This window comes from Lepeophtheirus salmonis, chromosome 5, assembly GCF_016086655.4.
Source record: "Lepeophtheirus salmonis chromosome 5, UVic_Lsal_1.4, whole genome shotgun sequence".
NCBI classification, from domain to species: Eukaryota; Metazoa; Arthropoda; class Copepoda; order Siphonostomatoida; family Caligidae; genus Lepeophtheirus; species Lepeophtheirus salmonis.
In genome coordinates this window covers 44,940,513-45,012,601 of record NC_052135.2, presented here as the reverse complement: position 1 = coordinate 45,012,601, position 72,089 = coordinate 44,940,513, and the positions used below count along the sequence as shown (strand labels likewise).

General features: G+C 30.3%; 1 protein-coding gene across 3 annotated transcripts; it reads left to right on the top strand.

Annotated features, from left to right (window-relative positions):
• Positions 1–33,966: 33,966 nt before the first annotated feature.
• Positions 33,967–56,836, top strand: LOC121117488 (uncharacterized). 3 transcript variants are annotated; one of them, XM_071888699.1, is made up of 6 exons: positions 33,967–34,168; positions 37,036–37,547; positions 37,615–37,735; positions 40,033–40,087; positions 50,514–50,777; positions 56,190–56,836. In XM_071888699.1, the coding sequence occupies exons 2-6, from the start codon at positions 37,046–37,048 to the stop codon at positions 56,424–56,426; spliced, it is 1,179 nt and encodes a 392-aa protein (XP_071744800.1). In that variant the 5' UTR covers positions 33,967–34,168; positions 37,036–37,045; the 3' UTR covers positions 56,427–56,836. The 3 variants fall into 3 exon arrangements, with proteins under 3 accessions (XP_071744800.1, XP_040567875.1, XP_071744801.1); XM_040711941.2 differs by having other exon boundaries at positions 33,967–34,694; XM_071888700.1 differs by lacking the exon at positions 50,514–50,777 and having other exon boundaries at positions 33,967–34,694.
• The last annotated feature ends 15,253 nt before the right edge of the window (positions 56,837–72,089 follow it).

Here is a 72,089-nt window from a genome sequence, read left to right as displayed (position 1 = left end):
CTCTTGATGTTTAAGAAAGTTGTGTTGTTTTATTGAAATATCATATTTTATTAGATCACAGATTTTGTGTAGGTTATGCCATAAACACTACAAAGAAAAGGCGTGAAATTTTGATAAATGAATGAATAAATTGGTCTTAACTTCCTTAATATTAAAGCTACAGACGTGGTTTTGGTATCAAAATGTTTTTTACCATAGTCTATAAGATAAAGCAAGTTTAAAAGGGAAAAAAATAGGATTTGAACTTTTTTCTAACATACCTATATTTTGGTCAGTAAACTCAAAGAGAAACTTGATTGGTATTTTTAACCTATTATAATCAAATTGTTCCAGTTTTATTCTTATATTTAAAAAATTGTTTCAATTATCAAATTTTGTTTATTTTACTAAATATTGTGATGGATCCATAATAAAACAATAATATTTCAATTTTTTCTACCATAAGTTTAATAATAATTATATATAATATCGCCATCGGACAGGATCTCCTCATGAAAAATCATCCTTCTATGCACAAGATCTAAAATGAGTCTCCTATGATAATATGAAATAATTGTAACAATATATCGGCAATTGGTAATTTTAATTTATTTCTTAAGTGGTTTGCTATTGATGATTTTATTTTTATTAACTCGTGGATGGCTATTTACTGTATCTATTTGTAATTTGATTTTATATTAAAACATTGTACGGTCACATCATTTATCGCTAGATCCTTGTATAAGAACACATTTAAGGTGAATTTTCCTTAGAAAAATTATTTATATGTAGCTTGTAAGAGGATCTTCGTGTGCACCACTCATCAGATTCCATGGGAAAACTCGTTAACAAAAACGAAGATCCAGAAGATAAAGGAACAACCAATGGGAGTAAGTGGATCAGTTCGAAGAAACTCAATGGTCATACATCACTTATCTTAGGAGATACAAAGGAATGGGTGTTTTAAATTTTAATTTCCTTTAAATAATTTTTTTTTTATTTTTACTTGAAAATTTAATACTTCAAATATTTTTTAAAAGAATTTAATTTAATTTTTCAAAAAAAAAAAGAAGAAGTTCTGTCTGTAATTATAAGTTCTTTAAATTTTTCTCTTTAAAATTTAATACTAGAAATTTAATATTTAAAATTTTTTTTTAGAAGAAGGGATTTTTTTTTTTAAACATTTCTGTAAGTAATTATAAGATTTAGAAATTTTTCTCCTTAAAATTTAATATTGGAAATTTTATTTTTGGATTTTTTTACAAAAATTTTATTTTTTGTCAACAGCTATGTCATTTTGAATATATACATATATATATTATCCTGCGGATAATCCTGTAGTTAGTAATAAATTATATGAAAAGTGATACATTTTAAAATTATATAATATATTAAGTGGAACCTACTCCCTCGAGCTCATATTGTATACAAATCATTTGCATAGCAAGTGTATACACAACTTTTTTCTATAATCCAATTTCCAAAATCAAAGGTATTGATCAAACCCCCTCAAAACGACCCATCCTACTGTGAATATTATACAGAGCTATTATGTTAGGTAGATAGATAAATTAATTACGTGCATGAATCGTTTTAGTATAATTATTTCACTGCGTAGATTGTACACGTAAATATATCTTTATATATTTACCCTACCTACATACTATTCCTATTCGATTGGCAATTGACCATATAAAGACCTCATTTATGAACACAGTTGGACAAATTTTGTGCATCGTCTTTCTTTCTCTATGTTGATACATATACCTACGACCTACCTGCATATTTATTTCCACATATAGATTCCATATTTGTAAATGTAGGCATTTTAAATTTGGTCATAGAAGGATATTCATTACATGAGTATATTTATATCCTGACGTTAAGTTTTACTCATTCTTATTTGCATAAACACCTTGGACAAGAATATATAGTATAATATGTGAAACAGTAGTATCAGGGCGGTGCCCAGAGTATCAATCCCCTTAAGAATAGGATATTCTAATATTAGTTCTGCAATTTTTTTTTAAAACCTTTTAACAAATTGTGGGGAGCTCCTTTTAAGTAATAATTGGTAGAAAATAAGAATTAATACAGTTTGTACTCATTCATGGAATGTCATATCTCCCATAATGTACGTCATACTAAAAATATTATATTAAACAAAACCATCTTAATTACGGTTTATTGTCATTTATAAATTCAACTTTGCAGTGGTGTGTGCAGTGTGTTATATTTTGGGGAGAACTTGATTTTTGAAAAAAAAAAATTCAAAAATAAAATTTTTTAGCAAAAAAAAAAGTAAAATTACATTTCAAAAATAAATCTTTCGATTCAAATTCAAAAATCCATAGATGTTATCAAAAAAATAAGTTTTTTTCTTTGAATTTTTTTCAAAAATTCAGTTGGTTACAAAAAATTATTTAAAAATTAAATTTCAAATGTAAAATTTGAAAAAAAAAATTCAATAAATTTAATTTTTTGGAGAAATTTTTCAAAAATCCATATATATTCACAGAAATTTAATTTTTTTATGAAAAAAAAATTAAAAAATTCCATATGCTAGTAAAAAGCAAATATTCCTTAATTTTAAGAAGGGCTATAGCCCTTCAGTCTACCACCTGCGGACACCCCTCTCCTGTTACAATCGGGTGATACTATGGCACTAATCTTCTTATAGAAGTTGTCCGGATTAAAGGTAGGAAGGAGGCATATTTTCTCGAAGCTCAGTAATTCAAATTCTTATATGTCCGAGTAATTTTTGGGTACCCAAACATTCGGATGCAGATCTGAAATCAAAATCATACGTAAACTTGTCTCAAATTTTAGGGGCATTTTAGCCAAAGTTTGGAACAAAACAACACATTATCTGGATTACGGTAATATTTTTACTATTTACTGATTCTGGAAAAATGAATAACCCAATGTCATTACTATTGGAACACAATTATTGGAGTTATTGTTATAATAAAGAAATAGAAAAAGGCTAAAAATCTTTTGCCAGTTAGACAATTCTTCCAACTATGGAATGATTATTCAATAATTGCTTATAATTATTCACTATTGAATAAGAAACTAATCTGTATCAAACTAATCAATGTTAGGAACACTGATTGACTGATTCAAAGAAAAAAGAAGAAACTTTGACATACAGTATTTTGTTATCAGCCGTTGATCTTTTGATTTTTTCTCCTAAACAGTGTCCTGAAAGTTGATTGATTGAATTATAATTAGCTCCTTTTAATCTGTGAATAATAATTTACAATCATTGAACAGTAGTTTCAAATTTAGAAAGAATTGTCGAAGTACCAACTGATTTTGGGCCCATTTTCCTTATAGATGAAAGGTTGTGTGATTCAATAAATGTAACGGAGGAGGAACTGTTTATATAGATGTCGCTCCAAGCATTAATCAAGATAAATACAGTGTACGTTCCATATTGATAAGATATTCTTTTTATATTAAGTATTAAGCAATACTTTCAGCTTTTTAAGATACAGAATATCCTTCAGATCTAGGTCCAAGCTTTAGTCTGGAGCCACTTTAATTCAGCTCTAGAAGATGGTTACCTTCATTGAATCTTCACTGACATGACGTTCTCCACATGCATTCATCTCAAATTGGGCCAAAATAAATTAATCAATAGGATTATAATCTGAGCTATATAGTCGCCACTTTGAATTCTCCCATTGTTGTTCTTGAGGTTATCTGCATTGATAATGGGTTTTCCTTTTAAAGTTATCGTCCTGTTTCACCTTCTTTTTACCTATAAACAGTATTCCTGGCCACTCCAATTAGCTTTGAAATCTCAGTTAATGATTAACCAGTAAACATTTAACGACCTAAGCTTCTAAGATTCTATGCAAAATAAACAATATTCGGGTATAATATTCTTTCCAATGTTTAAACAAGTTAGATATCAAATGAATATATTCAAATAAATAAAAGAAACGTCTAATACAAAAAAAAATTAGGTAATTCAAAATGTATTTTTCAAACATTCGAGTAGGTCATAAAAAGGTATTTAGTTAAAATAAACGTACGTCTATTATAAAACGCCATCACTTTAAAAAAAACATAATTATAAATTTGTATTGACTTATTTGTTATTATTCGGGGGAAATTGTAGTTGTTCCTCTAAAAAAAATTAATTTCCTTTGACTATGGATGTATATTTTAATATTTTGACATAAGTAAAATATAAGAAAACCTCAAATATAAATCAATAATTACTTTTAATTTATTTTGAATATTCTTTATGATTATAGTCTTTCGTTTTGTTTGACTTTTATTTGTACATTAAATACAAATCGATAACCTAACTCAGAAAAACTGGACGTATCATGAATTTAACAACAAGTCTCTGGACGCTCCGAGCAGGATGTAGTTGGTCACTTTATCATTCCTAAGCTGCAAATTTTTGCAAATAAATACACAAATTAAACATTCATTATCATATTATTCATTAAATGAGTATTGACGTCATGAAGGAACTTATGTATCAATAAATGCAATATTAGCTTTGCGATAAGGAAAACGACAAACAGTTTGAAAAAATATTGTAAACAAAGAACTTTAAATAGTCAACTGATTCTACTAACCGTAATTAATCATTAGTTTATGATATAGATATAGAATGATCCCTTAAACGTGGCTTATTGTCACTGTAAGGAACAAAAAATATTAGTAATTGTCTAACCCTAAGCTTTAAAACGTAGTAAAGACACGCGCCAATCAGTTTGAAGAGATACATTGTCGTGGTGTTATCTTTTCTCCACCGTAAGATGTCGCAGTTTATTATATTATCAGATTACATCTCTATATCATTTTATGTCCTTTTCCTTTATGCCGTATGTAACTTTTCCTTCCATTTGCAAGCTTGGCCGCTACAAATGTGGTAGAAAAACTAAGAATAAGAAATTACTACAATTACATTACATAAGTTCAAAAGGCTATTTTTTATTATTTTTGGAGGGAAAAAATATTTATTAGATTTAAATAGTCAAATATATGCCTAAATAAAAAATCAGACCTGTGAAATTCATAAATTATAGTTTTTATGAAATGATTTAATTGCAATATAAAGCCTATCACAGGCACCTTTTTTAGGAATATAGTCCACTATTATAATCCAATGTATACATATGTTTTCAAAAAAAAAAAAACATAACAAATAGTTGACTAATGGTCTTATGAACTTGGGCTATGTGATTGTAGTAATTTTTCAGCTCTTCTACACCATTTGTGGTGGGTGCACTTGAGCTCTTGCATACAAGCTTCTAGTATTATAATGGTCTATTTTAAAGGACTCAGAGCAGAAAAGGGACATTTATTAGAAGACTAGCTTTTTTTTTTGTTCCTGATTAGCTCAAACTTGTCAGCTGCCATATATTCTTATCTGAAATATAGTATTAGAGGCCTTCTATTTAGTGTGCGTAAGACTTAATTTGGTTATTTAGTACAATGAACCAATAATTAATTGCAACCAATATTTTATATTAGTCATGTAAAATTGGAGCAGATACAGATAAAAAGACTACGGGCTTTTCATCCATGAAAATGTTTAGCCTTTTCAAAAGCCAAAAATAGAAATATTTTTGGATCCAACGTGCAAATTGGACTCCAATCAACCAAATTGATCATAAATCTTATTTAACTTAATTATAAATATAAGCCTCTATTTTTTTTTAATAACATTTTGAAGACATGAAAGAACAACAACCGTCAGTTGGTACAATTGGTGTATGGGATACACTAACAAGGGATGGAAAAGTGAAAATAAATAGATACTATAGTCGTCAAAACACACCACTCTCTAAATGAGTCACAATATTTGAAGGTTAAGTCGAATTGGCTTCTTTTTTTTTTCTTCTATTTCTCTTTCTTTGAGATTCGATGGGAACTTATGTGAAATTATTATTTCATTTCACTCATTTTTAGTGTATTTTAGTACTTATAAGACACTTGATCAAAAAAAAAAGATTCATTTTCAACAAGAAGCGTGCATGCTAAAGTTAATCCATAGAGTGATCTAAAGACCAAAGTACTCCTTGGCTCATCGCGTCATGAAATAAAATGAAAATTATCAAGTTGTTATAATTATACTTGCATTCATGAGGAGAGAACCTCTATGTATTGAGTAACTACGTATGAGTGTGCTCATGAAAAACGAAGAAAACACTCAGGATTTCTAGAGAAGTTATCTAATATATTATAAAAGCAAAATTTGTCTGCTCGTCGACGTCCAATAGCGTAGTTATCCAATGTGAAATTTAAATTAATGGGTTGTTTTATAAGGATGTCACTGGGCTCCTTATTCTAATTATTCATACTTAAGTTATTCGTTTTAGACTCACCTTGCCGAAACAATTTTTCTGTGGAAGGACAATGGTATTTGGCATATAATGCAATTCCCTCTTTATTTGAACATTCTAAGGTTTAAAAAAAATGAAACCTCCCGTTTAACCGAAACAAAAAAGTGCAAGTATGTTTGAAACTGTGCGACACATGTCACATTTAATTATAATTAATTATTTAAATGTATTATTTCCTAATAATATATAACAACTTTATATTAGTTGGGCAATGCCTGTAGATGAAGATCTAATTTCTTTACCTCATATTTGTGTTGTTGTTGTAGATTTTTTTGTCTGTCCACTCTTCCCCTTGAGTCCTTTACTTTAGTCTATCCTAATTAGTATGTTATTCATTAGCAACAACGATTAAACGTTATCAATTATCATATCCATTAACTAAATAGTAATTGAGCCCACTGTTTTCTCCTCTATATGTACTAAAAGTAAAAATCGTTTGTGAGTTATTTAGATATAATTATATTGCTCCATTATAAAGACGCACAGGGTGAGGAATCAAAAATGAGAAGTTTTTATAAGCCGTTTTCACATCTACGTATTTTTATTTTGTGCCATTTTTGTCAAAGACTTTTGAGCAAATTTGGTAATTCAACAACTTTCTACACTTTTTATTCAAAAATGTCCCCGAACCATAGCAGAACTGGCCTTGATGAAATCTGAGGACAAGTTATTTCACTTCTCCTTGATCACGGTCTTCAGGGCATCGACATTCGGGTGATAAGTATCATTCGTATTGCCCTCTAAGACGCACCAAACAGCAAAGTATAGGGGGTTCACGTCAGGTGAGGGCAAGAAGTCAGCCGGCCAGAAGGCAGCTATGTTCTCCCTGTGGAAATGCTGCATCTTCCTGGACGTGTGCACCAGAGTACTGTCTTGGGTAAACACATAGGGATCCCTGGAGAACGTGCTGTTCAACCATGGCAAGACATGAACCTCAGGAACTTGTGGTAGAAGTATGTTTTGACTTTCTCGTTGGCTTTGAAGAAGTAGGGAGGCATCTTGCTGCCGTGGGACACCGATGATCATGACCAGAGCTGGATGTTTGATACTGAAGGTTTCCTCCATATGAGATCTTGATTAACACAAGAAGGGATTACTTTATTTCTGCCCAGAAATGGGTCCACTGTGAAGATCTTCTTATCGGAGATCGACTTGTGCGTGGAGGAGATCACACAACCTCAACCCTTTTACTTCCTGCTCAAACATTTTTGTTCGTACATAAACAGAACAAACATCAAATTGTAGCCTTTGTCATTTTTTTCGAATGGTGTCAAGACCAAAATTTTCAGACTTTTAAAACTGAGGCTAGACAGCCTCGAAGAGGATTCTAATTTTTGAGTCCTCACCCTGTAGATATTAGTTAGTATAATATATGTTGCAAATTAGATATTACATATATATATATATATTATTATTTGCAACCCCATATACATCCAAATGCAAATTTTCAATATACATACATATACTCGTATATCTATAACCATGTAAAATCAATCAGTTTCTTTGCTTGCAAAAAATTAAAACATGTTGTATATTCAATTATTTTAAGTTTTTTTTTTTTTTTTTATAATGATGCTTTGTTCGAGTGGATTCACGACGGCTCAAGTTCTCCTTTCGGGGAGTATAGCATGAATATTAAATTTTTATAATTGGTGTATATGTAACTTATAAGAGTTTCTCTGTCAAGATCCTATTTCCCAGGATTTATTTGAGTTTTATACATACGGTAATGTCCCCGGAAATCCCGTATTTAATTATTTCATAATATAATTTTCATTTAATTATTTATAATTCTTTAAAAGAAACGTTAAAAACATATTACTGAATCATTCTAATTTATATTAATTAGCAAAGTTTTATATGTATGTACGAGGGTGGTCTGAAAAGTTTCCGACCTAACAAGGATACAAATACATTTTTTCGTACTTTTTTTAGAAAATTTTTAACACTTCTTGTTTTTTCCTCAATTACTTTCCGTTGGATTGACTTTGACGCCTTAAATTTTACTCAACAAACCTTTATATGTCTGATATTGTTTGAATCTATTTAAAAATTAGATTTCAAAACAAATACTTAATGACAGCTTAATACTCGATCAAATAAATACCCACATAAGCAAACTCAAACAACTGTTACATTAAAACTTCTGGTCCAAAATGACAGAGAACTCTAATAAATAACTGTCAACAGATAATAAACTTTTCTATCATCTGTATAAATGCACTCTCATATCAAAAAATAGTTACCAAAAAATAGTTTAATTGAGTACACTCAATTTTAAATTACTTTTTGTTTTTCTTTTTGGAAAGGTTAGAGTATCTAATTGATTTCTGTTTTAAATAATTCATCTAATTCTGTAAATTCTTTAGTAAATGGTAAATGAGATAAAATTTTAATAATTATAATTTGGTTTAAACAAATATCTATATTTTTATATATTGAATGTACTCACTCAGACTATTTTTTGGTATTAAAAGGTTTTTTTGGATATATGTGATGATTTGGCGGGGAATTTTAAGGATCCAGGGGTATCCTCAAGTATCCCACGTAACCCGAGGGATTGGAACTATTTTTTGACATTTTACATCCTTGGATATATATGATGCATTGGCGGTGGTATTTAACTATGCCACACTACCCCCAGGATATTGGCCATTCTGAGGGTGGAGAGTATTTAACCATATTTTAAGAGGCCTTAAGCTCCCCCTTACCGATCCTCTCGATCCATTTATTAGAAGATTAGATTGAATTTTAAAAAAATCAATGAAATTTTATTGCAATAATACTAGTCCAATTTGAAGGTACTCCCTTGGTGATGGAACAAATAAATATATTTAGATATTTGTAATAAATAATATTAAGTGAATTTATAATGTGTTATTATTCATCATGAAGTTTGATCTAAATACTAACTGGCAATTACTAAAAAAATTCCCCAGGGTAGTTTTCCGCACACGATATTTATATATATAAATAAATCTACGTGTGAGTGTGTTCATGAAAAATGGAAATTAAATCTGAGGATTCTTTGGGGGAGTTATTATTAAAGCATAATTTGTTTTCAGTCGACGCCTAATTACTCCGAACAATACCGGATACTATCACTAGTACACGATAAAAATGTTCTATACCAGCAATAAAGTCAAGTATTAAGAATATAATATGTGTTTTAAAGCAGTATGAGATGAGATATTTAGGTATGTTAAAAACGTAGAAAGAGCTACTACAAAAAAAAAAAAATCACAGTCGGAAAATATAACCATATAACTTTTTTAAACCAGTTATTCAGTGAATGTTTTAATATTTTGTTACTCATTGTTTATATTTTTCGACTTCCGAGTATCTCTGGTCTATCTGAGGTAAACTATAGTACTTTGTTTATTAAGTAGCCAAATTTTATCCTCCTATCCTGATATACAATTTTCATAATGTCAACTGCAAGACTAGTTTTGAAATTCTTGTACCCGATATACTTGATATTTTTTCAACTTCCGAGTCTCTCTGGTTAGCTATCATTGCATTTTTCAGCTAAAATTAAATAATAATTATTAGAGAAAAAATAAAAAACTAAGATTTTTTGTTAACATACTTTTCTTACTTTTTATTCATTATTTAATGGGCCGCCGTGGTATGTTTTCTTCCCCTGAAGTAAGCATTATAACCTATCTTTGGAGTAAGTTGGTTTAAAAACATTTTCGTGTAAATGGAGCCCAAAATTATTTACCGAAAGGGGAAAACTTCCCATACCCCTGACAATTAAGGCCATAACTTTTATTACAGACAAAAAAAAAACTTTTCTCATTTAGTATTCTGAAGTACTTCATAATTCATCATATTAAAAAAAAAAAACTTTTTTTTTCAAAGAAAAAAATATATTTACAATTAGTTTTTAAATAAATACAAACAAACTCCTTATGAAGGTCTCTCTTAAATAATAAAAAACGAAAAAAAAGCTTATTATTGTTTTCGTGTAGTTAAAATTACGGATAACTTAAACTTAATTTAAAATTTGGAAATATTATTTAATGCTAAATAAATAAACTCGGGTAATATATTATTTCTAACTCTTTTCTTTTCTTTCTAAGGCATAGGTTGTTCTTTAACAAAAAATATCCTGGGAGACAGTTGATTTTTTTGTCTATATCCAACAAGGTAAGGTAATTTTTGCATCTTTGCATTTTTCAGCTAAAATTTTATATTGGTTATTATATAAAAAGTTCAAAATTATAATTTTTCGCTAACATATCTACGAGTATCTACCATATATCCAGCTCCTGTCAACTATTACAACAACATATGATATCTAAAAAGCATTGTATTTTTTATTCATTATTTAATGGGCTGCCGTGGTATTTCTTCTTCCCCTGAAGTAAGCATCATAGTCTATCTTTGGAGTAAGTTGTTTTAAAAACATTTTCGTGTAAATGGACCCCAAGATTATTTACCGAAAGGGAAAAACTTCCCATCTCCCCACCCGGCAATTAAGGGCTGAACTTTCATTACAAACAAAAAAAAACTTATCTCATTTTTGCACTTGGATGCAATTTATCCCATAATTAAGTAGGAAGAAGAGAAATACAAAGTAAAACAAAAAGAAAATATTTATCATAATTCACTAAGCCCAATACTTGACTCTCCATGAACTTTACCTACCTAATGAAATATGTAGAGACTTACACAAAGAGTCAAACGAAGCGAATATAATGTAGAAAAATACTTAGTATTGCAACCATAGATAAATAAATACATAGAGACGACTAAGGGATTTCGATTGGGAGTTTGGCATAGTAAGATTGTAGTAGATTAAAATCTTCAGTCTGCAGGCATGAATACAGGGGCGTCTGGAATCCAAAATTTTCTAAAAAATAAATTTGAATTTCGATTGTTAAATTTTATGCAAAAAAATTCGAAAATCCATAGCAATTCATAGAAAATTACACTTTTTAGAATAAAATTTGAAAAATTAATTTTTTTGGAATAAGATTTGAAAGATTAAATATTTTGGAATAAAATTACACAAATTAAATATTTTGGAATTTCAAATGTTGAATTTTATGGATTTTTTTTCGAACATCCATAACTATTCACAAAAATTAAAAAATTTTGTTTAAATTATTGAATTTACTAGAGAGCTCCATGTTCACTTAGCTGATAAAATTATTGTAATTGTTGCAAATTATTTTCCTTACCCCCGTAAAAGGAAAAATACAAGTGACTATGAAACTAATGGGACAGATTATGAGTAGTGACTTATGACTAGATTTAAGATTTGTGAGCGATCGTTAAAAAAATGCTTATTTTGACCTTTACTAGAGAAATTCATCAATTTGTCCTTTTTTTTATGGGAAAATGGCTCATTTTTCAAGTCTGATATGAAAGAATTCGAGAAAATTTGAATTCTAGTTAGAATACACAACAGCTTTGATAATTGTTTGATGACATTTTTTAAGGGAGATTCCATCTCGATAACCCCTCTCATTTTTTAGAGGGAAAACTTTGTATGTATATGATGCAAACAGGTTTATGATTACATGATTGTATTTGTGAGGTCGCCAGATTCTGACATCTTTTAAGAGGCATAGGAAATATGGGCAAAATTATTATTGAAAACCCACCCTTGAATTTTTCAAAAAGGAAGAAATACTTTTGCAGCAAATTTTTCCTTGAATTGAGCTTGAATCTGTAGGGAGCCATGGGTCAAGCCTACCCACTATTACACAGCCTATTTTGAAGAATGAAAGAAAAATGTATGTGAATTGTATTAAAAAAAGTTGCACTCGCCATTGAAAATTGCTAGCAAGTTCTTGAAGATCCAGACCTTGGAAGCCTTTCATTAAAGCTAATTTGCCATTTTTAGCAGAAACGATTAAAAATCTTGAAACAGAAGGAAAACTCAGGTATGGTTCTCTGAATATATGTACTCTCTGAAGCCGAAAAAGGATTAAGTAATTTCTGAAAAAAAGGGAAAATACTTGAGAGAAAAATAACTTATTTCATTCCCAGAAATCCTGATCTTCCATTTATGCTAAAAGTTGGACGTATAATTAGTGGTGGTGATGATAAGATGCCTCCGCCTAACAAGACTCTTGAAGATTTCGCCAACTTGAAATTTGTTACAGCTACTAATATAGATGTTGGACAGTCTTAAGGTATGTTTAAAATTATCATTATTGATGAAATGCAAAAATTAACGCAAGATAATTTTTCTAAATCTTGATTATACCTATAGAATATAGCAAAATTTATCAATAAATTATCATAAATGTAATACAACGCTAATTGATTGAAAATCAATCTTATAAGACTCTAATTGTATTTAAATACAAATTCCACAATTTTGATATTTTTGGTACTCATTTTTCAAAATTTTAACCCATTTTGACAAATAGTAAAAATTCTTATATAAATTAATTTTATTATTTATGTAATTTCTTTAGTAATCCTTTTGTATTATATTTTTTAAATTGAGCACATGATGATTTTCTGGTTACTTTAAGTTATAATTTAACAAATAACTCCGATCAATGCCGGCTTCTGCTGTACTCATAGTATAAACACTGTGTACAAATATAAATTTTTATTAAAACATCATCAAATATCCTGAAATTAATTCATGCAAAAACAATGTCATTTCTCCCAGATGCCTGCATTGTTAAAAAAAAAGATTTGAGTTAGTTTGTTTTTAGTATTACAACACAAAACACATAAAAGTTCAAATTAAGACCAAAGTATTACATTTACTACAAACGAATGTGAAAATACATTTTTGCAATATTAGGTATGATTGTGAAATATGGTTGTATCATTATATGAGTTTTTCACACATCAACTCATTTCCTTTTTAGAGATAGTTAGTGGTTAATGTTACTAGTATTAAGATCCGGTACAAATCCAAGTTTCCCCAACCTCCAGTTTGGTCTTAATTGATTTTTTTTTTTTTGAACAGTTGTGAATTTTTGTCCTATAAATTTAATGTTGGATTTTTAAAAAAATCCTCAAAAATTTTATGTTGAAATTTTTTTTTCAAAAAATTCGCGGTTATTGAAATTTTTATTCTATATCCCGATTATCACAATTTTGAAATGCAACTGACGTCATCAACATTTCATCTATAGAATCGGTCTAGAACAAATTTTAAATGATACAAATCCAGATCTTTTTTTTTTAAGTTTAAATTTCAAAGTTAATTAAAAATATAATAGGCTCCTATTATATCCCTTTATTTTGAAAAAAACAATTTTTTAAAAGATATATACAATACTCTTAATACATCTTATATCTTGTTTGACTTTATAAACCATCGACATTTTTAGGGAAAATTCGAAGATCCAACGGTCTATAGTATCAGTCCGGAAGACTAGTAGTCCTAAGAATAGAAACTATAGAAACTGTCATAAGACTGGAATGAAATAATAAGGACCGATAAAACTTTAGTCCTAACTGAACTTCTTTAAAGAACTAAATTTGTTCAATCTACTAAAAATCATAAAGATCCTTAACTTGTCTAGGATTTGGGGCTTTTGGAACTTTTTTGAAAAAAAAAAGTGGAAAGATTGAATTTTTTGGGAAAAATTTTCCTAAAAATTTTGAAAAAAATATCTAAAATTAAATTTCAAACATAATTTTTTGGCAAAAAATTCAAATATTAAATTTTTTAGAGAAAAATTTCAAAAATCTATTGGTATTGACAACAAATAAAACTTTCTGAGTTGTTTTTTTTCAGAAATCTATAGTCATACTCAAAAATTAAATTTTTGGTAAAAAATTTCAAAAATCCAAAGTTGTACAGAAAAAACTGAAATTTTTTGGACAAAAAATTCTAAAATTCAAACTCAAATATTAATTTATTTGGAGAAAAATTTCTAAAATTAAATTTCAGATATAAAATTTTTTGGCAAACAATTTCAGATATAAAATTTTTTGCCAAACAATTTCAAATATTATGTTTAGTAAGAATAAAAAAATCCTTAATTTGAGGGGGCTACACCCACTCCAGCCCTCCCTCTTTGGACACCCTAGGAGACACAACACTAGTAGTTACATAATTCTACGTTCTAAATAATATGTCACATAACTTTTATTGGTTGTGAGAAAATAACACATTTGTGAGTAGTTGTGGAGAGTGGATCTCGTTATTGTGAGAGCTTTAATAATACTGTAGGCAATGAATGGGCAAAGAGTTAACATAGTAGGTACTAATGTACTTTGTATGTATACAATAAAATTTTAATACCAAGTGGGTAATAATGGTTTTTACCAAGTCGTTTTCACTTCTTTCATTCATTTCTATAAATATGTATTATGTATATAGGAGAAGAAATTCTCATTTAGATTCATATCGTTTTCGTTCCTAGCGTAACTTATTTTTAAAGGGATTAAATATATTAGAAAGTAACAATGAGATCCTAACATTCATAAATGTCAATTTTTATATATTTGATATTATTATGTGTATTTCCACATTATGATTATTTATTCATATATCAGGGCTGCCCCAACCCGGGGAGCATAAGGCACCCCAATTCCAAATAACCTACTTCAGAAAATATACATCCCTGCCCCTCCAACTCGTTGCGGTAACACTGTGCAAATACAGGGATGGATACTGGGAAGTATCCGGACATATTTTAAAATGCTTCTCTTTAATCTGGTGCGTTTTTATAATCTCTTACTTCCTCTGAAAGTACTGTCCATGGATAACAACTTTTGTTTTTATACTTGATCTGTTCAGTTTCAACATGAAGAAGCAAGAGGACAAGCGTAAAGTTATTGCAGGATTGTTTGAGGCCTACCACGATACTAAGGGAATACAAGACACAAAAATATGCCAGGAGTCTATGACATTTGCAAGTGACTGAAGGCGGCTCCTGGTATCTAAATGACTGCTTATACTGGTAGATGATCTATTAGTTGAAGGACCGGGACCAAGGCCATCAAAGACGACCTTGGGAAGTCCTACATCAATGGAAGCCGCCACTTTCTTACCACGAAGATAAATGGCATCAGTTGGCAAAGAGGCTAGAAACTCCGTCAAATTTTTAAATCAAATCCAAGCATCATTAAGCTATTCAGTGATGAGTCAAACTTCACCTTGGGCGCTACCTACAGCCCAAAGAATGAACGTCGAATGACAGAGGACAGAGATAATGTTCCTCCTTTGATGAATACCAAGTTCCCGTCCAAGATAATTGTGTTTTGCTTCATCACCATTGATGATAATGTCATGCCGACTCACATTTTTGACAACGGTCTCAAATTGACCTCCTCAGTATACTTGGACTTTCTGAAGAATGTTGTGGTGCCATGGATGGAAGCCACATACCCTGTAGATATAAGGTTCATATGAATTCAAGACTTAGCGCCTCATGATATTGCCAAAAATTTGATGCATAACCTCGACAGCCAGTTCCACTTAGTTATCAAAGCTCATGAGTTGTCTTCCAACAGCCCCGATCTTCACCTATAGCATTTACGCAACATATATAATATCGCACGTCGTTAATTTTATTATGTCACGCAAAATTTCATATGAAAAGAAACAGTAATTGGTTATTGGTGTTTCCAAAGTACTTTTTCTAAAAAAGGAAAGGATTATTTTTTTGAACAAAAAAATAACATATTTAAAAAATGAAAAGGTTCCCTCACATACATCCTTACTCCAAGCCCGCTCGTACTAAAAACAGCCCTGAATACTCTATACTATTTCTACACCTCATATGATTATATAAAGGCATGAGTTATTTTAATTATAAACTATATTATATTGATGCTATCATTTATTTTGGTATACTAATATTGTCCTATTTATTACATATTTAATGAATTGACACTATAAGATGTATAGTCTAATTTATCATTGACTACTTATTATCATCAATGAGTAATTTCCTCAGAAAAATCTAAAATTACACTTTTAATAGATATATTATATATTTAACATCTAATTGAATATTTAAAAAATTCATTTTGTTCATGATGAGTCCATTGAAAATTCTTCGTATAAAAACAAAACAAAATTATATGTACAACGCATATTGTCAATAATGTTTTGAATTTACAGCGCAAAATAAATTTACTCCCTTTTTTTTATGATGTGATGTGCCAAGGAGTAATTAAGTCTGTGGAGCGCTACCTGGCTGAACTGTAGTTCGTTACACAAGCTCGTTGCTAAACCTAATCTAAAGTAGTATTTATTATTTTATATACGGGATCGTGAAAATGGATGTACAACTACTATAGATTAATTTTTTGAGGTATAGGGATTGCAATTCGTAAATATCCGAGTTTAACATAACAGCTGATTTTTAACCTTTCGAATGAGCTATTACAATCGACTCTGTATAATTTCTGTAAGCAAAGATAAATCATATTACTGCTTTGATTTGCGCCTGCCACAGCACAGTTGAAATCGTCAAGATTGTTAGGATCGAGAGGCACACCGTCGATCTGAAAGCTCATGAAAGAGGGGGAAAACCTTAAAATCGAGCCCAGTAGTGACCAAGGTGTTTGTTATGAACTCCACCATGTCCATGCCTAAATTTGTGAAAAACAAGTTAATGGCTCCTTCCACCATATCCAGGGCGATCAAGACCACCGTGAGAATGTCCCAGAGGCACGTGGAAATACCATTAATGACTCAACAGGAACAAGATATCCGTTTGGAGCTGGCCAAACGCGTCCTAAACGACCTAATGTATCATGGCAATCGTCAGATCTTCTTCTCCGATTAAAAAACATTCAATGTCGATCCTGTCTTCAACAAGTTGAACAATCGGGTTGTTTTCTTTGAAGGCACTTCTGAAGACTTCCACCACCTGTGCAAGACGGTTGAGGGGTGCCCCATCCTGCTGAAAAACGTAGGACGCCTTGTTCGACTACTTGGAGATCTTGAAACCCAAGGTAATGGCTGTAGGCCCTCAAGATCACCAGCAAGTTGGCAAGGCGTCCTACATGGGGATGGGGAACCTATCCACTTAGTCTATCTTGTGCGAGCCTGGATAGAACAGAACATGGAGTTTTGGCCGAAGAACTTCTGGTATCCCCAGAGCCCCGATCTAAATCATATGGATTTCTCTATCTTGTAGCAAGTTGAGTCCAAGGCCTGAAGATCACGCAACAGCAATGTCACCGACCTGAAATCCTCCGTGGAGAAGGAGTGGAAGCTCCACCTTTCGTGGCCGCTTAAAGGCCGTCATGGAGAGCAATTGCGGTCAAATTCATAAATAATATATGCCATTGTGTGCTTTATAAATGGCCTTTTCCTAATATATCAGGTCTGACTTTATTGAAACTCAGGAGGAGCAAAAGTTTACTCAAGTTGATTAGTGGTACATCTATTTCGTACCACCCAGTATGTACGTCCCTTTGTTTTATTTTTTAATATGGCTTTTTAATATTACTTCTTAATAAACATGATTCTTTTTCAGACAATTTACAAACCGACCGACCAACTCTGTTTTATTTATATAGGTTAAAAAATTAACCTATTTTAATTCTAGGAAAAATTATGATCATGTTTAATATGAAGCATGAATTTAAAAATTATAATTTTAAAGAAAATTCAATAAAAGTACCCCCCTACAAATTTAGGATTTTTTTCTTTTAACTCGAAAATTTAATAATTGATTTTTTTTTCAAAAAATTGATATTTTTTTTCTAAAAAATTAAATTTTTCAAATATTTTTCGACTATATTTTTCAATTTTTTTTCAAATTATTATCAAAAACATTAATTTTCTGTGAATAGCTATGGACTTTTGAAATTTTTCTCCAAAAAATTTATAATTGGAATTATTTTTTTGCAAAAAATTTATTTTATTGCAAACTACTATTGATTTTTTTAAAAAATTTCAAAATGTTTAATACTTAAAATTGATTGTTAAATTATTTTCCAATAAATTTATTTTTTTGAAAATAACAATTGATTTTTGAAATTTTTTTACAAAAGGTTTCTTTTTCTAAAAACAACTAGGTAGTTCTTGAATTTTTTATCGAACAATTGCACTTTCTTATGAACCATTTATGAAAAAAAAAATCTGAAAAACTCGGCCCACCAAATATAATCCTGCGGAAACCTCTGCTAAAGGACTTCTTCATAAACATATTTCCAATTCTACCGTCTTGCAATAGGAGATACACATAAATTATTTTCATTACCAACTCTTCAGCATTCATGGTGTAACTTACAAAAATAAAAACTTGGAATTGACGAATACTGGCCTTTAACATGAAATGTATGTTTATTGAAAAGACTTATTGATTTGCTAGATTTGTAGAATAAATTTTGTTTTGCTTTGATTCAGGAAGAAAAAAGTAATATAATTAGAGATTTGACTTATTCTTGCAGTTGAAATAGTTAACTTCTTACCTACAATATAAAAATAAGATTGTATAAGGATGTAATAACATATTTTTAATACCTTTTATGGACTAATATATATTAAAAATAGGTATTAGAGGGATATATTTTTGGTTGAGAGTAGGGTTTAAGTCATTTTATTTGTGGATCCCATTTTGACGTCTAAATATACATCATTAGTTATTTAATCTTATAAAAATATATATATTATTCTTATTCTTTAAACTTGGCTCTTTAGATCCCCAAGATAAGTAACATCAACAATGTTGACGTCACATGAAAACCCAGTGCTATTTTATTAGTAGTTTGTTTAACGCTAGAACTACGATGGTATCATTTTAACTTGGTCGTAAATTATTAAGTATTGTTCAAATCCTCGCCTACAAAAAACTATAGCTTTCTTATTATCATAATACGTTTATGCTAGCTCAGCGGACGGTAGAATCATTTTTAGATCAATCAATTTTTATTTGTTCAAACATGTACTTAGATCAGGGGTCACCAACCTTTTTAAAGCTGAGGGCTTCTTTAAAATTCCCAAAATGTTAGAGGACCACCAGTTCAACAAAAATATGTATCAGCAAACCAAGAAAATCAAAGGCATACAATATTTTCAGAACAACTGAAGGTCGATCAGATGTCCGTGGGCTTAGAGCTGGTGATCCCTGACTTAGACATAACGGAATTCATTCTTTTGATGCTTTGCAACAAGTCAATACTTGAATTGAAGTTTATTTAATTATAATTGACTTAAGTATAATTCTCCCAGCATAGTCTTGAAACTTTCGTAGGATCAAGATTAATAAAAATACAAGGTTAACCCATTTTGTAATCGAGCTTGCTAGAATTATCAATCTGATGTATTGTACCAACTGCTGGGCAAGATATGCAGATTTTAACAAAACACATAACCACTCATAGTCTATGACGTTACTATTGCTAGAATCTTTAATTTAATGTATCGTATTGACTGTTGAACAAAAAAAAAACACCAGATTTTGACAAAACACGCAACCGCTCATTTACTATTACGTCAATATTAAATGCGTGGTCGAAGTCAAACATCAGTCGTACACGCGTTATGGTATAATGTTATGCCACCGTGCGTTCTTCTATATATTTACTGTTAGTTGTTATATAAATTTAAATTGTTGATTGATACTTTTTTTTCCAATTTTAATTCACTTATTTGGCAAATTTACAAATTTTTATTGTTTAATAACGTTTTTGATACCAACTGTCTATACCAAAAGGAAATGGTTCTTCTATTACTCAAACAGGAACCTTTCGCCATATTGTGTTTTGTTAGATTGTTCATGCCCTTTTGAACTCTCATTTGGTGACTGATGGAATAATAATAAAAATAATATTCCCGCCTCTTTGGAGGATTTATTAAAAAATAAAGATAACTCTCTTAATTACTACTTGATTGCTCCGGAAAAAGTTGTGTGTATATTAATATCTTTTCGCTGTATGAGCTTGTTTATTTGCTTCAAAGAAAATACACAGTTCCGGAGTTTTATACCTAATATAAAGTGCAATGTGCATCTAACATGAAAGAGAGTTGAAACTGTTTCCTTCTTCCTCATTCTGACCCAATCCTCACTGTCACTTCGTCATAGCTTTATACTTTATGTATAATATCAATCAATCCCTTCTTTCCTCAATTTATTTATTTATATAATAGGTATATAACTCAGAAATGATGTAATTAGTGATGGGACGATTCCAAAAAAAAAAATTCCGATGTCGATTACAATGCAATTCATACGAAAATTCCCGTTCCCAATTATTTTAGATTTAAAATAGTTGTTAAAAAATATCGCTTTGCTATGACGGTCATCTTTTTTAAAAGAAATCCAAAACTTACTTTTTTTTTGGAAAAAATTAAAAAAATATATTTCAAATATTCATTTTTCTGTAAATAAATCAAATTTACAATTTCATATTTAAATTTTTTATAAAAATTAATGAATATTTACAAAAAAATTACAAAACCCCTTGGATTTTCTAGAATTTTTTTTTTTTTTGGACAAAAATTTCAAAAATCCAAATCTACTCATAAAAAATTAAATCTTTTGGTAAAAAGTTTCAAATTTTTTGGAAAACAAATTGAAAAAATGAATATATTTTTTAAAATTTTTTTGAAAATGATTTGAAAAATTAAATATGGAAGGTAAAATTTTTGGAAAAACAATTCAAGCATTAAATGTTTTGTAGAAAAATTTCAAAAAAATATAATTATTCAAGAAATTTTTTTTTTGGAAAAATTAAATTTTTTAGATTACTTATTATTTGAAGTATTGAACTAGTAAAATATTTATTAAAAAGCAAAAATTCCTTCATTGGAGGGGCTTATTCTTTTTCCATAGTTTAGAAAAGTAATCAATAGATAAATATGAATAAGAATCGAAATTACAAATTAAACATTATTTTCTATATACCAATTCCAGAAAAAACATCCGATTCTCATTCCAATTAATCGTCCCATCATAAGTTATTAAAGTCACAATATGTATTTATCTTACAGTTGTGGGCCGTTAACACAAAAGAAGGCTAGAGTGAATTTTAACACAATTCACACATTTTTATTATTTGTTGAGCTATCATTAATCTCTATCAAAAAATAATCATTGTTAACCCTGTAGGTATGTGGTAAATTGCCCTTAAAGTAGCCAAAATTGATCATCACAATAAAGAAAAATAAGAAATCGATAGATTGTATATAAAGTGGGCCTGCCTTATCGTGGCTAATATAAGCATATTAAATAAAAAATGGTTCTAAACTATATTTTAAACTCTTAACTATCATAATTCATCCACAAATTGGGATACACAGCTTATAAACGACTCAAATATGTCTATGAAATATTAGGCTGTATATATATATAAATTTTAAAAAAAAATCGAAATTTATCTCTCCTTGATATTTATTCAAGATTCTTTTTATGTTGATGTACTAAAGTTAATAATAATAACACAATTCAGAGGGGTCTGCAGGATTAGAGATGTATATTTTTTTGGGAGGGGGGTAGAATTTTTTTTCAAAAATCCACTGCTTATCATGGAAAATTTAATATAAAATTTTTGGAGAATAATTTCTAATATTAAATTTTTCGGAGAAAAATTTCAAAAATCTCTAGCTATTCAAAGAAAATTACATTTTTGGAAAAAAAAAAAATCGAAAAATTATATGAAATTTCAAATATTAGATTTATATAAAATAAAAAAACCAAATATTAGAACTTTTAATAAAAAGAAAAAAAAATAATATGAGGGGTTATAGGCCCTTCAGTCCATCCCCTGCAGACGCACCTACAATTAAAACATAACCTTTCGATACTAAAAAAGAAATGGTCGCTTATTTTAAAGCTATTGTCCACTCTTTTCATCTCTCTATTAATATTTAATTTAGATGGCAATACTGTAATTTTAGTAAATAAGTATTATTAACTCTGCCCTCATTTGATTTAACATGATTTGTATTAAAGATATATTATTAACTTAGTTAAATTTAGAGATGTGATTTGGGTTAGAGAACGAGGAGAGGGCGGGAGCAAGACATATTAGTGCACGGAAAATATTATAATTATATATAAAATTCGAAAATATTAATTTTATTTTGTGTTTTTAAATTAATTGACAACAAAGATAGGGGAGGATTTTTCGTTTCGAGGGAGATGTTAACACACTCGTGAGTTTGAAAAAAAAAACAAGATATATTTTGATGAATTATGTATACTTTAGTCGTCAGAGCACTCACTAACACATACATATAAAATTCAGTTTAACATAACAACGTTTATGTTTTATTGAAATCATATCATAACATAATTTTATTCAAATTTTAATATTTACTTTAAATGCCTATTAATTTATGATTTATATATAAGGACCAATAACAAAAAAAAAAAAAAATACTACATATCATATATCAAAAATATATATATTTGATTTACATCATGGATCAATTTATCCACTGCACCCTGTATGCACACTTGATGCTACATAAGAGGCGTCCGCAGGGGGTTTTAAATAAAATTAAATTCAAAATGTTATAGAGCACAAAATCTTGGGAACACCAAGTACTATTATATTCATTATAAACTTTTTTGTGGAAAAAATGAATCCAATGCCCAATATATCCCTTATTTGAAGTTGAGAAGAAAAAAAATAATGACACTCAATGTGAAGAATTTTCATCACACCCTCTATGTGAGTAACATACATACTACAATGTATTCTAGACTCAAATTAATGTTTCTTAACAATGAGCAAAAGTTATCAACATGTGTATTTAAGTATCTTAAAATTGCTCTTCTGAGAAAAAGAGTTTATTATATATATTTTTTAAATTATGATTGTTACCTAGGTCATATCACCATGTTGAGATACACATCGCCATCAGGAAATACCAAGAATTAAATTGCCAGACTAAATGACATTAATTAAATTTTTTTAAATTATTTTAATTCTGGAAGAAGAGCGAGCCAAGTCAACAAGGAGTTTACGGGTCATAAATCAAACTTTTTGCATTTAATCTTAGTATGTGTATTTTTTTTTTTAAACCACAATCACCGCAATAATAATCAAATTTGTTAAACATCCAATTAAAAATAACCCTTAAAATTGTTGTGAGACTAATGAGGCTATTCAAACTTCCTCAAGTAGATAACATTATCTTATTAGAAGTACGTGGATCGATAAAAATAAATGAAGCATGATTCAGCTCTTTATAGTATCTCACACTCGGTATAACATCGCTAACATACAGAATTACCTTGTATTAGATTGCCAGCTATTGATTTTTCTGCTACTTTTTCTCTGCATCAATTTTCAAAATGTTGATCGGTTGAATTCAAATAAGCTAAATGGTTTATTTGTATAATATTACCAATAATTATCAAATAATAATTCGTTGGATAAGGAAAACTGGGGAACTTTTACTGATTTTTGGCATTTTTCTGTTTCATTTTTGGGGAAAGGTAAGAAGAGACAATAAAGTTACCAAATCCATTCTACACCATTTAATTAATATTTATTTAAAATTAATGATATGTTTTACAAGAAATGATTTGACTTTAACCAATCGTTATTATCGATCGAAAAAGAGGAAATTAATGGAACACAACTGACACGTAAAACATAATACATTTTCATTTTAGTGAGAACTGAGCAGTCATTCCAAAACTTAACCCTGTTTGTATTAAAATTTATTATAGGTCAATTATAGACGTTGATATTAGAATTGAAGGAAGTTGGATGCAAGGGTGGGTCGTGGGAAATTAATGAACCACACCACTCACAAATTGTAAAAACGCTGCACCAATGCTTTTCTGGCTAACAATCGGTTTTTTTAAACTTCAGTGAACCAAAGTTAAGAAGTCCTGTTTAATATCAAGGGATTAAACAAATATCGAAATAAATGGAGAACTTTCTACATTTAGAATAGTATTACTACAGTGAAACTATTATAGTTATCTATGTCAATAAAGTAAAGTTCGTCTCTAAGTATGTATTTATTGCCTATCCATAAGTCATTTTTGAGTGTATCTTAAAACTGTGTAGATACTTGATCTAAGAAAAAAATATGAGTTAAAGACTCTTTTTTAACAACGAGCGTCTGTAGCTACAGCTCATATATATATATATATAAAGAAAAGAAATAGGAAGTACATTATGTGTAAAAGATATTGTGACGTAAAATGATTTTTAGGAACGTGTGTTCTTAGCTGGGCCAGTGAGTTTTAGAGAAAAAAGTATTTCCTTGCTCATGACGTCATTTAAAGAAAAATTTTGAGGAAAGAAAATCTAAGTATTGATTAACTGCGTGTGAGTGTGCTCATGAAAAAAGAGATTAATACTGAATATTTCATGGGGTCTGTTCGTCGACGCCTAATAACTCCAGGCAATGCCAGGCACTACATCAGTTATTTAAATATATATAGTATATTATTACTTCATTAAGCTTTTTTTTCAAATAGACCAGGTATAATTGGGAATTCTTCATTTAAAGATAGCTGTTTAATATATTAAGAATGACAAATAATAGAAAAAAGAGCTTATATACCAACTGTTTGTCTTTTTCTAATCACAAACTGTTTTTTTTCTTTTTTACAAAAATCATGCATAGGCAAAGCTGATCAAAAAGTATGGATTAATAGTTGTATTGAGATTAGAAAGGAAAAACGTTTGTTGCGTGTGCTTTTTTAAATATTATTATTTGTTGCCAAATCATGATGTGATTACATCTCCCTCCGATAAAGAAACTATAGTTTGTCGTCTACCTTTGTGTAATATAATAAAGATAATGCTTAAGAAAATCTAGTGCATTTTAAAATATAGAAGATTCTCATTTCTAGAGCAGAAACACTTTTATTCTATCCTCCAAAATCACAACATACTAGGCAGCTGAATTTTAAAAATAAATTATAATCAATAGTACCATATGTCTTGCTCCCGTCCTTTCCACTAAAGGCACTCACCTATATGCCCATCCCTATGCATAGGTAAAAATCTGTGCTATTGTATATTCAGTTTTGGCATAATGGGGGTATTTGATACGTTCACAGTTGGTACTCACTGATCTATATGACTTCAAATAGTACCTTGTCTACGACATCTTAAAAGATAAAAGCAGCATGTATGTTGCTACTCCGAGTTTTGATTTAGATCAAAGGGTCGTTCATAACAACTGATATTTCCATCTCCATTAATTTCGTGAGAATTTTCCGAATTCGTCTGGAACAGGAGTGGGAGAAGTAGTTACACTCTCTTCTCGAGGATGTGATAGTTTAATTTGGATTTATGTGGTTTGACTCCTCCAACCCCCCTTCCCCCTTCTTGTATACACCACTAAGCTGATACTTATTTGTTCACACATGTAAACTTGTATTTTCGTGTTTCCTTGAACTTTTTCTCATGTGGATTCTTAAATAGTGGTAATTAGTCATCTACGTGTAACTCATCCCTATCCTGACTCAAACACAGATCTCAATACACACTATCTGATCCTTTCTTTCTTCCTTCTCTTACCACAAAAAGTAGGACGTACGTAGGTACATAATCTTTAATCTTATAGTAATCCTCTAGATATTTATAACATAAATTGTCGTTGTAAAAAAAATTAAACCGCATTACAAAATAATAATCAAATTCTATTAAAAAATCATTTTCAAAGGATCTTTTTTTATTTTTTATTCAATAGAGATGAACAATAAAAGTTGTTGAATTAAATACAATATCAATAATGAAATAGAAATATGTCAAGTTCAAAAAAAGGTCACTCTGGATTTTTCTATAAAATCCATACATTGTTATTCAATAATTATAGTATATAGTCAACAAAATTAATATACATGTAAAGGAATATAGTATAATATTATGAAATAGCGAGAGGTTCCGGCATTACTTGGAGTTACACAGAAACTTTCAACGTCATTTGTTATCTACATTCATTATATGGTATATTGCAGTGGCTCTCAAACGAGGTACGCGTAAACATGGGGGTACTTGGAGGTACTTCAAGGGGTACTTGAGATTTTGAAAGAATATTTTAAAAGGGGTACGTAAGTCAGAGGTGTTGGTCGGGGGTGAGCTAGAGGGGCTATAGCTCGCCATCCCCCCCCCCAATCAAAAATAATGGATTTTTGTTTTTTAAGTACTATAAAAACAATTAAGATTGGAAATTACATTTTCTGTAAATAACTATGGATTTTTAAATTTTTCTAAAAAAAATATTATTTTTTGTGAACAGCTGTGGATTTTTACATTTTTTTTCAAAAAAATTTAATTTTTTAGGAATAGCTTTGGATTTTTGAAAAAAAATGGTGAGGAGCCACGAATTAAATTTTTTTTTTTTCACAAAAAAATTTAATTTTGTGGGAAAAGCAAAGGATTTTTTTAAAAAATACCAAAAAATATATATTTTTGAAAATAGCTATGAACTTTTTTTTTTTTTTATTAATTTATTGTCAACAGCTGTAAATTTTTGGGAATTTGTTTGGAATAAATTTAATATTTTGATTTTTTTGTAAAAAAAAAATTCAAAACCATGTATACATATATTTAATCTTGCAGATGTCCCCCCCTCCCTGTAGCTGCTTACAACTAATTAAATTATTGATCTAATTAAACGTCATTTTAGCTCATTTTCGCTTTCTTTCTTTTTTTAATACTGGCAAATCTCATTTCATAAAACGATAGAAATACCAATCAGCAGTTTCCCTCCATGGCCTCACGTAGTAAATCTCTCATTCTTTGATCAACAAACATTAACTCCTTGATTCCATTGATAGTATGAACATTCAACAACTAATAATACAATAAATACTCTACAAAGGTAAAATATGTGAATTATGTAGACCTAAAAGGTAAAATAGAATTATGTAACACATAAGTCATACTCATATTAGACTAAATACATCAATTTGAATGGAGGAATGGTACGCTCCAATGATGATTTTTTTTTCTCATCTTCTATGTAAAAATAAAATAATAATGAAAAAGTCACTATAAATTCCATTTGATTCTGAATAAATTCACTTATGTGTGAACAACATAAATTATGCGAAGCCACTCTCATCCATGAATTATTATAAATTCATACTATTATGCAGCCTTGAAAATTGGTTCCAGATCGATTTAGTTACATCGACATTTCAAAATCAATCAAAAATTGGTCTCAACACTTGATCAAATTTTTTATCTGATCTTATATCAAAATGCAAGGGCGGCCATAGGATTCAATTTTGGGGAAGCTTGGTTTTTTTAATATTAAAAAAAAAAAGATCAAAAATTATATTCATAAAAAATTAATTTTATGAGCTACGATGCTCAAGTCGAACAGTCGTCACATGACCAGTTTTCCTGAAGACACAGGCAACCATTTGCTTCGAAGTGCATCTTCCACGAACAACTTTTCGTTTCGAAATATATATTGAAGATAGTAACACCATCTTTTTAATTAACTCATCGGATTTCACAGGCAACAAGCTGCAATGTCTACTTCCCTGTGCTCTATTCTTATTTGTATTCATACTTAATAGTTTCTTCTTCTCTACCAACTGTATATAGGGTAGTAAGTACCACTCTATTATAGTCTCAGTCTAAGTCGAGCAGTCTTTTTATTTTGATCCCGCTAGCAAAATGAGTAAGAAACAGGCGTCTTTGGAAAGGAAAAGGGACAATTAGGAGAGAGATGAGTAGCCTACGACTTCCAAAAAAAAGAATGTTTTTAGCGGACAGTACCAGGAGTCCTACTTAAAGTATAGATTTATCGCAACAGGGCCAAGACCGCTATGCATAATATGGGACGACTGGCTCTCCAATAAGAAAATGAAGCCTTTAAAACTGATTTGTCACTTAGAGACCAAGACACAGTGGATTCAGCTTTATTATTAGAATTAATGCAAAGTGTTGACCGGTCCGCAGTTAGAAAAAGGGAGGGGATGCCTCCTTAGAATAATTTTTTCGTAGTAAAATTACTCCTCAATTAAGAATAATGGACCACTATTATCTTGCATCAAAGATACTTTAAGCTTTACAAAACTAAAATTCGTTCCCTGACATTTTAGTTAGTGTACCATAATTTAAGGGCAATTGTGCCTTCTAAAGAACACTCTAAAATTTGGGAAGTTTTTCTTAGCAACGATAACTGGTCCAGAACTGGACAGAATGTGACTTGGGGCGGGACAGTTTTTTTTCTGGTGCATAATTTGGCCAAGTGACATTTTTTTTATAAAAAAATAATTCGCCCAGTTATTTTCTACCAGACGAAAAAAAATCTAGTCTAAAGGAAAAATTCTTTGATTTGCACCCCCTCCTTCGGTGGACGCCCCTGATCCCCCACATATGACTAATATTTTACTACTCTGCTATCGTTCCTTGCTCTTTGTATATGATATGATGTCTTATAGAGCATAGAAATGAATTGCAAAAATATTAATACACTGGATGATCTCAACAATCGGTAATCCCCTGGACAAAGGTGTGTAAAATATACGTTAATAAAATAGCAATTATCGTAATAATAATATTAGGGAATCTCAAATGTATATATATTACCGAGTCATTTTGTATTCTTATATTTACAGACATTGTACCTTTGTAACTTGTTTTAAGTAGAGTTGTATAAAATATGACCTTAACGCAAAAAATTTCAGCTGTTCACAAAAAATGAAATTTCAAATATTAAATTTCCAAAAAAAATTTCAAGTCCATAACCATTCAAAAAAAAAAAAAAAAAAAAAAAAAAAAAAACTTTTTGAGAAAAAAATTATACTTTTTGGAAAATAAATTAAGCTTTTGGAGATGAAAATTTCAATATTAATTTTTTTTCTCTCTTGCTTAATTTATGCGAATGATCTATTTTAATTTTTTTTTAAATTACACCTATTTTTGCATAAAACTTTTTTATCTCAACCAAAAAAATTGAATTAAAAAGAAAAAATCCATATTTAAGGCGAGCGAGGGGGGTCTACAGCCCCTACATCCCACTTTCTGTGTACGCTCATGATAGGTGTAAGTCCGTGTTGGACTCTGAGTAGAATTGAGGATTGGCATTCGAGTAATTCCAGTCCAAATATCCTTGCAATATACAAAGTGGGATATTTATGTATTTCCTTCTCCTCATGGCTACTTGGAGCTGATTTAATAAAACGTCATGACAGCTGAGCTACTATCCTCCTCTACAACCCTTCAAATAGTATGATCAACCCTACCATTTATTGGTATCGTTTAATTTTAAATAGAGCTATATCATATTTTACACAACTCTATTCATAAGTCAAATAATATCTATCTATTAATGAAAATAACAAAGGAGGCAATTATCACTATTGACACATTTTTGCAAGTATACATACATTGGATTATTTTTTTTTTTGTTGTTATATACAACGGCTTAACTAACTAAGTCTTCATCATCATTGTCCCTATTTTTCTATAAAGGCAAAATGCAATACAAAAAGATTAAATTCCAGTGGTGTCTTTAAGGGGGGACTCTGAAGCTCCCCCCCAAAAAAAAGAAATAAATTTGATATTTAATTAGAAAAATTTAATTTTAAATTTTTTTTTTTTTTCAAAAAATTCAAAAAAGTAAATAAAGCACTCTCCCTTCCACAAAAAAGTTCATATATAATCCTGCGGACGCCCCTGAATTTAGACATATAAATTCACATATTATTGATGATCGAACTCATTATCGACTGTTATTAAAAATCAATTAAGACTTACAAAATGGAAGAATTCATATGTCCTTCATTTGAAAATTCACTGAGAAGTACAATGGCCCTACGAACTTGCATGAATATAACGGGACAGCATAGATAAATACTGAGATAGAGACAGTGGTGCCAGAATGATAGGGGCTAAGGGAGAACTCCCCCACTGTTGAAGAATTTTTATACCTATCACAATATAATAAAAAAAAGTCATAATTACAAATAAAATTTGTTCCCTTTTTCTAGGAAAAACAAGATATATAAATAAATAGATATACTATTTTTTTTATGCTAGAAAAGAAAAATATAACAAAGATACGCGGGAATTCTTCATTTAAAGAACATGCGGCAACTCTTTTTCCTTTTTGCAATCACAAAGTTGTATTTTTCTGAACAAAACTACATCCATCTGTATTTCTCCGTAAATTAACCCTGCAATTGATTAAAAATCTACTTTTATTTAACATTAAGTATATAATCTATTTCTAGTGAGTCCACATTTGGGTGTGAGATCCTGGTGGTTTCTTCTCCAAAGTGCCCCATATAGAAAAGTAAAGTGGTTTCAAATTGGCTGAGGAAGAGCACCATATATAAAAAAGAGAAAATAAACATTAATTAACAGTCCACTTTTTTTTTTGCCCTACTCTTTATATAATAATTTAATAAATATTGGGAACCAGGGGGAGGGCTGTTTTAGTTATGCAATTACTATTTAAATCATTTTTATGACCGCCAGGTCGCACTACAAACTCGAAATTCGATTATTATTTCATTAAAAAAGTTCGAATTAATGAAAAAACATAATAGGGTAAAACTAAAGTGTATTACGATATCTGCAGTTGAATTTAGGGTGCAAGTCCATTAAAATCTGAACAGTTACTAATTCAATAATTAATGTAGGTTGAGTATTTGAAATTCATTCATATTTCTATATATTAAAGCATAAACAATTACTTAGCAAGATAGTAAACATGAACTCTCTTGCTTACGTACAATTTGAGAAAATGACAATTGAACATGATTGACAAATTTCCATCCGCGCACTCCTTGCAATTGGGCGTCTCCGGAACCACCGTTTACGCCCGTCAGCAAGTCAGAAACATTCAAAAGGAAATGTAGGTCCAGTCAAAAAGGCCAAACTGGACCCGAAGGAGTTTTAAAAAACTGCCCAAGCAAATCCACCCAAGTCCTTGAGGATCCATGCACGAGATCTCGGAGTTTCACACCAGACTGCCCAGAAAGATATAAAGAAAGTTGGTAGCAAGATCCTCTTGAGGGTGGAGATGCCATTTTTGACACCAGAAATTGTGTTTTGAGTTCTTTTGAACTCTTTTTTGACACTTTTGCCCCCCCCATACATCCCTGATGCCAACCCATTAACTACCTTTTGGGTGCATGTCGAGGGTAAGGTCTGTAGTTCTCTTCATCCAAACACAGGAGCCCTTAAAGCCACTGGCAGTTAGCACTGGGACGTCGTGACAGAGATCTACATCTGCAGTGGATGCCAGGCCTTCTGCCTGGAAGTAATCCTTCCTACCAAGGGCTGCTACTTTAATTATTAAGAGAGTTCAGACTCAGCCCCTATACACATACTTAACCTCCTGTAGTGACTGACTGCCCTGCCATCACATTATAACGATAATATGGATTGTTTTTTTTGTTGGTTTTTTTTTTTTTTTTCAAATTCGAGATGACCTTGACAACACCAGTTTAATACGAGTAGATCCTTAATACTGCGACCATTTTATTATTCTTAATGGAATAAACAACATCGAAGGTAATATATTATTTATCATGAGTGACTAATGAGGAATTTATAAGAGATCAAGACTCGAAAAGTCTGATTTATTTCATGTAGTGTAGTATAAGGTGTTAAATGATTATATACTCCCCCCTTCCGCTTAATTTATCCAAAAATGACCAGGATCCCTTGTATTAATATCATTCATCAATGAATAATATTAATCCTCATAGATAAATAATGATATTAATGTTTGTAGCTAACTACTATTATTCGGGCTATAATATCCATTCCTTTGTTCCATTTGATGAAGAGGTTCATTCATTATAAATAATAAAAGACACCAAAATTTAACATATATATTTAGCTAGCCGTTAGAACAGCTCATTGAAATGATAGGTTGAAAATCTTTATGCCATTACACAACCTTTCATCTGAAAATAAACAGAAAAAAGGACACAAAATTAGTTGGTTTTTAGCTAATTCTTTCCAAATATGGAACTATTGTTACATGATTGATGGAAATTACTCACAGCCATAGAGGTGACAAGGATTTTTACTTGGTTCCTTGGCTTAGTTAGGCAGAGAGATAATAAATATTCTACTCTTGAAAAGTTTAATACAGGTGTTGTATTTGGTATAATTGTAGATATGTTATAATCCGAAGGAAACAAAAATGAACTTAATTTGACTTGATCTAAATTAGCACATATCCAACTATTTGAATCATCATCTTAGTTATATTTACAAGAAGATCTATTCAGCTTATTAAATCTATGGCTGTTTCGGCGTTATTAGTATTTAAAAAAATGAACAGATTAAAAAGAATGAAGATTCATACTAATTACCACTATTTAAGAGTATGAATTCGTTTCTTTTTAATTTTAAATCCCCGAGTTCGAATAAGGTATTGAATATATCCCTATATCATACTAAAGTTAACAGCTGAAGGCAATGGAATAGCTTTTCCCTTGACTTGTCACCTCCATATATTTATTTTTCTATGTCCCTCTAAGGATCTAATTCGAATTTAACCAATCAACTTTCAAAACACTGATTAAGGGTAAAAAACAAAACATCGACATCTGACAACCAATAGAGCCAGTGTAGAATGGACGTGTTAGAAAAAGAAACCGAAAGTCAACATGGTAACCCTCACAATTTGAAGAATGTTTAGAAGGAAAGTATTAGTAATGATCATGACGTTTCAATAGATCAGCTACAATCAGCTGTGACAAGAAAAGAAGGGGGAAAGGATATAAGCAAAGACATTTGCTAAAATTACTAATATGGCGATGCCCAATTATAATTATTTTGAAATTATTTCGGTGTGTGAAATATAATCTTACTAGATGACGCCATGCGTGTTATGACGTCATTCAACAGTTCCATTGCCTGCAAACAAATATTTATTGACTTAAGATAAAACATACAACGGCAATTGTGGCTTATTTTGAAGTATTTTTTTTTGACAGAAGTGGCTGGCTTTCCTTCATAACAGTTTTTTATTGATGAATGATACAAATGATTGCCTAGAGTTTTAATGCCTTCTGTAAGATTATGAGATTGATTGAAAATGCGTGAGCCTCACACAAATTGCGTGATACTTAAAAGCCCTGTAACATTTGTAATCATCTACATAAAAAATCATCCATTCAAACTAACAAAGGAAAACTTTTCCTTTCCTAAATCCTTAAATTCTTCCCTTTCCTTCGAAATAAGAGTTAATCGTCTTAGTCAGATCAAAGCACTCATTTTTTTTAATAACAAGAAAAAAAATCGTTAAAGTATAGCTGTAGATAAGGTATGCTATGGAATTATTGATAATATACACAATATATATATATATATATAATAAAAATATTTTCTCGTCAAATTGATGATTTCCTCGTGACTCCACGAAGCAGCAAGAAGACATTAACATATTTATTATTATTATTTTTTATTCTTATTCGTATTTTAAAAGCTTAAGATTTTCTTTTATATATATATATAAATATAAGTCGTTCTAAATTTTTTTTTTATTTTTCCTTTAATGCCTCGACTTTTTTCCTTGTTCCTCACAAATGACATAACTACATACTACAACTACCCTAATGCACGTACATTTTGCTTGTCGACCCATCTTAATTATTCTACATAATATTATTATATTGTATTTTATACAAGAAAGAGAGAGAAAAAATCCGGTTTTCTTTCTTGCCTATTTCATTGTGGCTCTCTTAGTTATTGTGTTTTTAATGATCCCTAAGCTAAGCTACTTCTCGTAACAGCACAGAGATGTGTACAATTTAATATGTAATAGGGAGGAGGAGGAGGAGGGACTGTTGAGCGAGCAACAGAGAAACCTTCTTCATCACTTTGGGCTTCGTTTGTGTGCAAACACACACTGTACCTGAGACGTTAACTACAATTAAAAGTGTAGGACTGCGGCCTATAAATATATGTGTCCGCACGCACACGCCCGTGTTCCTCTTCTTCTTCTACCTGAATCAGTGAGTTCAAATTTATATACAACTACTACATACAGTAGTCTATTTCTTCATTAAATCCATCAAGGAACAGTTGAATCCCCGAGTTGTTCCTGTGCTCACATGCTGTTGTTGTTTCTCTATTCTCTCCTATTAAAGAGTTGATATCCTCCCGCCCATTCCATCCATTGAGTGAGTCCCAGGATATGATGAAACCCGGCGTTTCTCACATCTTTTTCATACAAAATATATATGAATAATTTGTTAAGTTGGTGTGTACTAGTATTAAAGGATTTGCTTTAAAGTTAACCCCATATTTGTATTGTTGTGTCTTTGTGTGTGCTTCGTGGCCGTGTTCCGGACCGAATCCCCCTTTTGAATTTTTGAATTCTATTTAAAAAAACATAATGGTGGACACACGGAATAACTTTCGTTTTGTGGAAGTCGTCAATCATGACGATCGTGAAAATTATACGAAACTCGTACTCAAAAAAGTATATACTCTTCCTGTGGATAAGGATGACAATGCTCCAACGCAGCGACAGTCGAGGTATGTAGAGTAGTCATAACATTCAATGTGCCCTTAATTGGGAGGAAAAGTACTTTTTCTATGAGCTGGGAGGGGATTCCTTTCTAACATGTGTTTCTATGTCAAACGTGAATAGCTAAAGTAACATTTGTTCAAAAATAGACATGATATCATCAACGACATTTTATCGTATGTACACTCTATATATTATTTATGATAAGTGAAATATGCATTTCATCACTTTTAATTGCATACTCCATAACAAAATATTTGATAAGTGACAATATGATTCATTGTTCCTGTGTCATGCCCATCTACTTTTGAGGATGTTTTTGGTAAATAAGTAGAGTTATAAATTATAACTATTTTCTGTTGTAAAAATACAAGGAAACCCTAAAATTTTACTCAGACTCTAATATGGGATAATACTTATAAACTCCCCAACAAATCCTTGTTGGACTCAGAATTGAATTGAGGATCAAAAACGGAATAATTCCTGCCTATCCCCTTACTTGATATGGAATATGATTTCTGTTCATTTAATTCATCTCACAGCTGCTTGCAGCTAATGTAAGTCATGACAGCTTAACTGCTCTATTTTCTAAGATTTTTTAAATTGCCAGGGTTGCCATTTTTTACATAGCGAAAATGTTAACTATTTAAAGCTCTATAATGATAAACATCTATGTATGTACCAATGGGATTTCTTCATTTTGCTACGTATATAGTAGAATATTAGATAAAAGAACGATGAATATAAATTAAATCTTTATTTTAGTCTACTATTTCACAATGTCAACCTTTTGAATATTATATTTTCCAACCTTGAATTGATTTCCGAAATATATATACAAAAATATGTATGCAATATTCGTAATTGAATAGAGTTCTGTTCATAGCTATGTATTAAAAGGTCTGAGTCCCTACATGACAGTTGAAAGCAAATGAAATTATGAAATCTGTCAACAAAAAAATTTCGACTTACATAAACAAATTTTATGTTAGGAGACATTGATGTATTAAAAAAATGAATTTCTTCATTTTACTCCCACACACTTTTGTTTGTAAATATATAGTAGTATTATATTTTGTGTAGCTGGGTTCTTTGAATTTTTTTGAAAAAAAAAAAACCAAAAATTAATTTTTTTGGATTTTTTAAAAAAAATCCTTAGCTATCCATCCTAAAATTAAATTTTAACGAGAAAAAAATCAAATATATTCAAAAATCCATAGCTATGCACACAAAATTAAAATTTCTGGAAAATATTAGCAAAAATTAAATTTCAAATAATACATTTTTTGGAAAAAAATTTCAAAAATCCATATCGATTCACAGAAAATTTAACTATTTGGAAAAAAATTGCAATAACTAAATTTCAAATTCAAAATCTTTTGAATTAGTAATTCAAAAAGCCTCATCTATTCATAAAAAATTTCAAATATTAAATTTTTTCCTCTGGTGCATAATTTGCTTGAAGGACTAAAAAAAAATCCTTTTTGGGGGTGGGGGGCTACAGCCCACCACTGCGTACGTCCCTGATATATATGTAATAAATATGTAGGTAGTCAACGCTAAAGCAAACAAGAATGACTTTTTCTCAAAATTGAAGTTGTATTATTCGATGAATTAATTATCGCCCATTTTATCTTCAGATTATTCTGGTGACTCCTTTATGGACGTGGCAAATTCCACTTTAAATCTTAAAATAACTATAAACTCATAGATTTTATGTATTTGAGAGGGCATATAAGGGCTTTATTTATGGAAGTGCTAAATTATAGTTACCATTCTTGGGTATGCCCACTCACCTCAGAAATTTTAATTCAGTACACATCCTACAATTGATCGAAAAATGTATTTATGATCTAACAAAAAAATGGACATATTTCTTATTCTTGAATTTGAATATTGTAATAATAACATCACTAATTAAATGATTTCTTGAGAATTTAAATACGTCTGTAATAAAAAACTCTCTTGTATGTGTTTGGGCCAAGCCTTTTTCAAATTATGAAGAATACATACATAATCTTATATTTATATAAATGAGTTACCTCCAACGTCGATGAGAAAAAATCATTTTCTCTCGCTTGCTATTTTGTTTTTTTTAAGTAATGTATAAACTGGTCGTATTCATCCACTCCTAAATAACTCCTAAATTCAAGGTTTTTCCTATATTTTAAATTTATTTTTTATTTAGCGTTTAATTTGTCATTTTTTATAAGGGAATGAATTCAAGAGGAACACTTATACATAAAAACCATTACAACAGAGGGAATCACTTTTTTAGTTAATCTAGTGTACTACTACCTTTAGTAACATATTGTCACATATATTCATTGATTCTTCTTTTCTTTCCAGGGTCGAACAAATGCGAAAGAACTTTGAGAAATCAAATGGATTTTCCTATCTCCGTCCCTCACTCTTTACACCCAAACCCTTTTCCTCATCCACGAATAATTTACACAACAATAACTTGAACCAGAATTTAAATAACACGGATAACAAAAACAATAATTCAATTAATCACCAAACCTTATTAAATAATAACGAACCCATCTACGAGAATAAGCCTGTTCCAAGACCCGTAGTTCCCCCCAAACCCCGCTATAAAAAGCCTCCACCCCTTCCAATAATTGATAACGATCGACCCAAATGTGCATCTCCTGTGCCTGAGCTTCTACAAGAGAGGGTTCCAAACACCCCTCCTTTTCCCAAGAAACAGGATGGTGTTCTCCAAACTATGAATATGAACAACCAGCAAAAAGTTCCCACTAACAACAACATCAATAATAACATCTACAGCAACATCCTCCATTCGTCTTCCTCATCTCCCAATAGTGTCAGCAACATCAACGACAATCACCAACAAAGTAATAATCCTTCTGTTTTCACAAATACTTGTATAATTTTAATCAAATTATTCCATTTGATTTGCAGATAATAATAATAATAATAAGAATACGTCACAAAATGGCACCTCCAGTTCTCCACCCTTTCCTCGATTCAAAGACGTTCACGTCATTACTCCAAAAATTCAGCCAGTCTTATCATCTTCTCAGTAAGTGATTACTATTAAAGTACAATAATACATTTTGCGAAATTATATACAATGATTAAAAAAGGTGTCACCTACAACAATTATACAACATAAATGGTATATTCTGCTTATTACATAATATGATAAAAAATGCTGTGCAAAAAATTCTGTTGTGTTCGTTATGCCAATAGAACATATATATAAGGACACTTGGCTACTGAAACATTCAAAATGGTACTATATTGAAAGCAGCACTTGCGGTGCCATAACGTCATAAAATGTTCCTCCGATAATGTGTCTAATCTGAGCTAGAAAATTGTCCTTTATTAAACAAAGGAAGAATAAAAATAGTTTTATAACGTCATCAAACTTCTGAAATTAACCCTTTCCTACCAATCCAACCAAAAATCCTGCAGACGCTTATGCAAGTCCATGTGAATAGCCCTTAACAACATTTTTGTGTTATATTTCTAGTTGAAAAAGTCTCATTAAGTATCGGAGTACAAATGCCAATTTTGATACTGAAACCAGAAAAAAAAAAAAAATGGAATGCTGACAACATCAGTAATAACACATTGCACAATGTATATAGGATTTGATCGGTCTAAAAAGACTTGAAATACTGGAGTTCTATCAGCCCGGACTAATTAAATTTGTCAGTCCTAGGACCGATCTTTTATGGTAACTTCAGCAGTTGAAATAACGTAGTTACTAACTATGTCCTTTCAGCTATTCAATATAACCTCTATCAAGAGATAAGATACCTGAAGTTTAAAGGAGGGGTTGTGTGGCTATTATTAAATCCTAGCTATGACTGAAGAAAGCTAGGATCGAATGATTGAAGGACCGACGTATCGGTCCTTAGGAATGTTGAATGGTAAAGAAGATAGGACCGATAAAAGAAAAGACTGGAAGAGGGGAAAAAGAATACCTTAGACTGATCCAACACTAATTGTACATTATATGTTGTAGCATTTCTAGTTCACATATACCACGGACAACGTCACAAAATAGAACGTATTTGTCAGTTATTTTCAAAGCACTTGTATATTATCATTTATCATGATGATAAGTATCAAACCTAAATAATTCGATCTCCTTATCAGAGTGAAGAGATTTTGTGAACATAAACGTTTCTTGTTTCTATTTAGTCACAAAGAATAACTTTTTTGCTCCAAAAATATTATCTTTTTAAATATATTATATTTTATAAATTAAATATTTGTCGTGGGATTTTCCCTCCTACAAACTATTTGTGTTCACATAACTTCTTCATTTTGAAAAGAAGAATTGTTGAGGTGAATACGTCCATATGTGATGTGATAATTCACCTTAAATGTATTTTTGGAATCTCCCTGGATGAAGATATCCATTTTTATTATTTAAGAGATATTTTTAAATGTACATATATATTATATAATAATTCAAATTTCAGGGAATGAACAAAGTTCAAATGATTTTAAACAATTAATTATCCATTTATTCTATGGACGGGCAGCAATAGTTGTACAACTATTAGGATTAAAAAGAAACACACCAAGAAAAAGATATCCTCTATAATTATTAAAGGGTGTGCATTCATTTGAGTAAGGTAATTTTCAGCGAGTGTCATCTTAGCGATATTCATTTGGGTAAACTTCTTTTCAGCAAAATTAATTTGTGTGACATTTTCATAAAATATACATTGAGAGATTAATGACGACATTAATAGACCAATAAAAAAAATAAAAAAGGAACGAAATGGTCCTTGAATCAATGATTTGTTTACGAATAACGATAATAATCTGAGAATGTTTATCCTTCTTTCATGATCTTAATACAAAGAGACCCATTCACCGAAGTGCTTGAACGTCATTGCGCTCAATTATTTTTTTAAATGATTCCCATCACAAAAACTTGCGGAGTCGATACAAAATCTGACAAGAGCCTCAGTTGCTCCTACTAGACTTCTCTCATTTTATTTTAAACACCCTTCTGGTGAGTAATGGCGTCATTCATCGTTAAATGTTTATTGCATGAAAATGTTGCTGAAATTAACTTCACTAAAAAGAATACTTGTAAATTCAAGAAAATATGAATTACTATATTATATATTGCACTTGGCAAAACAAGAAGGAAGTTGGAAGTTGGAGGCAGAGGGGAGGAAGGAGGGACTGTTCACACCTTTTGTTCCTTTAACATATGATTAATTTAGCTTTTGACACACTTGTTATACACTAAAGGAAATATCAATGTTTCACATATTTTTTGTTGAGACAATGTAGATTATATATAGAATAGATTGGTATCATTTACTAATTATATCTATTTATTTTTAGATCAAACAAGTCAGTCACTAAGTCTCCTCAATACAAAGAGCTCTTTGAACAGAAGGTAAGTCTATATGTTTAATATATATATTAATATGATACTTAATTTTTAAACGTATTTTTTGTATGGTCTGATTTTATAGGCGTAGGAGATTCTGGGCAAACCAAATAATGTTTGAGCAATCCATTTTTTTAAAATATTTTATTAAGCCGGAGATGAAATTGAAGTATTCATATATAAAAAAATACAAGAAACGTTTAAAAAAAAAGATCAGTTCATCTTATGACAATATATATCGAATTCTATTAAGATCGAGCTTCTGAGAATTTCCTCTTAATATGTAACGTAGTTTCTTCTTTTGAACACATTATTCCTTGAATGTTTCTAATTTTGATTAATTTATTATTCGAGTTTAACTAATGGCAAATTTAAAAAGTATATATATATTAAGGACGAGTTCGAGTGAGTAATTTTCAAGAAATTGTCGATTATTAGTAAAGTGGAGTTGTTACAAGTTAGACTAATACTTAAATCCAATACTACCTTCCATAAAAAATGTATTTAATAATAATAACGTCATGAAAAGAAACAATGTTTTATAGTACCTCACTAAATTTCCCAAATTTCTATTGAATATTTGGGCGAAATGCTCGTATGCTGAAAATCTGGTGTAATTTTTAGATTGTAAGTTATTGAGGAGATAGAAGTCTAAGTCCTTGTTGGACTTGGAGTAGAATCGACATCCGAGGACTTGGACTTCTATCACCCCAATGACTTATCACTGTGTGTCTCCGTTATCTCCACGATCTCACACACTTTTCCATCCTCAATAATGATAACAACTTTGGAAAATAATATAAAAATTTTGTTCAGGTCACAACCAGAAAAAGTATGACACGCTTTACAAAGTCATATTTTTTTACAATGATACCTATAGGTATAAGAAGTGATTTATTTTGTACACATACTACATAAAAAAGAATAGAAAAGAAATTGAATGGATTTCTCCTCAATGATGTTAATGAACGCTATCATTATTTGGACTTTTCTACTATTACAGGTGTTTAAAAGATAGAAAACAGAAGGTTTTCCATCTGAATGTTCATACATATAAAAGGTCACATTTCTTTACTTGTTCTGTTGAGACTATTACAGATTACATATAATTATGATTAGAGATCATTTAAATTCCGTAAATGACAATAGTAATTCTCTCCCTTTGTATCCATCTGTCTATCTATGGGCTATATATTGTACCTACCTACTAATGAATCGTTGTAGGGGTAGGTACAAAAAAAACAAAAGAGAAAAATCTTTTTTGAAAAGGGGGAAAATACGAAAAAAAGAAAAAGAAATCATGACTCTTATATCTATGACCTTAAAATTATTTTTGTTGTTACATGCAAGAAACATGAATGAGTGAGTGGAAGAAAAAAACATATGTGGTCTATCAACACAAAACAAGATATAATGATTTTTCTCAAAATTGAGTGTAGAAACAGGGGCGTCTGCAGGATTATATATACATATATATATATATATAGTTTTTTGGGGGCTTGATTTTTGGAAAAAAAATTAAATTTTTTGGAAAAACATTTTAACAATCCAAAGTTTTTTCTGAAAAAAATTCAAAAATCAAGACCTGTTCACAAAAAAAGAAATTTTTTAGAAAAAAATTGGTAAAAATAAATTTCAAATATAAATTTTTTTGAAAAAACATTTCTAAATCCATAGCTTTTCTCAAAAAAAAAATAATTAAAAAATCCTGAACTGTGGAGAAATAACTGAAATTATTGGAGAAAAAATTCAAATATGAAATTAAAAAAAAAAAAAAAAGAAATCAAATATCACAATTTTTGGGGAAAAAATTGAAAAATTTAATTAAATTAAAAAAAAATCAATTATTACATTTTCTAGTAAGAATAAAGAATTCCTACATTTGGGGGGGGGGGCTACATACCCTCCAGCCCTTCTTCCGCGGACGCCCCTGAATGTACATTTGTAATGTTGCACTTTAAGTCTCCAAAATCGAATATAAAAATGAGATATTGATGTATTTGATTTGAAAGGGAAGCCCATATCGAGGTGGATATAAGTTCCTTAAATCAAATTAAGCTTTTATACTGTAGGTAAAATTATGTAATGAAATTATTTTTATGTTGACGTTTCTCATATTTAGTTGGGGGTAATGAATGGAATGGATCCCTTTGATGTAGGTCAGGGATGGACAAGTGACAACTCTTGTCCTCAATCAATGCGGCCCGCAGATACATCAATTCTAATTTTTCAAAAAATGGTCTTGTGACCCTCCAATGATAGTGCTGTAAAAAATTAGCCCTCTTTATCATGGAAGTTGCTCATTCCTGATGTAGGTATACAATGAAACTAAAGATTTTCGAATCTACAGTCCTACTACACTTTTTTTATTTACTCCGGAGATTATAGACCGTTGTACACAGTATTAACTCACTTTGATAAATATGTATTATGATCTCAAAGAAGGTATTACATCGGATCAATATTTACATATTAAGTTATATCAATCAAAAGGCTTTCTTTTAGAATTTGTGTCATTTCATGCTCTTTCATTGATACTTATTTTAATAAAATTATTCATTCAATTTATAGTTGGCAACGTGAAAAATACAGAAGACTAACTACCATATGTTTTAAAAAACTCCTTTCCCTTTCGACAGTCGAGGTTGAGAGTGGATAAAAAAGACTTTATTTTGGAAGACATTAAAAAGTGTATTTTTTTCTTTAATAAAATATACAATTAATTCGATAAACCCTATTTATTTCTTTCGAGATCCGTTTTAAGCGAATTCTATTATAAAAAGTAAATATTTGTCAGAGAATGTATTGTTGTATAGGATATAATAATATCAATGTATCTACTCTTTATCCTTATTTGTTAAGAGCAACATGTCTTATTAATGTAAAAGAGATCCAGTTGAAATGGCATTGACATATGAAATATGCATGTATGAGAAAGTCCTTGCTTCATTACAATTTTTTGAACGATATATAATGATGATCATGGTGATAACGATCAATGAATCAACAATTTTTTACATACATAGTTCACATGATCTCTTCTTAAGGAAAAGATTCCGAAAAACAGCACAAGGACTCGTAAAATCTTAAGCTCATTTTAAAATAACAATTTAAACGCCATCCTAACCTTCATTAGGTTAGGGTGGCGGCTTTTAACCTGTACTAAAAAAAGTAAGGTTTTATTTTCATTCACTCACACTCTTAATTGTTTTTTAATAGTGAAAAGGGGAAATATATTTATGTATTTGAGTGACATTCAGAAGTGGCCTTTGTATCCTAAATTGAATATTTCTCAACATTTGCTCACTTATTAATTTGAAGAACAAATTAAACGTGGAATAACTTAAAATTTATCCATTACCAAGAAGAGGAGAGTGAACCAAAAATGAGTCGTTTTGTGGATAAAGTACCTTATCGTAATACAATATATTAAAAAATATATATATATTTGTTGCTAAAAAGGATTGAATATATAAACTACTAAACCAGACTGTGAAGGTATTAGTTTTGGCATATCATTTATTTATGATTAGAGCATAAGTTGGTTATCTTTTTATTTATTTAGAAAAAATTGGAGATATCCAATTTTTTTTTACGGCTAATTTTTGAATATACAGCAAACATGAAGAACCGAGGGCCCCATTAAATATTAATTAATGTCAAAAATATTTTGTGAAAAAAAATTTCAAATATTAAATTTTTCGGAGAAAAACTTCAAAAGTCCATGGCATTTAAAGACCATTACATTTTTTGGAAAAAAAAGAAAGTTAAATTTGTTATATTAAATTTTCTAGTTAGAATCTAAAATTCCTTGATGTGGGGGGGGGGCAACCTGTGGACCCACTCGAGTAGGAAATAAGACACATGTTAAGTCTATTTTATTCTAAAACCCATTTGACAAAGTTTCCTGAATACTTTTTTTTTTAATTTGTTCATTGTAATTAGTAAAAATATCACGGATGATGCCCCAAGATGGTGTCTCCTTCAATTATGATGCAATTTATGACGTCAGTGAAAACGTTCTACATATATGCACAAATTTTATCTTTACATTTATTCATAAAATGATTGAGAATGCCCACAGTATGGTTGTGCAACGTAGACTTATATGAATGAAAGTATCTATGTACATAGTTTTTAGGTGTATACCTACTCAGTGATATAAGTTTATACATTATACATACAGATAAGTTATGCGGACTCATAATCACTTGTTATTAATATGGAAGTCACGAAGTTCCATGTAAAGAGAGAGAGAGAGAGATTACGTGTACGTGGATTTGTGATTGCTAGAGATAGATCTATTATGTATATATATATTTATAGTTGTATTAATGACGTTATTTATATTACTTAATTTTTTTAAACAAAGAATTTTTTCTTGAGATGTTGATAAAAGCGGATTATTTCTCGTAAATCATTACTCTAATAATAAAACTACACTTACTTTATTCTTGAGTAGTTGATTGTGTTGATTTTATTACCTTAGGGGGAAAATATAATTGGATACGTGTTTTTCTATTTCAATATATCCAAACTATATATATACATGGATTAGAGCAATGGTTCTCAATGTAATGCTCTCTGAAAGAAGCTCAATTATTTAAATATTTTTGTAATTCTCATATAGTTTAATATTTTCAAAAAATATCACTATGTGGAAGGTCTGATACCACACGATGAACTCAGGGGTGTCCGCAGCATTATATTTTGGGAGGGGATTGATTTTTATAATTTTTTTTGAAAAAAAATCCGAAAAGGAATTTTCCCATATTAAATTTATAGAAAAAAATAAAAATTAAATATTAAATTTTTTCGAAAAACATTTCTAAAATCCACAGTTTTTCGGTAAAAATTTAATTTTTTGAAAATAAAAATTATAAATCCACCGGTGTTTTCATAAAATTAGACCAGATGATTTGTTGTCGGATTCTATGTACGTACATAATAATATGTAACATTTACATCGACAATAATGAAGAAGATAATTTGACTTTTTCTCGTATCTGTTATTATATATTAGATGATATTTGCTCGTGGAGTCCTATCCCTGTTTATATGGAGTGAAAGTTTGCTTTTATCAAGTGTTGGACAAACTTCTTTTTTTTACATTTTTTTTTTTTTGAATCATGGTCTACATGATGATGAATGAGTTGGAATAGTTTTCTCTTCATGGATAGGACCCTCGAGGAAATTGCTATATTTTAAAATTTGCCTTGTACCCTGTTCTCAGGGGCGTCTGCAGGATTATATATATATATTTTTTTTTTTTGGGGGGTAGAATTTTTTTTGAAAAACTTTTCAAAAATCCTTTGTTATTAAAAAAAAATGAACTTTATGGAAAATTAAATCTCTAATACTAAATTTTTGGAAAAAACCAACTCCAAAATCCATAGCTACTCAGAGATAATTACATTTTTTTGGAAAAAAATATTTTAAAAATCCACAGCTATGAACAAAAAATTAAAAATTTCCAAAAAAATTCAAAAATAGATTTCAAATATCACATTTTTTGCTCTCCTGCATAATTTTCGCCATTGCCACAAAAAAATTCAAATAAACGCCAAAAAGTCCTTAATTTGGGGAGGGGGCACATCCCTCCCCCAGCAGACGCCCCTGGTATATTTGATGGTTTCTGTGATTGGTTTATGGGACAATATGGCATTACCTCAGGAATACATGTCGATGTTTCAGCTTCTTCTTCTTTTATCTGTGTTCTGAATGTTGATTGGTTGAATTGGAATGACAATATTTTAAGCTTTCAACAATTTTTGAATAGTAAATTTATCTGCTACCAAAAAATTTTGGTCCTTTTTTCTGTTTTTTTTCGGAGGAAAAGTGTCAGTGATACAATAAAGGTAACGACGGGGACAGACCAAATTGAATTCACTCTTTACGTCTCATTTGCTTTTCAGTCATTTTGGTCATTTCTTATGTATTTACTTATATAAAATGTAGAATCATTTATTAGTATTGATTTTCAAGTATATCTATCCACCAATGTAATATTACTTACATATTATTAAGTATTAGATATCGTACATACATGCATATAAAGAAAGAATAAAAAGTGAAATCTCTGCAAAAAAAAAAACAAAAAAAAAAAAAAAAAAACAATAACAATAACAAAAACATATGAAAAACATGTCGTGATATTTCTAATTACACATATATATTTTTGAAAGTTCATCAGTGTTTCTATCTATATACAAAATAGAAGCTTACAGATAGCTTACATAATATTTAATTCTATAATACTTTATGTTTATTCTTTTTTGTTATTTGATGTCCTTCATATCAAATATTTTACGTTTCAATTCAAATATTTAAATGATATATACATCTTTTTGAAAGGATGAGTTGTTCAGTTGTGAAATACTTCTGAGCTAACATGGTTTTTAGGTAAAAGAAGTAGTTAGTAGTGTGCTGAAAAAGAGCCTAGAACATGCACATACTATGTACTTAGTGTTGATCTTTGTTCTGATACATATTTTTTCTGGTTCGGTCCTACTTGAATTTGTCTCAAAATGTTGGATCAACACCGAGCACGTCGTTACTTCAATATCATAAAACTGTATTTGGAGGAAAGGTTATGATATATGTATATAAAATGATGAAAATCCAGGCTAGAATGGGCATCTTTAAAAAAACAAAAAAAACAGGAACATCAGCATGGTAACCTTGACAATTTGAAGAAGGTTTTGGAGGAGGGAAAGAATAATGCTCATGACGTTTAATTAGATCAGCTACAATCAGCTGATATAAGGGAGGAAGGAGAAAATGATATAAACAAAGCAATTTTCTAGAATTACCCTGATGTCGATCCCCAATTCTTCTCTGAGTCCAACTAGGACTTACAATTATATCTCTGCAAGAAATCCTCAGGGTTATGCTCCTTCTTTTATGAGTAAACACAAATATTTAATCAGGTTTTGAATATAATTGAATCTATTTAGGAAAAGATATTCACTAGTTAGGAATTAAATATTAATGATAACTGCTGAGAAAAAGAAAATTCATTCTTCAGACTACCAATTCCAAAAAAATGGGACAGCAAAAAATACACCGGATTTTAATCACTGGATATAAGTAACATAGTCTGGATGTGCTGGACTGTCGGCCGAAATGGAATCTTTTTCAAATTGTAGACCAATGTTTTCTGCCTCACACTATGGGCTGATTTTTTCTCCATCCCAGTTAAACGAGTTTTACACATGTGCAACACCTAATATGATGTCATAGTACCGATGTTCACAATATGGAAACACACATGACCCTATCAACAATGATTCATTTATGAAATCGGTATAAAAAATGACCCAACGTCTTTTTAATGGCTTAATTCGTTCAGTCCAACAAAAATGATAAATGTTGGATTTATTAAGGAGTTTAAGTCCTTGTTGGACTCGGAGTAGAATTGAAGATTGACATGGGAATAGATCCTGTCGTACGTCTTTGCTAGATAGAGAGCTGGATTGGTGTTTATTTCCTTATCTTATAGCTTCTCGTAGCTAAATCTAGTTAAGGCTGGCGGCTCTCCTCTGGAACATTCTTCAAGTTGTCAATGTTACGATGTCTTATTTCAGTTTCTTTTAGGTCATATTTAATACAACTCTACATATAACATGCATACATTAACAGATTCCATTCATGAACCCCTCTTTCAAATGAGTCCCACGACTTCTCTGCGTAATCCTCATTTCTTGGAATAGCAGCAGCTGCTGTGAGTGAAACCTCACTGTTTTTCTTTTATACTCATTTAATGGATCTACTTAACTTTTTTAATGTGTATTGTAGATAGATAAGAAGATATGTATTTCTTTCTTTGATGCAGGTGGTGGTGAAGATCACGGTTCTTTTCCTACTCCTGGAAGTTACAAACATACTCATAAATATCTTAACATATGGGCTAACATTATTAATAGTTATGTAAATGTAAAGGCTCATACATACACATGTAGACTAAGTGGGTACGTAATGGCGGTGGGAAGGAACAAAAAATACACAAATATATTTTTGTACCTCATTTTGGTTCTCGTTTTTATTTTTGTAACATTATTTTGATTGTTTCTGTTGTTTTTTGGGGATCCTTAATATGGTTAGAATACATCAACATAATATTATATTAGAATCATTTCCTGATAAGGAATAACAAACAAGCTTCTTTAACCAATCCTACCTTTGTCCTATTCGCCTACGGTCAATTATTACTACATATTCTTCAAATCAGTAGGAGAAGGCGTTGTTGCTAGTTTTAGGCGGATGAATGCATATACTTGATCATTACTGCATCTGCATTATGTGCATGTGAATAATATTTATACCTACTTCATTTTTATCAATGGAGTATTCCTATGATTTAATTGAGTCTTTAGATATTGCATGTACAATGTACATAATCTTGTTTTACTTGAGAAATTATTATAGACTCAGTTGTAAATTTCTCTCTCGACTTAACTTTTCAAACAAACAAATCCCAGATTCGATTCAATATTTTTTTAAAGTCGCCTCCATTTTTAATCTTTATACCACAAAAAATAATAGTAATATTTAACATTTAATCAGAAATGATGAAAATCCAGTGTAGATTCGTCATGAAAAAAAAACCGAAAATCAACATGTGACAATATGAAGAATGTTTTGGAGGAGATAAAGAATAATGCTCATTAGGTTTAATTAGATCATCTACAATTAGCTATCACAAGAGAAGAAGGAAAAAAGGATGTAAACAAGGGCATTTGCTACAATTACTCCGATGCCCATTCTCAATTGTACTCTGAGTCAAACAAGGAATTACAATTATAACTCCGCAACGTATCCTAAAGGTTAGGTTCCGTCTTTTATGAGTACACACGAATATTCAATGAGGTTTTAAATATCTATTTAGGAAAGGATGTTCACTACTCAGGAATTAAATAATAATGACAACTACTAAGAGAAAAAAAACAAAACAATCATCTTTACGAACGTTCAAAGAGGTTTTCCCTTCATCCTCTCAGTGTACATAGCGCTTTATACTGATAAACAATGGTGTCCGGTGTGTTTTTTAGCTGGCCGTTAATTTGGATGTTTGTAATATAAAGAAGGAATTTTCTTTTTATTCTATATGTCATGGACATCCTCCACACAGTAGCTGACAGCTTTAACAGCATTTAAAACCTACCCAGTATCTATTTTGTTTGCTACTCACCTGATGGACGACTTTAAGGCCTCCACAGAGTTATGGTATGTTGTACAGGCCTCCCCTCCAACTTTCCCCTCGGCTAATTATCACAAGGATTAAGATCAGGAGAGTTGAAGGGCCGGGTATTGGAAGTCCCAAAAATGAGGCACATTGTCTTTTATCCACTACTGGACAATCTTGCCTTTGTCCATCCAAGGCTTGACCATGTTTACGTAGACCTTTTTTTCTCTTTCTGCTTGGGCTTGAAGAAGTAGGTTTCCATGACGTAACCCTCACATTAATGACGCACAGGACCATCACGGCGGCTGGGTTCTTCGTCTTGAACACTTGGGGGACTTCATAATTTTTTTTACATGTCATTCTGACTGTTTCTCTTCTTGCACCTAGCCACTTTGGTGAGCTTAATTGACTCTTTTAACAGGTGTCTCACCCTTAGGATGTTGCTCTTGTGCTCTAAGTTCCCATTGATGGTCCCAGTGATGTGACTGCGATGCACAGATGTGTTTTTGGAAAGGATGGACATGGAATTGCATGGTTAGCTTTAATGGACTTCTTTCTTTATTCTTTGGACTGAGTTTGGACCTGCTGGACATACCCGTTTTTTTTTTTTTTTTTTTTTTTGTGCTTTTTGAGTACATCATGAGTCTGATTATGTCAGGGTAGAGTATCCTGCGCAATGGAGTTCGGTCATGGTGCACCTTTTTTGGTGCTCCATACTCATGAAGTAGAATTTTGTTTTATTTTTTCTCGGAAAGTTATAAATACACCCTACAGAACCTTTCCAAATAAAAAGTTACTTGTAGATATCACTTTTATTGCCATTGACGACCATAAACTTGGTCCAAGTTTATCTGTACGGGTATAGCTAAAATTCTTGGGTACATTTGAATACAAAGTTCTTAGTAAGGATTGTTTCCTTTTCTTTATTTTGGTTCAATATTGTTTGTATGTTGACGCACCACATATATAGACAAAATCTAAGGAAAGAATGTTTTTTCACATTCGATCTGAATACTTAATAAAAATCAAGCTTTATTCTGATTTTGATTTTTGAGTCAAACTATGTATGTAGTGGACACATGACTGATTGATATTGTATCCCAATTCGCCTTTTATCCCTTCCTTTTCTAATTGCTTGATGTTTCAATTCGACACAAAACTAATTTTACTTACAATATGATTTCATGAATATGTTGTGCTGCCTACTTTTAATACATCATAATAATTTCCTTCTTTTTATTGTTTCAGTCTCAAATCCGAGAGCGATTATTTTCAAAAATCGAAGTTCTTCGTGAAGAAGAACGGGAATTATCAAATGAAAAAGTCGAAATTGACTTTTGTGCTCGGAGATTTTACGTTCGTCTCCTGGACAAGAATGAAAGTGATGCGGATAAATTCTCTCATTTCATCCAGGAAATTCAACAAATTACAAAGTTAAAAAGTGGTCTCATTCTTCGACTTGCCAAGTTGGAGCATGATGGACATTTGAAATATACTTCAGAGGAGTTTATGGTAAGTTAGCACTTTCATAGACTTATATTATGGTTACGTACAAACAGATTGTGCAAGTTGCCCTTTCAACGTCTTATTAAGCTTTAGTATATTATATTCTCAATTATTTTAATGAACAACTATTAATTAATGCTATCATTTCATTTTGGTTTTTTCAAATTACGCATTTAATATGTTATCAATTATAATTTACACATATGTGTACCATATATGATGTATTAGATAGCTGAATAAAGGCAACAACACCTCAGTTTCAACGAAAATGTATTAAAAGTACATGTAAAACTCGATTTAAAAGAAAAATGAGTTATTTAAGTCGTTCACATTCCAATTTTAATGTAATACTTTGTTTAACAAAAATTATTTTTAACAAACAATAAATGAGAAATAAGTTGGAAAAGGATTATTATTTTGGTACCGCATAAAGTGCGCATTGCTTTGTCTTTTATTCCTTAATATATCTTTCTAAACTTTATATGAGCAATATAAAGTGAGTGTAATATATTTTTCGAATGAGTTTAAATTTTAATCTTTGCTTCATTCTGTAACACTATGCTGCCAGTTAAAACTTTTCAAATGCCAAAACTATGAAATAACTTCGAAACAGGCATTCCCCCCCTTATCTTTAAGTCAGGTTATGAGTTCAATTTTTATACTTTTCACATCCAAAAGTAAGGGGAAAAGTACAAAAATATAACACCATCAAAAAATGTATTTTTTAAACAAGTCTAAGATACATGTTAGTGTTGGATTTTAGTCTGAAAGTATTAGACCGGTCTGAGACAATATACCTTTTTATAAGACCGAACTAATTCGGTCCTTTAAAGATGTTTGGTCTGGCACGGTCTCTAAGAAAAAATCGATTTATATCGGTGTCAAAGAAAAAATATGCTTGGTCCAACTGAAAAAATGGTTTGGTTCAGTCTTATTTAAAATTAAGTCCAACCTGATTCTATAGATGCATTGTTGATGACTTCATATGCTTTTTAAAATAGTGAATATCAGCAAAATAGCGTCACCTTAAATACAACTCACAAATCAAGATAGATGAAAAAAATCGGTCGATAAATTAAGTAAGAAAAACAATTATGTCTACGATTTGAAAACAATTAAATTTTGGTATAGGTCTCAGATTACAGTCTGGTTTTTGGAATTTTTTGAAAAGAATCCAAAAATTAATTTTTTTTGAGAAATAATTCATAAATCTATAACTATTCGAATGAAATTATATTTTTTGGGATTTTTTTTTTCAAAAACCAACAGCTGTTCTCAAGAAATTTTATTTTTTCAAAAAGAATTCCTAATGTTATTTTTTTTTGGAAAAATTTCAAAAATCTATCTATTCTCAAAAAATGAATCGAAAATTTTCAATCTTTTTTTTTGAAAAATAAAAAATAAAATTCTGTTCACAGAATATTAAATTTTTTTGAGCAAAAATTCAAAAATTTAATTTTCTAGTAAAAAGCAAAAATTCTATAATTTGGAGGGGAGTTTTAGCCTCTTCAGCACACCCCCTGCGGACGCCCGGATATTCGAATTGGAAAAAAATTGTTATTGGACCGAGTCTTAACAATAAAGACATAAATCTAAGTGACGAAATACAACTGTAAGATTGTGTATATTACTTAGCTGTGACTAAACTTCCCATTTGAAACCACTTTTGACGTTACTTAATCAGTTTTCTTCGTAACGTATGCAAATTTTTCTTCCTTTCGCGTAATTCACCTTCTCAATAAAAAGATGGAATTCATGGAGGTTGCGTAGTTGGGCGCAAAGTAATTAATGAAAAACTCAGTGCCCTCTAGCCAGAAAAACATAGTATCAAAGTCAACTTTTACAAAGATTAAAGAGACTATAAGGGAAAGAGGAGTATATCAATCAAGAATTTTTTTTTCTTATCTCTAATTCTGATTCGTCTAAAAATTTGTATATGCGCTTTGAACTTGTTTTGCACAGTTCATTGTTATCACGTCTTTTGACAAAGATTCATCTAATGTTCATTATTAATAAAAGTCAACGTGTCGTATAAGGTTATATATTTTTCTTTAGATTTAACCAGAAACATAAAATATTAATTAAAACAATAATTCATAGTATTTGAATCATAAGTATCCTCTAAAAAATTATAAAAGTTATTTAAAAAAAAAAATACACAATCTTAATAATCCACGAAGGGTATTTATATTCTATGCTTTTGATCGAGGTTACGTGAATCCTGATCATAATTCATATACATAGTTTAGTTTATTTCAACCAACTTGTCTCCTCTTTCCTTTTTAGTCTGTTTAGGTTGTATGGACATCGTTTTGCCACTATGTATAAAAATATAGCTTTGGTGTACACGAAATAATCCCCTTAATTCTTGGTCTGCTCATTTTCTCTCTTTATACCATGTTTCATATTACGTACGTGAGTCGTTAAAATGAAATATATGGAAAATTTCGTAATTTTCACCCATTATTATTTAAAAATGTACATGAATATAATATGTAAGATATACAAAACGTGATGGTAGCGTTTAGAGAGTGAGATACTTGTATAATTCTTCAGTTTCTTCAATCTAGATCCTCTTCATTCCTATATATATGCAAATGCAGGGGCGTCCGTCTACAGCCCGAAAACTTATTTACGAGTTTAAGATGCGTTGAATTAAAAAACAAACATTCTGAGATGGCCCTCCCCAAAATAAGATAAAGGATATATCAGGGCTAATATAAATCTCCTAAATCAAATAAAACCTTCTAACTATAGCTAACATTCTTCAGAAATTTGAATAATAATGATATAATTACTCAAATATGTCTATGAATTATTGGCCAAATAAGTTGAGATTTTCTCCCTGTCTTCATGTTTGTTCAAAATTGTTATTATGTTAACATACCACGTGTATAATCGTCGCTATCCCTCTCAAGGCGAGTACCACATCTATCGAGATTTTGTAAATATACGTGTATAAGTTTGGAACGGATAAATAGACTGTCTTTTTAAGGACTTTACATATTATAATCTTCAAACCTCAACATATTCACATAAAAATCATGATTGCCACAAAATATAAATTTTGGAAGCACTTTAGTTACTCATATGCTTCCGAAATTTATATTTTGTGGTATTTTCTCACCTCATGATTTTGATGTGAGTAATTGTTGAGGTTTGAAGATTATAATATGTAAAGTCCTTAAAAAGACATAGTATATTTGTTCGTTCCAAACTTATACACATATATTTACAAAATCTCGGTAGATGTGGTCTTGAGTCTTTCTTTGTATACAACAGTGAATGAAAAGTATTAAAGAGAGAGGATTTAAAGCATGTCTAAGAAATATACTACCTAGGTATTATGCATCCTCTCTTTCCTTCCATTTCCTTCCTCCTCCCTATTAATGTATGTAGTAACATAAATTATAAATACTAAGTACATTCAAATAGCATAGAAACACTCAAATATTACTCTAAAAATAATCATCTTACTACGCAGATTTCTTTTTCTTCTAAATCTCTTGTTGAATGCATTTGACGACGGATTTGTTTCAAAGAAGGCAAAAAATAAATACCAATAGAAATAAAGAAACCAACACATCTTCGTCGTCTTCATGTCATTGCCCCTAATATTATTTTCTTATTTTCAAGAAAATAAAGCATTGTTGGTTTTGTTTCTTTCAGAAGAAGTCTTCAGCTTTTTATTCTTCTCAAATACTTCTCACGATGGATTTGTCAGTTTCTGCATGTCATTTAGTTTATATACCATAAAATAATATATATTAAGTGTATACAGTATATTATTATAAGCAAATACACAATAATACAATATACATTAGACTGTCTCGTTTCCAGGTTAATAGACTTGAACCTTTTCTGCTGGAAGCAATCTAAAAACGGACATTGACAAAAGTTGAGGCCTCTCATACCTTTTTTTGCCGTGGCACAGGTCATATTTATTTAAAAGATGGGATTTTTCTCCGTCTAAGATGTGCACAATAATGAGCGTCCCTAGGGGTTGGGCTAGAAGGGCTGTAGCTCCCCCCCCCCAAAATAGGACGTTTTACTAGAAACTTTATTCCTCAAAATGAAAAATATGAGTATTTTTTTCCCAAAAAATGTAATATTTGAAATTTAATTTTGGAATTTTTTTTTCATAACATTTAATTTTTGAAATATTTGTGAATAGCTTTGGATTTTTGATTTTTTTTCTTCTAAAAAATTGGGACCTAATATGTATTCTTGCAGATGCCCCTCCCAATGATCCTCCTTTTTTGCAATAACTAGTGTTGTAAATTCTAAGCATTTTAGAGCGTGATAGTTTTTTTATTGTTTGTAGCTTGGACATTCGTTTATTTTTAAAAGCTGTTATCATTAATTCTTTCATTATTGTAGAGATAACATATAGTGTAATCAGGACTGCCTGTGCCCATGAATGATTGATTGTAATATTGATGATTTGTTAGGGAGTTTTTAGTGTAAGTCCTTGTTTTACCGGGAGTAGAATTAAGGGTTACAATTAGAGTAATTTTAGCCTATATGTCCTTGTTATATACGGAGTTGGGCTTTTGTTTATTTCCTTAATTTCACAGCTGCTTTCTCATTTAATTAATCGTCATGACAGCTAATCATCTCTTCTCTCAAACATTCTTCAAATGGTCAGGGTTACCATGAAATAAATATTTGGTTTTTATTTTTTTTTCCATGTACCAAAAATATTTTGTTTTTTATAAAACAGTGAAGTTGCACATCATTGAGCAACTCTTCGACTCCTTTTTTGATGAAAAATACGTTGTAAAATATTTTTTACTGATAAATCAAATAATAAAAAATATAAAATGTATAATTTTTGAATATTGACATCATATTTGTCAATATTACAAGAAGCCTAAGTATAGCCTGTATCACATCGAAAATGGTCTGAGAGGCCTAAAACTAGGGCAAAGTCAGTTTTTTTAGTTTTGATTATATATAAAAGGTTTTTATGTGGGGTGGAAAAAATATTCTCTCGAAAACGAGACAGTCTATTATTCATACATACATGTACGCAATATATATTTACCTTTTTAAAAGTAGTATTATGTATATTTATTTAATATTATTATTGTTGTAAATATGTAGAATCCAGCCTTTTTTATGACTTTGTAATTTAATTGTTGCCGTTGTTAGTTAGTTTAACGACCCTTCGTCACAGCATTTCACCGTCTCATATTACGTGTCTCAATTTCATTGAAACATTGTATTAACTTCCATCTGTATTTACAATGTATGTACAGTTAAATCAATTTAATTCATTTATACTCACGGGTCATTTCCCCATGTTGAAATACAAATTCCTCTATATTATCGTATGCAAATTGAATAATCATTTTTTTAATAAGTAATTATGTTTCTACTTACTTCTAATGTACCCATCTTTATTTTCCCTTTCAGAAAAAGCGGGCTCAATTGCAAGGACAAATCCTTGAGGCGGAAAATCTTCAGAAATATACGGATCGACGCCGCAAAGTTCAAGATCGGATCATTCAGAATCACTTTTCGAATGAAGATATACTCGAGTTTACAAACATGATTGATAACCTTATTCGTGTCGTACGAGATCAGCGTGAAATGGAGCATAAAATCACTTTGGGAAATGAAAAATTAAGAGCTTTAGATGATATTGGCTAAGATGCTCATAGAAGAGCTGACGGAAATGCCTGTCTGCTATTATTTTTATTCTTCTTTGTATCATTATTTGATTATATTCATAATTAATTATTAATCACTATTCGTATTATAATCATTGTATGACAAAGAGGATGACGCAAGTGACGTTGTCTCTACGCAAATTCATTCAGTGAGCAAGAGTTTTTTTGTTTTGTATGCTACTCTCATTGCTCTAATTATACATACCCATACCGTAATAATCCACTGCAAAGTTATACTGCTCATCTTTGTATTTATCTATAATTTTGTAATTGGTCTTTCAAATAAATCCCTTTTGTAAATGTCCTTCAATGAGGTGTTCTATCACTCAAAATTATGACATAGGCGTAAATATATATTAACACTTAAATAAAAAAAATATTCACTAGAAATTCGTACTTTGATTCTCTTAGAGAAAATGAAAAAAATATAATTTAAAAAAAAAGAAACCGCAATACTTACTATGAACCAATGGATTGCCATACCATATATCAACATTTCATTTTTATTTTATGCTTTTTTGTATTACTTAAACCTATTGCAAATTGCAACCTGGGTTGATCTATTCAAATAAGCTTCAAATACAAAATAAAGATCATTCTTGTCCATATTGAAGCCTTTAACTATCACTTAAAAATTAATTTAAATTATGTTTTAAAAACTTAATATAATGATAGTTATTTTCTATAAAATTATATTCTTTTTATAGAGTACTCCCAAGTTCTTAGAGATGAATCTCTTTAAATATTTTGTAAAAATAGTTATATTAAATACGTTGGAAAATATACTAAATAATAAATTATTCATTGAATTTTTATCATTAAATTTTTGAAATCCAGGTTACTATATTATTAAAGAGTAACTCTTCAAAAATTTGTTTTTTCTTGTTTATAATACAGACTATGTATTATATAGGTACAATGACCTAAAATGAATAAATGGAGTTCTGTAAGTTATTAATTAGTATAATTTATAGAAGACATATTGCGTAACCTTCAATTATCGTAATATCTTCGCAACTTTTCTTCCAAGAATAACGCAACCTTTTGTTTGTAAAACTCAACTAGGTATTTAATTGAATACATATTTACATAGAGAAAGAAATGATTCAAGGATTCTTAATCATGCTTCATGGTTAGTATAAAATTGGATTTTCTACGTTATCCGTCTCTTCTAATTTTAATATATTTAATCAAATATGAGATATGAATGACAAGCATCTATGTCAGTATTTTTAACCTTTCCATTACGAATATACCATTGATATTACTTGGGAATATTTGTCATGATTCTATTTGACTTTTCTATTGTTGAAATAATACATATATTGAAACTTAGGTATAATTAACCTATTTAAATATTTATTTTTGGTATTCATGACTATTTCAACGTATTTAAGGAGTTATTCCAAAATACATTCTCAGGTATTTATTATGGTAGCATGTAATACTCCTTCAAAACTCGATCCCTAAATTCATCGATCAAAATAACTTACTAAAATTCAATGTTTTGCCAATTTTTGTCATGGAATTAAGTAGAAATATTTATTGAAGCTCATATGACATGCCTTTGGCTAAACAATCTATCTAATTATGTATTTTAATTGAAAAGTGTTTTTATTTTAGTATTTAAATGTTGATGATTTATAGAACTCAGAATTAATATTTAATAGTTCCTTTTATTGTATCTCGCAACCTTTCATACAAAAAGAAAGAGAAGAAAGGCCTAAAAATAAGTTGCTAGTTACCCAATTCTTCCCAAATGTGGAATTATTATCCAATGATTGTTGGGGACTGTTCACACGAGATATTCGAATTCGCCCAATTAACGTTCAAAGTCTGGATTTGAGGAAAGAAGCAGAAAAATCTACAGCTGACAACAAAATAGAGCGTTATTTTTTGTGAGATAATGGCGTGATCAAGGCTCATAACACCAAAAAAAATGACAGGTGACAAAAGAATAGCTACAAAATACACTTTAATGTTTGAATAATGCCTTGATAAATCGTACTAATTAATTATTTTTGTCTAAATCATATACAAATTGAAACAATCCCTGTAGGATAATAAATATAACTTAAATTATAGGCTGTATTATATATAAATACAAATCATGAACTTCCCAAAGGCTTAGATAATCAATTATGGATAAAATTTGTACATTGTTCCGTATTGTAATCAACTTGATTGAACTTTGCCCATGGCTAAAGAGATCATATCAAAAAAAATAAGAGTAGAAATTAGAAAAGGAAACACCGTTGTTGAGTTTGCTCTTTCTTCTTTTTTATTCACTATTTAATAGGTCGTCATTATGTTGACTTCTCCGTCTGAAGTAAGCATTCTTACCTATATTTAATGTAAATTGTTTTAAAAATGCATAATAAGATAAATATATATGAATTTAAATACAATTACAATATTTTAATATAAATGTAGATAATTCTACACTTTATATCTGTAATTCATTATCTCCCCCCCAGAAATCATATAACAGACATCAGATAGTAACATGGGTCTTAATTCAGGGGTACCATATGTCTTGCTCCCATTCTGTCTTTGTGCTCATCCTTTCTTTACAAAAAGGCATCTTAACTATGGGATGCACTAACTAGGGATATAATACAAAGAATAAGCGTATACATAAGTCGTCATAAAAAACATATCTACGTGTACTAAATGGAAAAAATAAATCTTCAAATTTGGATATTTTGAACACTTTGAGAAATGAATCAATAATATGATTGAGATTTATTTGTAACAAATAAAATATACATCACTAAAAAAAACTACAAAACAACATTAATATAAAATATTTTATTAAATGATGCTTATATTTAATACACAATGTACCTAGAGATATCTACCATGCACCATTCAATTTTGATATTTTTCTCTGATTAGTGGTACAATCTTTCTTATCAAAGTGTTTTCTCTTATTTGTTATTACTTTGTAGAAGATGATCCATCTTTTGTATAATTTTTTTTTATGTATACAAAGAACATTATCCCATCAATGATGTATGTTTAGTTAAAGAAACTATGACGAAATATGCATTTTTCTTTGATATTATATATTTATTATGTATCTCACCTTCATTTGCTGAGTAGTGGCTGCAGCAAATAAAATTGATTTCTTTCCATATTTATAATTAATTTTCGGAGGAAATCGTTTTTTTCCAAATTTATGGATCACACTTATAATGTAACACTTACGATGATGTGGAGAGCCGCTTCTATTACAAATTTAAGGAATTCAGCATTATACGTCTCTTGATGGGTATGTATAATGTGCCCTAACTTTTTCAATGAGATTTATCCATTTCTGCCATTCCTTGAGATTTGATGGAAACTTAGGTGAATTTTTATTCTTTGTCTTTTCATATACGAAATTACCTGTTTTACATCCCAGTCAATATGTACAAGTATAAGGCATTCTCATTGAATTCAAATTCTAAAGTTTAATCATTGTTAAGAGTGAAACAATTCTTAAAAATAATTTATTAACATACCCATTCATAGTACATTGAAGGGATTAAGTATTTAGTTACTGGAAATAAGAAAAGAATCTTATAAAGACAGCACACAGAAAGATATTTTATCGTATTTCTTGACAACTCTAGACTGATTGAGGGTGATGTTGTAGCTTATACTGTCCCATCCACCTAGCCGTAGACCGTTGATAAGTAGCTGCTAGTTGGATATATATTGTATATTGGACCTATAAAAAGTTTTTCTATTTCCTTTTATTTTCTCTAATAACACAGAACATTAATTAGACATCCTACCTACGACTGCTGATAATAAAATACGTTTCTCCCCTACATTTTTCTTCACATTGTCACTCAATCTTTCTCTTATGTAATCCATGGACCATACCCATGACTCAACCGTACGTATATCACGTTGTTATCTTTATTGTATCACGCCAAGGTTAATAGAAATACAAGGTAGGACAATCATGTAATCGGGCTTGCTAGAATTTTCAATTTGGTGCATGATACCTATTGCTGGGGAAGACAGGCAGATTTTGACAAAATATGCAACCAATCATAGTCTATGACGCTACTATTGCTAGAATTTTCAGTTTGATGTATAAAACTGACTGCTGTGTAATAAAGACAGATTTTGACAAAACACGCAACCCCTCCTACACTATGACGTCAATATTAAAAAAGAGTGCTGGAACTCATACGTCAGTCGTACATGCGTTATGGTATAACCTTGTACTTCTATTAATCCTTGTATCAGACATCCTTTCCTCCAAAAAGAAACAGAAAAGATGCCCAAAACCATCTGGTAGTTAGCCAAATAAGTCAATTATACCAACTACAACTTATCACTTCAATCCCCCCAGATTATAATGGTCTCATTATTTATCCATAATTTTGAAAATGAATTATATACCCTTATTCTTATTTCATAATATTAAAATCCTACATAGTATTTTATTCCATACTGTATACAATAATATTGCCTAGTAATATTTTATTAAAAGCATAACATGAGGAGTTTATAATAGCAAACATTTAGTCATTTAATAAAATGGACAATATATATAAATATAGGTACGACGAGGGATCAACAAAAAATGGTATTCCTGTCTTTTTGGAAATGGAGCATAAGTATAAACTTTTTATTACTTTGATTATTTTTCAAAAATAAAGCCATGACGTGAGATGATTGTATTGACAGCCGACAACAAAATATATAGGTTATTTTTTGTGTTTGCGAGGTAACACAGTTTAAGAAGTTATATACGTGATGCCACAAACACAGTTTCTCAACAGATTATTCCCTCTGAGGTGCAAAAAGGCTATATAGGAGTTACTTTCAGAAAATAATTTTCTTGTAAAACCAAGAAAACATCGAAAATAGATCTGTGGATTTGACTGGAAATATTTTTTCCAATGTTAGAAAATTTTAATTTTTTAGTATATTCATACCTAAGTAGTTTAATCAATTATATTGATGAAATCAGAGCAATATTTAATGAATACAAACCGAACTATTTTGCGTCTTTAACTATGAGGGGGGATACCCCCCCCCTTTACATTCAGTAATAAAAACATCCAGTCTTAGTCTTAGGACAACTTCAACAGCCAAGAAAGTACTCAAATAATTATTTCTGGAAACATTTTTTATACTTTTTCAAATGGCCTTTTCAAAATGAGTGCCAGTTCATTCTGCGTGGCCACCATTTGCGGCAACTACAGCCTCAGATGCTTCGCAAGTACTTTATGCACTGTACAGATGGTCTCCTCCGAAAAGTTGTCCCCTGCCGACTCTATGGTGGCCTTCAAGTGGTCGATTCTGTGGTGAGAAAACACAATAACCTCCTTCTCGAGATTGGCCTCTATGGAGTTGTACATTACGTTGAGATCTAGGGAAGAAGTGGCCACATGTCCTTGCACCAAAAGTGTTCTATTATAGTTTTGCATAACTTTTGCACAGACTTTTCAGTATGTGAAGGTGCTCTGTCATGCTTGAAACAATAAGACCAGTGTTGTTCCTGGATCCAGAAAAGTACTTGGGAATGTAACATGTCCAGATAGACACGTTGATTGACTTTCACAACGTCGAGAATAAAGGCCAAATGCGTCTTCATCCCGAATGAGGTGACGCCCGCCCAAACCATTGCATAGGCCGACTTTTGGTTGGTTGAATGTCCTTGATGCTCCGAACTAGCACCTGGTTGTTGTTGTTGTTGTACACCAGCTCCACAGTAAAAATCTTCTCGTCAGTATAAATGATTGAAACGTACATTTCACCTGGATATTTAAAAATATATTATATCCATCTTGCCACCAAAGCTATTTAGATTTGTTTATAATCCATTTTTCTCTATAATATAAACAGGCATTTAGTAGAATTTATTTTCAGTATATTTACATTCATTCGAAGTGAAAGACCAACTTTTTAAATTGACCATGTCTAAGATAGTGGACTCCTCAGTGCTCATTAAAGAGGTCGGTGTCACTAATATTTGGACTTGTGTGACTGAAACAAAGTATTTTCTATCCAAGCTTTGCAACATTAGCGCTAATGCCAACAGGAAGTGTGTCCTAGGCAGTGTAGCAGTAACTAAAGGAATTTAGATATAAAGAACATGGGAGACAAGGCTATACATAAGATGCTCAACGTCCTCCCTTCCAACGATAACAGCGGTGGCATTTTCAATACTGATCTAGTGAACACTTTAGTCTCTGCTAATATTCCATTACCAAAATCAACATTTTGGAGAAGTACTTTGCTTGATTGAGAAATTTTCACTATGTATTTGTTTTTTTACAAGAATACATTCTATTTCACCAGATTTATTTGCATTTTTGGCCTTTTTCTACATTTTATTTCCATTTTTGAGTATTTATTTGCATAATTAGCTCCATTTTTATGCATTATTTGGCCATCAATAGAACAAAATAGAACAATATATAAAAATCTTCCACAATATCTTCCATAATAGTTATTGAAAAAATAAGACAAAGTATTTTCACATTGCACATTAATAAAGATTGAAGGTGCTAATGTTGAGTTGAAATATTGATTTACATAGCATTAACAAATTTTTAGGAAACTTTAAAAATACTAAATAAATAAATGTTTTAAAATTCATTATAACTTTTATTTAATCCATTACTCTTTATTTGTGATTTTAATGACTATCTTGAGATGCCTTATTTGCCAGCAAATGGTGCGATGAAACAAGGACTCCTGTAAGCAGGATATGATACGTGCAAACACGAATTGAAATACGTGTGCAACGTGAGTCTATTGAAAAAAAAAAAACACTCCAAGAGAATCAGATCTGAAAAAGACAGATTAGGCACCATCCAAAAAGTACAAAGCTGTGTTCCCTGCATTTCGACGACTCTGACTTCATCTATGAGTCTAAAAGAAGTCAGACCCTTGGCAAGACTCTAAAGAAAAGGTAAGACAGCTGCTCACTTTGGATGCGTATGCTTATAACTGTCCTTTTGTTACTGCCCCAACTACCTCTCATAAACGTCTTCAAGGTCAATTCAAGCTGCGAACACGTCACGCAGGGCTCAACAGTTCAATTAACTACAACAGCATCCGGAATTTGAACTCTTGAATAAGGAAATCAGTGCTATCTGTAGAAGAACTTGGTGACAAATTAGCCAAGAAGACACTCCCTCCAGACTTCATCCTCATCACAAAATCAAGTGTTGCCCTTTTGAAGCTATCCCATGACGAGAAATTGGGTCCCCAAGTAGTAGCCATTATCTAGTTTGAGACAGATGTGTCATTCAAAATAAATCTCTCTTGTGTGTTGATTGACAAAAAGGCAGTGTCACACATCACCTCAGAAAGCAAAGTCAACACTGGGATTCAAGCCATCTATTTGGCCTCCTTTCTAGGAGCAAAAGAAGAATTGAATCAAACAGAGACATGGGAAGACATTCACAACAAATTAGTTAAGTTTCTAAACTCCTCAGAGATTGAACCTACACAAGCTTCTAAGCGTATTCTGAGTCTTGTCAAAATCTGAGATACATAATATATTTGTAGCTTCTTTATTTAGGTATGACTTATTTTTACAATATAATAATATCATTACAATAATTTATTTTTTTAAATTTTCAGGTATAACTACTTCAGAAATTAAGCTCTGCCGATGAAGACCAGGTAAAGTTGAGCTCATTTTGACTAACTGGCAACCAGATGACCTCCAGGAACTAGCTTGCAAGGGAGAGAGTATTGCTTTCTAGTTTTTTGCTGGGTACATTGGTTTTTCTTTAAAGAAGAAGATTAGCTGTACACCCTGCCAAGAGTTAATGGTCATCAGAGGCACACCTCCGGACTCAATAACCTTCGATAGACCAACCAATCAGCATGTAGACCTGAAAGAGTTTATCGACATAATGAGCAGAGCGAGGTTGTCGACTCCATCCGTCTTTCTCTACATCTCCTGTGTTTATGCTCACTCCATGTTCTCTTAATTCACAGCTACTCCTGAAGAGAAAGACAGTCACTTGGCACCTCAAATTTTAGAGCTTTATTTGTTGCCACATTCATTGATAGGATGCAAGACAGTTTAAACTCTGACATTATCGCCGTTGTGGGAGTAAAGTGCGAGGAAGGACACTCCTGGTCAGCCTTTCTTCAAATAATTTCATTTGCTTTGTTTAATGTCATGGTAAAAATTTAAGTGCTAAACAGAAACATGATATTTTGATGGCTTTCCCAAGCAAAATACTTTTAAAAACTCTTTATTTTGTAGCAAAACACTTTAAGAGAGCATTCCATATATAAAAAACAAAGACCCATATGGGAAACGCGTGAAGGCAATGTCCAGTCCTTGGATTAAACAAAGCAACAGATTGAAAAAAAACAAAAAAACAACAACAACTGAGGGAAGGATTAATAATTTATTTACATTAACTATAAATGTAGCAAATTGATGTCCCGAATTTAAGCAATAAACATCCAGTATTCCTTGGGATCCCCAAAACACTTCTAGACTTTTGCGGACGTCTCTTTCAAGATTTTCCTTATCCGAAAATGGATATTTTGAAAAATACCTAAACTTTGGTTAGATAAATTACACTACCATTGAAGCGAAAAAGACAAATGAATACATTTTAAATAAATATACATTAGAAAAAATATATTTAAGAGAGATGGCTTGAAATTATATCTTGTTTAAAATCATTTCTAAATATATTAAATTTAAATTATTTCATTCATTTAATTACTTTGGTGAATGAAATTAATATCATTCATTTTCTTTTCTGTTATATCTTAATTTACTAATTGTATTAGGTATATAAAAACAAATTTCACATTAGCATAATATTAAGTTATTTAATGCAGATAAATAAGAAAACAACATTTTTGTACTAGGGTGTACTTTGCTCCATTGATATAAATATTAGTTTATACCCAAGATTAATAAAAATACAAGGTTATACCATAACGTATGTAGAACTGATGGTTGACTTCCACCACGCGTTTCATATTGACGTTATCGTAAATGAGTGGTTGCGTGTTATAGCAAGCCCGATTAAATGATGGTCTAACCTTGTATTTCTATTAACCTAGGGGTATACTATAGTCTATAACACGTTCCGACTGATGTTTGACTTCCACAAGCATTTTAATAGTGACGTCGAAGAGAATGATATTGTGATGTATTTTATTTGTACCCTGATTAGATGCGTGCAATGATTATACTCTTTTTCTACATACTCCGTCACGACTCCCTATTTATTCATGAATTGTCGACGAGCTATATTACGTTCCCACTTAAGACATAACAATTATAAATATACTGTTACAATTAATCATATAATTTAAAGTATTATATGCTGTTAATACACTGTTGTTATTCACTATGACGTCAAAATAATTCTGACTTGTCCAGAAGTCGGTAATGTATATCAAATTGAAAATTCTAGCAAGACCGATTACATTATGGTCTACACTTGTATTAACCTTTGGTTTTACCAACATTTTATTATTTTATATTTGAAAAATTATGAAATGGACAGAAACATTTTTTTAAGTGAGTCAGAAGACCTTATCAAACATTTAATATTTTCATCAGAATCTAGCAACTCATATTCCTCTGCATTATCTACCAAGTCCAGTCAATTATCTTCAGGACATACCTACTCTTCTTTAGAATCTGGTAGCTTATGCTTAGAACATACTACCTCATCTTCGGACTCGAGTTACTTACAGGGGTGTCCGTAGTGTGTGTGTGTGGGGGGGGTTCGAGGAGCTCTATCTTCACAATTAAATGAAGTTTTTTGCATTGTTCTAGAAAAAATTTAGCAGAGCAAAAACTAAAAAAACACTCAAAAAAACAAAACAAAACAATAATAATATAATATATGTTAATATTATCATGCGGACGCCCCTGATTTATGATCTAGAAATTATGTCTCTTCATCAGGTTCTGGTAGCTCATGTTCAGGACATTGTAATACACTTGTATTATTTATATTACGCTACGCGTATTGTCAAGGATTAATTCTGCATGTGCACGATACAATGTTTTTCCTTTCCCTTTCATATACGTATTTTTTTATGCAAATCCGGTGTATTTTTTAGCTGGCCCGTTTTTTTGGAATTGGTAGTCTAAAGAAGGAATTTTCTTTTCGTTAGCAGTTGTCATTATTATTTAATTTCTGAGTAGTGAACATCCTTTCATAAATAGATTCAATTATATTCAAAACCTCATTGAACATTCGTGTGTGCTCATAAAAGACGGAACCTAACCTTTAGAATATGTTGCGGAGTTATAATTTTAATTTTAAAGAAGATTCATCCTTAGGAACCTTTAGATTTTATATATTTTCTACTAAACTAAAACATTTTAGTGGAGAAGATCAATATATATGAGGTTGCGTATTATTTTATAAAATGTTGCGAGTAATTTTAGTATATTTACAATTGATCATTACAATTACAGGATATCTGATTGTAGCGGATCTAATGAAATGGCATGTGCATTATTCTTTCCCCCCTCCGATACATTCCTCAAATTTTCAGACTTACAATGTTGATTTTCGGTTTTTTTTACATGTGCATTCTACACTCGATTTTCATCATTACATATATTATTATTCTTTTGTCTTCTTTCTTGCTGGTCAACGTGCTAATAAATATAATAACAACCATCATTGTAAATCTCTCGGAATCATTCCAATCTATCTTCTATGTCGTGAGTGGGTGGCGACAGCTCTGGATATAAAATAATAATACTCTTCTTACCCAGGTGGGTGCAATATTTATAATCAACCACAGATATAATGCTTCATCTTCGTAGTCGAGCTTTATATATTCCAGAAATTCCGTATCTTCTTCCGATACTGGTAGTTCATGTTCTGAATTTTCTTCCTCATCAACTTCAAACTTTTACCAGGAAGTAAGCACCTTGAATAATTTAGGTCTCATAGATCCAACATTAAGATGCTGATTACAACAAGTAAGTTATCACTCGTTCATAAATGATTGAAAATATACATCATAAACTTCAAGTTTCAAAATTAAAATCCACTGCACAAGAGATTATTGTTTAAATTTACAAAAAAAAAAAAAAAAAAAAAAAAAAAAAAAAAAAAAAAGGGAGATGTATATAAATTGATATAAATAAAACTAAAATATTACTAAGAATTAGCTATTTCATAAAAGAATTAAAAAAAAGATATTCTTATAAAGATATAGCATGAATATACTTTTTGCTTAATTTTTATACATTATACTGGTTCTTTTTTTATTTTTATCTCAAAATATTGGAGGGCATAGTCCAAAAATGTTTCTTTTAAAAAAAAAATATATATATATATAATGTTTGAGCCATGGTGACTAATGTTTAGAGATTGCTCACAGCCTTTGAAGTTGTACATTTCACAAATTTATAACAGTAGAGTTATTACCGAAAAAAATATTCAATGTTAGTTAAACTAGAACATTTTGTTCATACATCATTATTTTTATATATGAACAAAAAGTTTTAATATATTCTTTTTAAAAAAAAAAAAAAAAAAACGTACTGCGTATAACGCGTACTTTTTTTGTATAATTTAGGATTTAAACTTTTTTTGAAAGGGAATTTCAATGGGAAATAATGTAAATTTTTGAATCATTATATATTTTTACTAAAATCTTGTCTTTATAGCATATATCCCTGGGGTGTCAACGAAATCATATTTTGGGATGGGCCTGGAATTAAACTTTTCTTGAAAAAAAAATTAAAAATTTTTGAGCTGATTACAAAAAAATTTCTAAAATTAAATTTCAGATATAAAATTTTTTAGAAAAAAATTTCAAATATTAAATTTTTCGCAGAAAAATTTCAAAAATCTTTATTAATAATAATAAAAAAAAAATTTCGTATAAAACTTGAAACATTTAATTAAATTTCAAATATGAGCATGAGTATTAATGAAAATAGCTGAAAGGAAAACACACAGCATCTTTCTTTATTTCAAAAATCGGATTGTGATCGTTGTTAAAAAATGGTTTCTAGGACTCCTCCCTCCTTGGACCCCGTCCTTTTTATTACCAACTAAGCACTAAGTATACTGTTCATAGGCTGGAGACTTGGATTTTTGTTTCCAGTGATATCCGATACATAAAATATATTCTGCTGGTATGTAAAAATAAAGAAAAACGAAAATGAACATTGTAATCCTGACAATTTGAAGAATGTCTTGGAAGAGAGCAGCTTAGCTGTCTTGACTTTCAATAGAATCAGCCGTAATCATTAATATTATAAATAAGAAAATATACAAAAATCCAACACAGAAGGACATATATGCTGGTATTACTCCGATTTCAATCTTCAAATCTACTCTGAGTTCAACAATTACTTACTCAAATAATCATAGATGAAAATAATATTACAATGGCTTCTTGAATATATGCTTTTATTCAACAAAACTGTCTTCACAATTCTTTTATTCTTGAAGATTTAAAAAATCCTGTTCTGATTGGCAACTAGATAATGCTTGCTAGGACCTATTTTATAAATTTATGCCTGATCCTATTAATATCCTAAATATATTAAAATTACTCATAACATTTTATAAAATAATACGCAACGTCATACATATTGATCTTCTCCACTAAAATATTTTAGTTTAGTAGAAAATATATTAAAATCAAAAGGTTTCTAAGGATGAATCTTCTTTAAAATGTGGATAATTATTTTCCTTTTCATGATGAAAATAAATTAATTATTTTATTTTGTCAAAGGAAAATTATTGCACATGCATTCAAGTGCATTTAATTTGAGATAGGACATACCTACTTTGTTATGAAACCTAGGATGCATTAGTCCTTTCCTTTTATTGAACTTATAATGGTTACTTGTCAACTTTATTCGTGCCTACTATATGCAATTCATTATCAGGACTGCATATAAAATGAGATGGAAATAAACTAACAAATCAGTGGAAATGACATCTGATTTTACATCATCAAATGTACATATCAATTTGGTGAATAATTAATTATGATTACATCAGAAAATTTGACAATTCATTATATTCTATGTATACACAGAATGAAAAAAAGTTTGTATAATAAAAATAAAGTGTGAAAGGTTGTGTTGTATGTTTGATTATGACCATAACTTCCGATAAACTTGAAACTGAGAGGTATGGATCAACTAAAAACTACACTTCAGTAAAAGTCCATTGTGATAAAATACTTAGAGGGATGGTCTGAAAAAGTAATTAACACCCTCAAAAAAGAAAAATAGTTCACCAAAACAATCAAATTGTAGTCGTTGGTGGGGGGATTCTATTTAAAAAAAAATTTATTAATTTAAAATAATAATAATTTATTAGCATAATTATATGAATTTACAGATTATAATAGGTTATTAAAGTATATTTGGAGATATTATTTTATGAAGTATATTAATCCAATTTTTAAATTAAAATATAATTTTATTTACCCTTTCAAAATACTAAAGACGAATTTAGGAGATTCTTCTTTCTATAATTCAATTCAATTCAAGAATGAATAATAATTGATTCTTTAACTGAAAAGGATTTGTAAGTATGCTCCCAACTTTGATACCTTAATTCCTCTCCCTTTTCCATTTTCCCGAATGATATAATTTTACACTTGCATAACATTTTGAAATAGATTTAATTAGTGTGACTATATGGTTTGATTCAGGAGATGAATCAAAGACAATATATTTATATATATGTCATTTAAATAATTGACGCATGTGGTAATGATTTGTGGGTTAATCTAATATAATTATGAATCAGATGCAAACATACCTTTAATTTGATAAAATTGTTGGAGCTTATAGCGGAAAATGACATGTTTTCAATTGTTTTGGTCAACAATCTTTTTTCTCTCGTCTACTGTCACAACATCAAGGGATTTCCCTTGATGTTGCTGAGTATCGTCGCTCTAAGTATTTTATCTCTATCAGAAATTCCCGTTTTATTTATTAACTTTATAAATATGAACATTTAAGTAATTTATTGACATACTTTGGCCAATTACGGGATTTATGTTCAAAATTGTAGGATGGGACGAGATACTCAAGAATATTAACTATAATGGTTTAAATACAATTGTTTAGTGTGACTATAATTGACTCTGTTTTGACCTTTAAATATAATTTAATAGTTATTAGAGCTTTTCACACTGTAATATGACATACTAACCTCAAATGATTGAAATGAATATGGATTTATAGAAAAAAAAATCAAATTAAAATGATTTACTTGTAACCAATAACTAGACTTAAGATTTTGCAGCGATTTTTTTGGCTAAAATGAGCAAAAAAAAAGTGTGCTACAATTTCGAAAAATGTGCACTCAAAATACTAAATTGAGTTTTTTGAAATTAAAGAAAATACAGTTTACCAAGGTTAATTTAAAATAATCTGTGTTATTTTATATGTTTGATAATTTATTCACAAATTTTGCAATTTTATAACGACAAATTAAAGTTGTTGGAAGATTTTATTCCGTAAATTTTTGTCTTTAATCCGTAATTGCAGTTTTAAACATTTTAAAAGACTGTTCAACATCCACATTAGTAATTGGAGCAAATTGGAAGTTGAGTCATGTTAGACGAATATATCTCATTATCACGACCACTGATTATAAGTCCAGCATTTTATTGATAAATAGAAGATCAGGATTTTTGTGAATGCCAGAATATCTTTTCCCTGAGATATTCACCATTTTCTCCAGGAATGGTTTTAGTCTTTTTTTCGGGTTCAAAAAGTATATACAGAGAATCATAAATGGGCACTCTTTCTGTTTCAAGTTTAATAATGACTTCAAATTAGCTTTAAAGAAAGACAAATTGCTTCTAAGGGCTGGATCTTCAAGAACTTGCTGGCAATTCTTAACTTTCCTTTTTAAAGTTTCGATTTTAAGGCTAATTCAATTTGCATTAGCAAATTTTTTCTCTTAAGTTGAGGGTTTTTTTGTGCTTGATGGAGTCAACTTAGGTTGGGTGGGGAGTCCACCACCTAAAACTCCGTAGACGTGAATTATATGCCGACATGCCATAACTTACGTCATATAAAACAAGGTACGACAAAAATTAGAAAAAACATAAAATAATTGACCTCCTCCTTTTTTTAAACAAAAAAGACATAAAAAAAGGTTTATTTTAACTTTAATGTTGCTTTAATTGGTTATATGGATTTGCACTGATTAAGTATTAGTAAAAATAAGTATTACATTTACTCCATCCAACCTAGGAATCTAGTCTGAAGTCTATATACATTCCTTCATTAGAAATGACCGGGGTGCGAACCTGCATATTCCAAGAGCCTTAGCACTAATTTTAATTGTATCCCAGTGCCTGTAAACACTGGGTCCTAGAAAACTAGGCCAGACAAGGCGTCGTCTGTTCCTCAATGCCCTTGGAATACTAACAGGCATCCTAGTGGGCTTTCTACTATCTGTAACAGCTCTTAGACTATCCTATATTTCAAGAGAATTATTTCTTCCGCAAAAAAGGTTATTTATATTGTCCCTCCCCACCCCATGTGATTTCAGGTTTCAAGGATTATGAAATTAAATTCTTCACTAATTAAATAGTTCATACTGTTTTGTTAAAAAAAGGCTGTTTGAGAAAAAAGGGTAATTTGCAAAATAAAGTTTTTTCCCTCTGAGAGATGTAAAAG

Bases quoted from the DNA above. Each gene is read 5' to 3' on its own strand.
- LOC121117488 (XM_040711941.2), top strand. From the start codon at position 34,552: ATGGTGGACACACGGAATAACTTTCGTTTTGTGGAAGTCGTCAATCAT. The intron at 37,736-40,032 runs GTAAGTGATTAC...ATTTATTTTTAG, and splicing joins CCAGTCTTATCATCTTCTCA to ATCAAACAAGTCAGTCACTA. The intron at 50,778-56,189 runs GTAAGTTAGCAC...TTTCCCTTTCAG, and splicing joins ATACTTCAGAGGAGTTTATG to AAAAAGCGGGCTCAATTGCA.